At 42.1% G+C, this 58,869-nt stretch overlaps 2 protein-coding genes and 1 long non-coding RNA gene across 8 annotated transcripts; 1 reads left to right on the forward strand and 2 right to left on the reverse strand.

Moving 5' to 3' along the window:
* Window positions 1-16,637: 16,637 nt before the first annotated feature.
* LOC115278356 lies at window positions 16,638-31,786 on the reverse strand. 6 transcript variants are annotated; one of them, XR_003902827.1, is made up of 4 exons: window positions 31,298-31,776; window positions 28,918-29,058; window positions 21,899-22,214; window positions 16,638-16,736 (listed from the first exon to the last, which is right to left on the reverse strand). It is a non-coding gene; the product is annotated as an uncharacterized LOC115278356 (long non-coding RNA). The 6 variants fall into 6 exon arrangements; XR_003902829.1 differs by lacking the exon at window positions 16,638-16,736 and adding an exon at window positions 16,770-16,840 and having other exon boundaries at window positions 31,298-31,777; XR_003902828.1 differs by lacking the exon at window positions 16,638-16,736 and adding an exon at window positions 27,477-27,552 and having other exon boundaries at window positions 21,722-22,214; window positions 31,298-31,786.
* Window positions 18,127-24,048, forward strand: LOC115278353 (serpin B3-like). Its single transcript, XM_029922799.1, has 6 exons — window positions 18,127-18,145; window positions 19,381-19,509; window positions 20,282-20,399; window positions 21,247-21,386; window positions 21,904-22,059; window positions 23,647-24,048. The coding sequence occupies exons 1-6, from the start codon at window positions 18,137-18,139 to the stop codon at window positions 24,046-24,048; spliced, it is 954 nt and encodes a 317-aa protein (XP_029778659.1). The 5' UTR covers window positions 18,127-18,136.
* A 10,566-nt stretch (window positions 31,787-42,352) lies between the features above and the next one.
* Window positions 42,353-52,440, reverse strand: SERPINB13 (serpin family B member 13). Its single transcript, XM_029922800.1, has 7 exons — window positions 52,261-52,440; window positions 51,693-51,749; window positions 47,307-47,435; window positions 46,664-46,781; window positions 45,107-45,249; window positions 44,743-44,898; window positions 42,353-42,972 (listed from the first exon to the last, which is right to left on the reverse strand). The coding sequence occupies exons 1-7, from the start codon at window positions 52,423-52,425 to the stop codon at window positions 42,568-42,570; spliced, it is 1,173 nt and encodes a 390-aa protein (XP_029778660.1). The 5' UTR covers window positions 52,426-52,440; the 3' UTR covers window positions 42,353-42,567.
* Window positions 52,441-58,869: the final 6,429 nt, after the last annotated feature.

Raw genomic sequence — 58,869 nt, forward strand, 5'->3', positions numbered from 1 at the left:
CTAGTCTGTCTGGGTCTGTCTCAACCACAAAGCCTCCCTTTACCCACACTAGAAATTGACTTCAAATATTTCTTGTAGGACTTCACCAGTATCAGACAAGTTAGGGCATGGATGGAAGAAAGTTCTTGTGGTTCTCTCATAGTTCATTTGTATAAACTACTTCAGTATGGCGATCTCTTACACTGATGGCCCTCAATGAAACTCCCAATAGTTATACCTTCTGTAGTCTCTTCCTCTGTGACTTGCTTTAAACATTAGAATGTGACAAAAGTTTTGTTTTGGTTAACATATAAAAGTCAAGTCCAGAATAACCAACACAATATGTTTTTAGGATAAGATTATAGCTATGGGAAGCTTATTCTTTCTCTTTTTTAAATTGAAATATAATTGACATACAACATTGTGTAAGTTTAAGGTGCACACCATGTTGATTTGATATATTTATATATTGCAATATGATTACCACTGTAGCTTTAGCTTAACTAATGCTTCTGCCATGTCCTATAATTATTTTCTTTGTGTAGTGGGAACAATTAAGATCTAGTCTCCTAGCAACTTTGAAGTGTATAATACAGTATTGTTAACTATAATCACTGCGCTGTGCACTAGCTCTCCAGCACTTATTTATCTAGTATTTCTGACATATTTCCCACACAATACTGAAAAATAACAACATCTTCTTGGGTAGTGAACTGATATTCCCTGACTTCAAAACTTACTATAAAGCTACAGGAACTAAAACAATGTACTCTTGGTGAAAGAATAGACAAATATTATCAATGGGACATAATATAGACCCAGAAATGAGCCCATACAAATGAAAGCAACTGACTTTGGCAAAGGTAACAAAAGCAATTTAATGGAGAAAGAATAGTCTTTTTGACAAATGATGCTGGAATAACTAAACAATCATTTTAAAAAATGAATTTAGACCACTTTATACCACTCACAAAACTCAAAACTGATTACAAATCTAAATGTAAAATCAAAGCTATAAAACTTCCAGTAGATAATACAGAAAACAATCTACATGACCTTGGGTGTGACAAGTTATGGATACAATGCCAAAAGCATTGTGCTGGCGAGACATTGGGTAAACATGGCTTCATTATAATGTAAAACTTCTGTGCTGCAGAAGATACTGTGAGGAGAATGAGAAGATAGTCCTACAGACCAGGAGGAAACATTTACAAAACACTCATCTGATAAAGAACTTGTAATCAAAATATACAAAGAACTCAAAACTCAACTATCAGAAACACAAACAACATAATTAAAAGGGGGCAAAAGATCTGAACAGATCTCAGCCAAGAAGATATGCAGGTGACCCACATGAAAAGGCACTCAACGCTATTTGCCATTAGGGAATTGCAAATGGGGACGACAGTGAGATCACACCACACATCTATTAGAATGGCTAAAATCAAAAGCACTGACAACCCCAAGGCCGGTGGATGTACGGCACAAGAGCTCTCACCCATTGGTAAATGCGAAATGGTACTGCCATTTTGGAAGACAGTCTGGCAGTTTCCTAACAAAGCTAAACATAGTTCTACCACTCGATGCAGTAATCGTGCTCCTGGGTATTTACCCAAATGAGTTGAAAACTTATGTCCACGTAAGGACCTACCCACAAATGTTTATAGAAGATTTCAAACACTGAAGCAACAGAGATGTCCTTCAGTAGGTGAGGGGATGAACCAACTGTGTACCTTCATACAATGGGATGTCATTTGGCACTAAAGAGAAATGAACTATGAAGCCAGGCAGAGACGTGGAGGAATCTTAAATGCATATGATTAAGTGAAAAAAAAAAGCAATATGAAAAGGTTAAATATGGTTTGATTCCAAGTATATGTCATTTTGGAAAAGGCAAAACTATAGAGACTTAAAAGATCAGTGGTTTCCAGGGGCTAGGCAGGGAGGCAAGGATAAACATGTGAAGAACAGAATTTTTAGGGTAGTGAAAATTTTCTAGAGGATACTGTAAAGGTGGAAATGTGACATTATGCATTTGCCAAAGCCAAAAGAACCATATAACACAGGGTGAACTCTAAGGTAAACTATGGACGTCAGTCTATAATAATGCATCAAGACACATTCATCAAATATAACAGACGTGCCACACTAATCCAAGTTGACAACCTGGAAAACCATGGAGGGTACAGAGAGAACCCTCTCTACTTTCTGCCCAATTTTTTGGTAAAACTAAAACTGCGCCATGGAAAAGTCTATTCTTTTTTTTTTTTTTTTTTTTTTTTTTTTAACTAGCAACGTGATGCTTTTCCTGGGCATAAGCCTTAAGAAGACCTAGTAGTCTTGACTACTGTGCTGGAGGGGGGGTCTTTAGCCGCCATGGATAAAGTCCTGCTACCATGCTTGAGAGACAATGTGGGAAGGCCACCTGGAGGGATCAAGTGGAGAAACAGCAGAGAAGAATCGAAGAAGCCAGCCAACAGCAAAGTCGGAGGCCCAGACGTGGAGCCCTGTGGAGCCACCACAGTCAGCCTCCTGAGCCATTTCAGACATCCTGGCACAGGCACCAACACGTGAGCGAGTGGTCCCCTTGCACTTTCCAGTCCCAGCAGATACCGCGAAGGACAACCCAGCTCCCCTGTGGCCTGTCTGAAGTTCTGACCCCATACAACTGTGAGCAGATAAAATGGTTAAGTTCTGCTACTCAGCAATAGATGAGTAAAGAGACCAAACAGCATAAAGGTTATGGAAGAAAAGCAGATATTTTATTTTGCTGCTCTTCCCCATCACATTTAGCTCGCTGCAAGTGGAAAGTATAATTGACTCATAAAACAGTATTAGGCCTTATACGGTGCGCTGCTTTTGTGTTCTGTCCACTCAACAGAGGTCATTAGGGGAATGCAGTCAGTTCAGTTTTCTGCTATGAAATCCTTTAATTTGGAAGTTTATGAGTGGAGTCAATGACTAGCTGATCTCATTGTGTAGAGCATGTCTAGTTGGCAAACGTGACTGTACGTGACAAAGGAGGAGAGACAGATGGTGGTTCTCAGCCTCCGTTTCTAAGTCTTCCTCACTTGGACATTCAACCAATATTCATGGAGGACATGCCACAAGCCAGGCAGGGGAAACCACAAAGCAGCTGTCACCAGGGTCTGTGGTGCCGTGAGTGTATGCCAAGTCATGAGCTGAGCTGGCCGGGATCAGTCCTATTAAGACACCCAGCTTTTGCAAATGTTCCTCCACCCTTGTTTCAGAAACCTCCTGACATTCTTGTTACGAAAATAACTAAATAATAAAAATAGAGGGCACCTGGGTGGCTCAGTCGGTTAGGCGTCCAACTTCGGCTCGGGTCACCATCTCAAGGTGAGTTCAAGCTCCGTGTCGGGCTCTCTTCTGTCAGCACAGAGCTTGCTTGAAATTCTGTCTCCCTCTCTCTCTGTCCCTCTCACGCCCACTCTCTCTCAAAATAAATAAATAAACTTTAAATAATAATAATAGTAATAGAGGAGCCCTTTTTACTTATTAATTACAGGAAATTCTGAGTTTCTGTCAGCATTCCAATTTTTCCATGCAGCATCTTCCCTGATGGTAAGGATGAGTGCTCTCGTCCACGGCTGCCTGATGTCTGCTGCTGACCCCCCTTAATCCCAGGGAACCTTCCTCTCCCATCTACGGACTCTGCAGCTTCAGTCTTGGAACTGCAGTCCGCACCCAGCTGCCTCTCTCCCTAATCCTTGGCTGGAGGTGGTGGCTGGTTGGGTCTGAAGTGAAAGGGAACATCCATGGTGCCAAAACTACTATCCGTGAACTCCCATTCGACCCCTCTTCTGACAGCCACAGGCCCTGGATTTCAGAACTTACATGCTGGAGGACTTTCTCAGTCTCTCAAAACCTCGCCAGCGCCCCCGCCTGGCCTGGCACCACTCTCTCCACTGGCATGTTCCTGGGGGACTGCATTCCAGGCTGCTTGTATTCCTGGGATGGGGAGGCCAAGTTGAGCTTTGCAAAGAAAGCCCAGAGAAAACACAGGTTGACAGTTGGGAGTCACGGAGCAATCATACTGTTATTTTTAGATTGTCAACCAGTGAAATGCTGAGAGCAGGAAATAGTGAATATTATATGCTGCTGTCATCTGAGGCTTGTGTATACAAAACAGTCTCATTTGGGGAGGGGAGGGGAGGGGAGGAGAGGGGTGGGGAGGAGAGCAATGTCAGAAGACTGCTCTGTTGCCTAACTGGTTGCTTCACAGGAAGAGGCAAACGAATTGTTTCTTCCAACTGCACACACGGTGAGGAACTAGAGGTGACAACATGGGTAGTTCATGTTTGTTCAGCGTATTAAAGGACAAAAGCTTGCAGAATCGCCAGAGCTTGCTGGGGGAGGAGGGGGAAGGGGGGCAGGTGGCAAACAGCCCTGAGGCATTGAGATTTATTGTGTTTAAACAATGGTCCCAGATTTTTCCGGCAGCCTCATGGAGACTCAGTGTTGCTATCTTGTACATTGGGTCTAATCACTCTCTACGTCTTGGTGTCCTGAATCACTTACTCATGTTACTGAATGTGTGTTTAGTGGCAGACATGGCCAAATGAGTGGCTAAGCAGCACACGGTAGCACTGGCCTCATGTTACTTTTACGGAAGCTAGGACAAAACCAGCCCAGAGTAAGCACACAGAACATACTAGATTAACTAGTGATGATGAACGGAATGAACAAATACGTAAGTAGTGAACAAATGACCAAATGGTGTTTGTGGCACAAGCAGATACACCAGAGCTGGTCTCTACGTCCTTCCTGTGTTCCCCAAACCTAATCGCCTCAGTTGCTGGGAGAAATTGGTGGCGTGTGGAAGAAACTGGCCTATCACTTAACTACATGTAAGATGGACGGGTTTCAGCTTACAAACAGGAGAGCTGAGAGAGACCCCAAAGTTCATTTAGGTCAAAGTATTCATCTTATAGAAGACCAAAAAAAGGAAACAGAATTGACATCCTTGGCCGAGACCTGACTAGGACTGGAACCAATTAATTGGTAGTCAGTCTGCACCTTGACCAATTAGATCTCTCTACCTTGTTGACATCTGAATCTTCCTTTTTTTTTAATTTATTTTTTTAAATTGACATACAAGTTAGTTAGCATATCGTGCAATAATGATTTCAGGGGTAGATTCCAGTGATTCATCCCCTACAGACAGAGCTCATCCCAGCAAGGGTCTTCCTTAATCCCCCTTGCCTGTTTGGTCATCTCTCCACCAACAACCGCCCCCCCCGTGAAGTATTATGATCTTTGTCTCTGACCAATTTCGCTTAGCATAATACCCTCTAGTTCCATCTACATTGTTGCAAACGGCAAGATTTCATTCTGTTTGATTGCCAACTAACACTCCATTGTATATTTATGCTACGTTATCCATCCATTCATCAGAGGATGGCCATTTGGGCTCTTCCCATACTTCGGCTGTTTTGATAGTGCTGCTTATTATACACACTGTGCCCCTTCAAAACAGCCCACGTGTACCCTCTGGATAAATACCTAGTAGTGCAATTGCTGGGTCGTAGGGTAGTTCTATTTTTAATTTTTTCAGGACCCTCCATGCTGCCTGATAGAATGAGTTAGGAAGTCATCCCTCCACATAGATTTTTGGAAAAGTTGAAAAAGACTGATACCATTTTTTTCAATATCATATACAATTCACCTGTGAAGTCACTTAGCCCAGGGCTTTCTTTTGTTGGGAGAAACTAAAACTTTAATGAATACAAACTAAGACCACCTTCTTCTTTATCATCAGATAAAATATAATCCATCCACCATCCTATTTAGGATGCCAGTCTCTCTCCCTGGATTCTCCCTCTCTTAACAACTTTAAGAACCCCAAAACATTTAATAAGTTGAGCTTTGGAGGGGGATTCTCAGTCTTCTATGTGTTTTAAAGAAGAAGCACGAAAAATCTCTTTTGTTCCTAGAGAGTCTCGCGCTGCCGACTTGCTGTTGCAACCACTGCCACACAGTGTCACTAGTGGTGTGGCCTGAAACGTGTAGCACTTGGTAGCAGACAGCAAAACCATGGATCTGGGCCCTGAAATAGGGATCTCCAAACCCTTTGCTCAAGAATAACTCTGAACTTTGTTTAAAGGCTTGCGCATGTTTTAGCTGACACCAAAAATTCTGTCCATAACACACTTACAAAGGATATAACTTATGACATGTTATGAGTGTTGCTTATTTTTAAAAAACTTATTATAGCGCTCTTTTAAATGGAGCCAATGGAATCTAACTATAGTCCCTACTATTTACCCATTTTTAAAACACATGAGCAAACCCTTTAACTTTTGAAGATTTTAAATCATTCTTCTTCACATGGAAATTATAATTCCATTCCACTTTCTTCAAAGAATTTCATGCTAATTTAATATTTTTATATTTTAAGTCTTCTATTGACAACTTTGTCATCCTTCCTTCCAATGAAAATGTTTGTAAATTTAAAATATAAAATGTTCTTATTTCCCATGATCATATTGCTTAAAATGTTTAAAACATCTTTTTTATCACTACACCTACTATTAGCATAAAATGGGAAAAAATATTAAAAATTTGATGCATAATTATTGAACACAGAAGCTATTTTTTTCGATTGGAGATGCATCTCTTAATGAGATGAATCAGAACAAAATTTCCCTGTGCTTTTTCATTTAACGTAAAAATGTATATTGCTAAAAATTCACTGGTTCTGCATCTAACACAAAATTTTGAACTTTGCTAGTAGCAGGTTGAACCATTAACCATTTTTAGAAATGAAATAAAATGTGGACTCACTTTCATAGGAGAAAATATTCATGATGAGATTTGATAAGGTAGATTTAATATATTAACTGAATAATGCACACCATATCTGAAAAAATTCCATAGGTTTTATCTGATGTATCTTAAAAATACATAAGCCAGTAAAACCATTTAGTTTTGTATCTTCCTGTACCTGAGATAGTGTCTGGGATAGCAGAAAAGAATTTGTCACAGTAAGTGGAAAAGTCCTATTTAGAGTTCAGTAGCTTTTGAGAAGCCCCTCTGCCTCACTCTCCAGTTTAACACAATCTTGATAATAGTCAAAGGTTTAAAGAGGCCGTGTTATTGAAAGATTATCATTATTCCCATTGGCACCCTGCTTTAATTTATACAGATTCTTAATTCAGAACTCAACATGAGCTAAAATACTTCCCTCCTGAAAACAGGGAAAGGCAGAAGCCTGGAGTATCTTGGTTAATTTTGTTGCTCCTGGACATCTCGCTATACTAAGATTTGAGGCAGGCGACATGTTTGCTTTTCTTTTGTGAAATGTAGAACTGGGAAGCCTGCCGCTGTGAACACAGGACATTTTCAGGCATATAAATTTCGGAGAAGAGGACACATGCATTTGAAATTTGTAAATTCTCATGTAAAAGTCCCCTTTAGGACTTTAGGGTTATTCTCCTTTGAAGACCACTGTTTTGGAAGATGTGTGGGTTAGGGGATTGTCTCTAGGACAATCAGCCGTGAAGGTTCCATGACCCGCCGTCCACCTTGGTGGCATTCGTTCTCTCTCTTTCCTTCTCTCCTTCCCTCTCTTGTGTTCCCTCCCTTCCTCCCTATTCACATCCTCCCCATGCATAGTTTTCTCCCCTCCACCTCTCTCTCCCTGCCCCTCTCCCTCTCATCCTATAACCACACACACACACCATCTGACCAAGGGGTCTAAGTCAGAAGTGGTCCACCATTAAGCATATCTTGCCTTTGGAACTAGCACTTCTGGAAAGATTTGGGAAGGGCCACTCACGTAGCTTGCCGCTTTCCTTTACTGTTCCCTCAGTGTCCACCCTGGAAGCTAGGGCCTGACCTCCATGGCCTCTCAACTGCTGCCACCAGAAATGGTCCAAAAAACAATGGCCCAAAACCGATGGAGAAGCCAGGGTGCAGCCCCTCCTGAACTTGTTTCTTTTTTTTTTTTTTATGTCTTTTATTTATTTTTGAGAGACAGAGAGAGCGCGAGAAGGGGAGGGTCAGAGAGAGAGGGAGACACAGAATCCGAAGCAGGCTCCAGGCTCTGAGCTAGCTGTCAGCACAGAGCCCGACACGGGGCTCGAACCCACGAACTGTGAGATCATGACCTGAGCCGAAGCCGGCTGCTCAACCGACTGAGCCACCCAGGCGCCCCCTGAACTTGTTTCATGAGGCCTAGGGTGGATGAGCACCACAAGAGCCCTGACCTCAGATGGCTGGTTCCTTCGGGGCTGCTGCAGGTCCTTCCTACTGCCAGCGCCATGGCCTGTCCACTCGCTGTGTCTGTCCTAACACCTACAGTCGTGGCCCCAGCATCCTCAATAGATAATCATGAAGTACAGGCTGGTACCCAGGGATTACCCAGTGCCTGGGCTGCTCAGGCTTCCTCAGGATCACATGGATACAAGTAGGTGTCTTACATTCATGGAAAAATAGCTAGATGGTTTCTTCTCAGGTGTTAAGTGCATTGGCTTCAGCTAAGGGAGTGTTAAGGTAGTGGACTGAATAAGCACTGAATAAGTACAGTAAAGGTAACTTCATTTCTACCAAGTATCTCAGAGGATGACCTAATCTAGCTATAGAAACTCTGTGGCCATAATTAGTTAAGATGAGGTACTACTGGCTTAGGGTAAGTCCTGATCCAATAGCCAGTGCCCTTATAAGAGAAGAGACAGACAGAAGAAAAGATCATATAAAGACAGAGGCACAGACTGAATGCACAGACCAAGGAATGGCAGGAGCCACCAGAGGCTGGAAAATGCAAGGGGTCCCCCCTAGAGTCTTCTGGGGAGCATGGTCCTGATAACATCTTCATTTTAGAGTCCTAGCTTCCACCAATGTCAGAGAATACACTTTGGTCATTTTACTCCACACGGTTTTAGGCACTTTATGATGATGGTGGTCCTAGGAATCTGCTACCCTGCCTGAGAGTGGACGAGGAGTTCCCTCTTGTACTTTGCTGCCTACGTTTCTGAATAATCTTAATTTACCAGTGCAAGCATCAAGTGCTTCAACAAATAAAACATACTTTTAAAGAAACACATGCACTTCCAAGCATCACTGGAATATTATTGTCAATCAAATTAATACCGACCAAAATTCAACTTAATGCCATGAATTTCAGGAACAATTCTTTTTTTATCTAAAGTAAAATTAATTAACATGTTTTGTCAAGAGATCCTCATAGTGTAGGGAGGACATCGCTGGAGTAATTCAAGGCCAGGAGTTCCTTGTGCTGTGGTGTATAATTACTGGTACCTATGAAAGTAGATTTGTCATGCTTGGGCGACCAGGAAACTGAAGGAGGTGATGATAACTGTTCCTGGCAGTCCCAGAGAAACTGATCTTAAAGGCAGGGTCATTTCCAGAATGCAGAGGCTTGTTCCAGAGGTAATGACATGGGCAGTGCATGGTGATAGGATGGTCTTGGAATTTTGGCTCAGGGTATGAGGCTTACTAAGTCACTTGTCACCTGAATGTACAGGAACCTTGGCAACCTTTCCTTGTCAGTGACTTCCCTGCTTCTGGTCCTGTGCTGGAGACCATGCATGTAGTCTACCATGATGTCATAGAAAATAACTAAGAACCCATGGAGAATGGCTCACTAAAGATGGCTTAAAAATATGATGGCCAAACATATTATGTAACCATGCCTAAATTCAAAACAAATCAAGAAACATTCATCCAAATGTAAACAGCCAGTAATCAGTTGCTCCTGGTTACTGCTAGACTTGGAGCACAGAAAAAAATGATCTCTCCTTGTGTTCCAAAGACATGCTAATTCTACTGAAACATCAACAGAACCTCATAATGGGAGGGGTGGAAAGCAGTGTAAATTTTCTGATAAGATGAAAAGTTATAGAATAAAATTTTAAAACAGGACTGATGAAAATGATTTAAAATATCAATCAATCAAAATGATAAACATCAACCCAAAGCTAATGAAAAGGAAAGGTTGTATGAATGGCATTAGAGTTGGGAAGGAAGGGAATGCTCTAAACGGAGAGAGATGGACCAGGGAACTTGTGGAGGAGAGTGGTGAGGGCCCCAGGTAGGCTGGAGGAGGGAACGCCTGCAGAAGACCTCCAGGAGAAGCAGAACCTGCATCTGAGGAGGAGGGGCAGTGGGAAGGGGGTCAAAAATGAGAGCACTATGGGGCACCTGGGTGGCTCAGTCGGTTAAGCTGCTGACTTCAGCTCAGGTCAGATCTCACATCCGTGGGTTCGAGCCCTGCGACGGGCTCTGTGCTGACAGCTAGCTCAGAGCCTGGAGCCTGCTTCGGATTCTGTGTCCCCTTCTCTCTCTGACTCTCCCCCTCTCATGCTCTGTCTCTCTCTGTATCAAAAATAAATAAAACATTAAAATTTTTTTTTAATGTAGAGCACTAAAGGCAGAATCCCAAGGAAGATGAGTCAACATCGACAAATAATTCAGAAAATTCCATCAAAAACTGGATAAGGAGCCATCAGAAGGCTATGACAAAACCACCCACGGACTTTAGCAGTAAAGTTTACAGGGTTATAATGGGGTTAGAGTACAATGGATATGAAAATTTATGAGCTATCTGCACCCATCTAGCTAAATCTCAAGCTTGAAAGGACAAGTCACAGATGTTTCTAATGAGGCTCAGTGTTTGGACAAATTATCTAAGAGCAATTGGCTCTCAATGCTAATTACCATTGATCACAAATAGGCACTATATGACACCCGATGACATTTCTCCATTTCTGAAGCAAATGTATCCCCTAGTTCCCCAGAATTACATTTCAATGATCAACCTCCCTACTCTCCCCACCCACACTGCAAAAGAATGATAGCTGCACATCCTTTTCACCATGATTTTGCCCCACTGCCCATTATGTTTGAAGATCTATCCTTTCTGATACATGAATATCTGGTTCATTAACATTGACTGCTGCACGACATTCCATTGGACAAATCTAACATGATTTCTTTTCTTTGGTCTTCTATTCATATATATCTAAATTGTTTCTACTTTTTGCCATCGCCAGCTGTATTGCAATTAACCCTCTTACATGTGTCTCCTTGAGCACAGCATGTGGGTACATCTAAGGTATATTATATTTAGACAGAGAACTGCTGACTTTTTTTAAGTTTATTTATTTATTTTTGAGAGAGAGAGAGAGAGAGACAGAGAGAGAGACAGAGAGAGTATGCATTAGCAGGGGAAGGGCAGAGACAGAATCCCAAAGAGGATTCATGCTGGTAACATGTAATGTGGGGCTCGAACCCACAAACCATGAGATAAGACCTAAGCTGAAACCAAGAGCCAGATGCTTAACTGACCGTGCCACCCAAATGTCCCAAGAACTGGTAACTCTTAAGCACATACTGCCAAATATTCCCAAAGTATTGGTACTAACATTTTTACCCAGATCTTGTCAACAATTCTCTTCTTCCATATAACACCAATCCTGAATATTTAAAAATTGTTACTGGTGTTAATCTCACTGTTGTTTTAATTGCATTTTCCTAGAAAAATGAAGCATCTTATCACTACCAACATATCATATCTTTTAGTATTTACTTGTCATGCTCCATTGAAAACGTGTTTCATTTTTCAGTTGGAATTGCTTCCCAAGCCCATCATAAGTAAGCAGCTGATCCCACAATCTTTTTAATCACTGTTGTCACCATAGCAACTAAGCAGCACAGCCTTTACACCGCACTCTGTCTTGCCGTCATCAGTGGTAACTTGCTGCCACATGCCAATGCTCCGTTTGCCCTCAGCATGTGCTTCTCAATATGTGAGCAGCCTGATTTCCATTTGAAGATATTTTTTCCTAAAGCAATTTACTTACTGTATTAGTCAAGGGCCTAGCAGAAAACAATGACACAGTCAAGATGGACAATTCATGAAAGTTTAATAAGGAAACTATATAATGCATGGGCAGGTCTAAGAGAACAAGAAAAGATGGTGAATATCCCAAGGTTAGCAACAATGGGGACACACTGCCATCCCTACACCTAAATGCAAAGGGAGTGGTTACCAAAATCCAGAGAACAGCTGTAGCTGCAGAAAAGGTTTTCCAATAGCATCTGTGGTTTTGGGGAAAGAAATGCATCCATCCCCTGGCAATCTAGCTGAGAGGAAGCTAAGTGATTCCTGTTGCCCCCCACTGGCCAAATGCAAGTGTCTGTCAGAGGATAAGACCTTGATTATGTCTCCCTATAACTCAGATCTGGAACCCACAGGAAATTGAAAGAGCAAAGGGTAGAACGGGAAAAGTAAACTCAATCCCTCCCCAGCAAACCAACATCCCATGCACTCAATTTTCTTTACCCCTCTGGAACTCTGCCTCTCCATTGGTGCTCCAGAGACAAGTCGCCCCAGAATCCTGGAAGCACTTAGGATGACGAGCTAAAACCATAAAAGGGCACAGAAGTACAGATTACATAGTGAATATTGAGGAGTAACACACCAGATGGTTAGTGGGCACATGGTGATACACCTTTATGGCTGGAAACTGAAAACAGGTCATTGAAGAAAGGAAAAAAGCAATGACTAGAAAAAGCAGTGGACATAAAAGAAAGAGAACACCATGTTTCCCGGCTTCACAGTATGAAGATACGGGGGTGAGAAGGTGCCTCTGAGAAAAGATCTAATGACATGCAGTCAGTCATGGGGAAGATCCATTATTTCAAAAACAAAGAAGAAGAAAAGGAGGAGCCTACACGTACGCTGCAGTTTCTTGGCAAAAGAACAGGAACACTGCCATAAATCAGGAAGGGAGTTGTAAGACAAGGAACAGTCTTGGGTTTAATTGAAAGAGTAGAGTAGGATGACTGTCCTGGGAGGTGCTGGAGGCGTGGGAACGGGGGACAGGGTGGAGGTAATATAAATTTGTCTGTCTTCCATGATATACTTACATAAGAGACCAATTCCTTAACTGATGTCTTTTTGACTCTTATTGGAATGCGTTCTCCCCTGTGAAATTTTTTCGCAGAGCTAATTAACCCCATTCTGATGCTATTCAATGCACAGACAGCTGTGTCTATGTCTGCATCTATAGGGAATACAGGAATCGGCAGATATTCTAGTATTGGTTGCATAGTCGCCACTAACCAGTTTCCCTGTAAACAGATACAACCACATGCTTCGTAAGAAGGAAGAAACTTCCCCTAGGATGTGCACCTTAACAAATCATGCCCTTCACAAGGAAATAAGGCTCAGGAAAACCAACGGGATATTTCTTAACCAACCTCTCAAGGCATTAGAAAGAGCAGGATGACTCCTGAAAGTGTACATTCCTGAGTTTTATTGGGTTCCTGGGTTCTTGGAACCAATGATATTGGTGTATTTTTAGAAAATACCCAAAACATAAGTTGGCAGGTAATCACATGCAAAAACTTCTGAGAATTGCTGAGTCTTCTGTGACAGTGTAAGACATCAGGATGTCATAATCCTGTCTCTTACATGCCAGGAACACTTTGTGGGAACAGAAAAAAAGTATGAAATTATTTATTTGAGCCCAGGGTCTCTCTAACTTTCAGCAAACTCCTGGTCCTTATAATGAGTCCCTTCTCCTCAGACCACTTCTGCATGACAAATCTTAGCAGCTTAGTCTCAGGAGAACTCAGCCTTGGTGAGAAGTTCCCTTCAAGGCAAATTTATCCCATATTGTCCCCAAATTTCTTCCTTCCAAGCCCAGCCTGAGCTTCTTTTTTCTGTCCTCTGAGGTCAGGTCCCTTTCTCTTGGAGTGCAAAGAAACCCCTCCTGCTCCTGCCCCTCCTCCAGGAACCCCCATTTCCATCTGGTGACAATAGCCTGTGATTCAACCTTGACTGAGAAGCTCTTATTCCTCGTGTTTATAATTTTTCATCATGGTTCTTTTTGTCATCATTTACTTCTGTCTTTGGACCTATTCGTTCATGAAAACCCCAGTAGTCTGCCTCCTCCTGTACCCTCACCCAGTCTCAACTCCGGGGGTCCTGTTACATAAAGTCCCACTCAGGATTCACTCCACACTGAGGGCTATAGGAGACCCAAGAGCAGCATGGCCTGAGGGGCCAGGCCCCCTATCTCTACCCCCTACCTCCATCTTCTGAGCTTCTGGGACATTGTTGTAGGTGAATCTTCCTGTGAATTCATGATGTGCTGAGACAAAAGACCCTGTTCTTGGCAAGTGTTAGAAAGGACCCACAACAGTAACAGGTACTAGAGAAGTATACTGGAAATCAGAACTCCCATACATAACCCTGTCACATTCTGGCGGGAACATAAAATGGCATGGTCTGGCAGTTCAAAGTCAAACACAGACTTCCCATATGGCAGGGAGTTCACTCCTGGGTATATGCCTAAGAGATGAAAAAATACATCCACACGGAAATTTCTACATGAAAGGTCATGTCAGCATTATTCACAATAGCCAAAGAGTGAACAAAACCCAAATGTACACTCGCACGTGAATGGATCACAAATGGTGCTGTTATATGATGGAACACTATGTAGTCATATAAGGAAATGAAGCACCAGTACATGCTACAACATGGGTGAGCAACGCTGGCCAGAACGAACCTGATACAAAGACCATATACCATGCAAGTCCATCTAAATGAAATAGCCAGAAGAGACAAATTCACAGAGACAAGTACATTAGTGGCTTTCACAGACTGTGGTAAGGGAGAACCATGCAGGGGTCTCTTGGGGGGTGGGGGGTGATGAAATTGTTCCGGAATTAAATCATGGTGATCTGCACAACCTTGTCACTGTACCAAAAACTAGAGAATTTTACATTTTAAAAAAAGTAGCTTATAGCATGTGAACTACAAAGTCGATCTATGGTACAAATACCCCCTGCCCTCGTGGCAGGGCAGATGTTGTGCTGATGTCCCCTGATAACCACCCTCTGCCCCCCCGACAGCAGGCCTCAGGGTACTGTGTACTCGGGGGGAGAAACACTTACTTTAGTCCACCTCTTTTCCCGCCCACCCTATTCATCTCTACTAAACCCCAGCTTGAGAGAGCTGTCTGGGGGAAGGGAGGGCCGGATGTGATTTGATTCTCTCTCTCTGAGCCTCGCACTCAAAGGAAGTCACCCTGATTTGATTCCCCCACTCACTGTTCTTGGCTGTCGCAGGATGGAGCCCTGAAAGAGCATCTGAAAGCCCAGCCTCCCCCTGGTGACTGTGGGACTTAGCATTTGACTGACCCTCACCGCTTCTGATTTTGCAGGAGGACATTATCTTCTTTTGAGAATGCACAAGGTTCCTCTCACTTAAACACAAGGAGATGTGCCGTCCTCAAACCCAGAGCCCATCTAGCCAAGTATGGGCAGCGGATATGCATGCAGGGTCCAGAGTCAGCTTATCTGCCTGGATATCTCACCTGTGTGTTTCACTCCCCCTAGAAACCTGAGCCTTTATTCAACTGCTCCGTGCCTCACTTCTGTCATCTGAGAAAGACCTGCCTTAATAAGCTTTAAAGGTATAAATGGGCGAATGCCTATCCCCACTCGAAAGAAGTCGAGTTTTTAATATAATCCCATCTATGTACGTGAGCAGCATAAGGTTCCAGTGATGGCAGAATTGACCATGGAATTCAAAGAACACCTTTTCCTCATTTTTTCTTACAAGCAGTGGACTGTGGTTTCCAGTCCATGAATGTGAAGCCCGTATGGTAAAGGGTGAGTGACGGAGAAATGTCTGTCGATTCTGGAGCTCAAACAATCTATGTTTGATGCTATTTGTATAAAAAATTAGAATGCTGCCACTCAAGATGGCTCCTGTTTCTATAGATTGTTCTTCTCGTGGTGAGCACGTGAACACTGCGAGGCAAATGAGCTCCCCGCTGGCCTTCAAACACAGAGAAAATATGGGACTGGCTGCAAGGGGGAATGGGGGCAGGGGGAAAACAAGGAAGACAGTTCTCAAGGTGCAGCCTTTTAGGGGAAGACTCTTGTTCGTTGCCTGTTGCTGGGCTACCTCATCAGGAGCACTTTAGACAGAACTTGAGTTATTTTCTTGGTTATACGGAATAAGGAAATGAACAGGTGGAACAAGCCCATTTCAGAACAGGAGACAGAAAACGTTAAGCTCTTTCACTGTTTCTGTTTGGCGTGGGCCTTAAAGACATTAACATCCAAGAGAAGACTTTATTAAGGGTTATTTCCAGGTGGATGTAGCAGGTGCATAAGAGGAAGTTGGAATTTCAATTCTATCCTCACTGGTATTAGAAAAGATACCTACATGCATTTCCTAAGAGCTGAGGATTGCAGGGCTGCAGTTTTTGCTGCATGTGAAAAGGAAGTACAGTAATGGAATAATCATGGTTATTCCCACAAATATTTTGAGTGGGTGCATGTCACAGTTAGCCTGATTAAGAAATCAAAAGTTGATTTACCTGAAATACCAACTGCAAGGATGAAGAGAAGGTGGCAGAAGAGAGGTATATATTCAGGAGCTCCTGATGCACCACACACAGGCTGACAGGCTCCTGGCGTGCCTCTGCTTCCTCAGGAACACAGGTAAGAGTTTGCAGCTACTCCCGCTTAGGAACTCGAATCGTTTCTGAAAATACCGGTAATTATGTGTTTTATAGCACGCATCTATTTCATTCCATGCGATTGTATTGTACTTATTCTGCCAGGGTAGAGTTGAAACACCTTCTTCATCTGATTTATCCTTTATTTATTTACTTCTGATTAAACGATGCTCCTTGAGGACCATGTGTGGTGGAGGTTGAGAGGAGAGTGTCAGGCACCCACGGAACCTTGAAGGAAAAGGCAGAGAGGTGCCTCATGGGATCTGGCTGTATATTATTACCTGAATCTGTGTTCGTATCTGCAATAACACATTTTCTACCCAGGCCTAGTCCTGTCGGTAATGAAAGAAAGAAAGAAAGATGTGCCATTACTTTTTCACAAAAGTTGTTTTTACATACAGTAATTTTGATAGTTGTCTAATTATGAAATTTACACATAACCCGTCAGGTTAAAAAGTAAAAAGAAAAACTTTAGTTGCCAGAATCCCACAATCCATAGAGAAGTCATTTCTTTTAAGAAAATTTCATGATACCAGGGTGCCTGGGTGGCTCAGTCTGTTAAGTGTCTGACTTCAATTCAGGTCATGATCTCATGGTCCATGGGTACGAGCCCCACATCAGGCTCTGGGACAGCACAGAGCCTGGAGCCTGTTTCAGATTCTGTGTCTCCTTCTCTCTCTCTCTCTCTCTCTCTCTCTCTCTCTCTCTCTCTCTGTCTCTCTCTGTCTCTCTCTGTCTCTCTCTCTCTCCCTCTCTGTCCCTCCCCAGCTCTCGCTCTCTCTCAAAAATGAACATTTAAAAAAAAATTTAAAGAAAATTTCATTATAGACTAAGGAACCCTCCCTTCAGTAAAGTCATACTATGAATCTGATGATTTTCTAGGAGTTTCAAGGTCACCATGAATTCACTCAGTGAAGCAAACACCCACTTCGCATGGGATGTGTTCCAACAGTTAAAGATATTGAAGAAGGATGGCAACATCTTCTACTCCCCTTTCTCCATCTCAGCAGCAATAGCCATGATCCAATTAGGAGCCAAAGAAAACACTGCTCTTGAAATTGGGAAGGTAGGTGTCAGCTTCTCACACACTGACTGGTTTAGAGGGAGCCCTCCACTGGCTTGGGTGCAGATGACCACAGGTCCAGTTTTGTAGCACAGGAGGGAGGCCAGCATCCCCATGACTGGATGAGCACAGAGCTGCGGGGGAGGGGGACGACACGCCCTCCTTTGGGCTCTGCCCCATTTGCCTCCCTGTGCCTAGACTGCCTCTGAGAGCTGGGATGAACTCCCACAACTGCAGGACAAACAGAGGACAGGCTTACATGGAAGAGTAATGGTAGAACTGATGCGCTGGCTTAAATCCACGGGAAACACCCTCGCGTTTCCTGGGTGCAACGAGTAACAACACCAGGACTCTCTGACGTAGCTGGTGATCAATCAGCTTTGCTGTGGTTTTTCAAGAACCAAATGCTTACATACAAAGTTTGGGGTTTGGTTTTGTCTGTATTTGGGTTCTTTCTTTCTTTTTTATTTCCAGATCTTTTAAGTAGTTTTCTTGTCCCACTTCCTGCCTCTTCTAGGTCTTTCACTTTAACGAAGTCACAGAGGAGAACGAGAGAGGAACCACTATGGATCACGTGAGTCACAGGGCACCGGGGTCGAGAAGGAGAATCACACATCCAGGAGGGTCCTACCTTAAACTTGGAATTTCAGATAAACCGAAAAGACAACTTTTAGGGAAAAATCTTAGGCAAAGTAGATTGGACAGAGTTGTTTCTCATTTCATATTGCATACTTATTTATTTCATGTTTTTGTTCCTGGAGGGGAGATCAGTACTGTGCTTAATGACCTTCAAATTCCTGCTCTCTGTTCACACTGGGAACATGAACAAGACACAATTGCTCTGAGGCACAATGACCTCATCCCAGTGAACTGGGAGTAAGAAAGAATCTGCCTCAGTACGTACAAACAGACATAAAACATTACAACCGTGCCTAGATTACTGGAAACCCCGATAAATTCAATGTATTGTTATCATGGAATAACAATAATTACAGTGATCACAACCCTGTTGCTAAAATAACATAAGTTTAATTATTTCATAAATGGAATTAACAGGAATAAGCACACATCCAAGTAAATTTTGGAAAAGGATTATATGAGTTATATAGCTTACAGCCTTATGCTCCAAAACTCTTAGCTAGCAAGTGGAAGTGTCTAGATTCAGACAGGCTTAGGTTCAAAAATTGGCTCTGCTCCCTGTCTCTTCAGAAAGTTTATTTAATTCTGAGTTTCTTTTTTTCATCTGAATTCATCTACAGACCCAGAGACACCAATGTAAAGCCCTTACCAGGCACATACTATTCCTATACTTAAGAGTATGACCACCATGACTGAAGGTCACGGCCAGTAGGCCTTAGAACATAATACCATCTATGAGGGCACAGTGCTTCATGCCATAACATAACTGAAATATACATGTCCAACATTACCATACATTTAGCAGCTCAGATGGCTGCTAAAATGAAATACGCTTCTAGTCCTTAGGGAGCTTCAGTTTGGGTGGGAAGCTTAACCTAACCATTTGTACCAATCAGAAGACAATCCAGGGGTGGAATGCTACTGCACCTGCAGTTCAAAAGTGAAAAGATTGGACTTTTTAGAGCAGGAAGAAATAATTTCCTAGAAGAGACTGAATGTAAAGGTTTTGAAGAATATTTAAGTAAATCCACCAAAAATCGGGGAATAACAATGAATGTCATCTGTGGGAATACCAAACTTTAGCTCTGGATCTAACAGATTTACACGGTGTTAGTATTTATATTTACATTGACAGAGAATACAATGAGCTTACTTTTTTGATATTTGAAGGTTGAAAAGTTGGAAAATGTGCACCACCAATTTCAAAAGCTTCTGACTCAATTAAAGAAACCCACTGATGCATATGAACTGAACATTGCCAACAAGCTCTATGGAGCAAATACGTTTCGGTTTCTTCAAGTAAGTTTCACCTGGCCTTCCACACTTTTTTTGAAGTCTGAGTCGTTACTCTTTCAATGAGCAAATGGGAGAGAGTAAGGCGGATAAAACTGGCTGACCCACATGGAGACCATTTACACGGCATGCAATATTCTCTTGTCTCAACTATACCAGATGAAGTGTCCTAGAACCTGACAATCTGCCAGTATAGCGTGTGGGTTTAGGGATTACTTTATATCCTAAGAGGAGGCTCAGTAGCAAAGGATGTCATGAAATGCCCCCCCCCCGCCATGATCTGACACCATTCCATCACCTCGTATAAATTTTGATGGGCAATGACTAATGGGAAACTCATGAGAGGGCAGGCTTGTGAGTCTCTAAGGAGAGTTGGGTAAGTACCGGGGAATACCGAATGCTCGGAATGGAAGACATAAGCAAAGGCGAGAACCCTAAGGGCTGACAGTACTGGTGAGGGGCCCCAGAAGCACACCATCTCCTTTGGGGCACCATGCTTTGCAGTCTGCAACCCACAGCCTCTTCTGCCCTAACCTGTGTCCAGAAGGTATTGCCCCTCAAAGACTTGATTCTTGCACCAGCCTGTACTGCCTTTTCACGTTACCCACATGGTAACCGTATAAAATATGCATGGGCAAGAAAAAGTAGATTTCTTCTGGGTCCAGATTTTTTGTACTATATTTTGTCAAGATTGAAGATAACTAACTTGGGAATACATACTTACTGACAAATTACTCTTAATTCTTCTTTCTGTCCTCCCTTCCTTCCCACGTCAAAGGAATATGTGGATAACATTAAGAAATTTTACCTAGCCAGTGTGGAATCTGTTGATTTTAAGAATGCTGCAGAAGAAACTTGCAAGAAGATTAATTCCTGGGTGGAAAGCCAAACTAATGGTAGAGTACAGGAGATCTCCCATTGAAAAAAACAAAACAAAACAAAACACTTTTGAGTCCCTGCTGTGTGCGAAACCTGTTCTTGACACTATATGGGGTGCCAGTGGGGTGGAGTGGGGGCTTAGCAGAGAGGATGGAGAAGGGCACTGGCGGTGATGGAGTGGTCCATGTAACGGTGGCGAGCAAGAAGGGGAGCCCAGGGGGCAGAACAGAAAGACAACTATGAGAAACATGAACATGGCTGGCCATCTGGGTTTGCTCTGGGCCAGAGATGACAGTATATGTGTGAATCCCGGCACTCTGCTCTGACCCCATCTTGGGTTCACATCCACTCAACTCCCAAAGTGGAGATCAAGAGGAAACCCCCGCGGGGAGTGGGTCTGACAGCCTAGGGTGGGCATATGTTGCAGATTAGAGAATTCATGCCATTTGCCCTAAAAAGCAATCAAGCCCTATTTCCTCACAGTAGTGAGCCCAAAGCTGAAAAAACAGAAGGAAGGGAGGGAGGGAGGAGTGAAGAGTGGAAATGTGGAAGAACTCAGGGACGGGAGAGGGGGATGGCGTCACTTGCAAGAGTAGCTGAAATCAGTGTATCGCTAGTCAGTGTGAGGCGACTGAAGTCCTCCGAAAACAGAGAATCGGAACACCCTTCCCATGACAGGCGGCGGTGTCTCCAGCAAGGATAACCTGAGGCTTATGAGGAAGGCTGCGGCTGGAGAATTACTGCTCACGGTCCCTAAAGTGGTGACTTGTGCGAATAATTAAGGATCAGTTTTAACTTTCAAAGCATCTTCCAAACAAACCATTGTACCTCCATGACAGACCTCTGATGTTCTTTCTCTTGCAGGAAAAATCAAGGATCTGTTTCCCCAAAATACTCTTGAGTCTACCATTCTGGTTCTGGTGAACGCGGTCTATTTCAAAGGGCAGTGGGACAAGAAATTTGATAAAAAAAATACAGTGGAGGAAAAATTTTGGCTGAACAAGGTATTATACTTTATTTATTTTTTAAATGTTTATTTATTTTTGAGAGAAAGAGACAGAGCACGAGTTGGGGAGGGGCAGAGAGAGAGGGGAGAGACACAGAATGTGAAACAGGCTCCAGGCTCTGAGCTGTCAGCACAGAGCCCGATGTGGGGCTTGAATTCAAGAACCTTGAGATCATGACCTGAGCCGAAGTCAGACCCTTAATAGATTGAGTCACCCAGGTGCCCCTATAATTTATTTATAATAATGTAACACAGTCATACCTGGAATGTTAACTTTCAACTCCTATCTGATAGCATGTACAACTGCAGGTGGAAAACAGAATTTTTCATGGCTGACTTTTCCTCTTCTTTTATTTTTTGACTTATTTACTTGGGGATACTAGAAGAAACTCATCCCAAATTCACAGACTTTCTCTAACATCTCTTAGAAGGAGGATGTGTTTGGTATCTTAACAGTATTATCTTATTTTGAATAATGTCTCACTGGCGTTTGTTTGCCTCATCAATTACCTCAGGATACAAGCAAACCCGTGCAGATGATGAAACAGTTCGACATCTTTAATTTCACCTCACTGGAGGATGCACAGGCCAAGATCCTGGAAATACCATACAAAGGCAAGGATCTAAGCATGGTGTTGCTGCTGCCAAATGAAGTGGACGGTCTGCAGAAGGTAAAATCTTGTACCTCTAATTCCTCCTACTGTTGCCTAACTTCCCAGCAGGGCAATGCTTGGACGGGCGGTTCATTGCAGCAGTGATCACAGGCAGGTGGTGGTGGCCCACAGAGTTCAAGTACAGAGTACGTCGTATCTTCTCTGCAAACAGCCTACAAAAGAATTGTTAAGGAGAATCTGGTATCCAAAAAGTAAATATCTTAAACGCCACAGTGTGATGTGGAAGATTATATAGAACATCTCAATGTCGCAGGTCCCATTAATATTCTGAGAAACCTACCTAGGTCCACTAACGTGAATATTTTGCAACCATAAGAACTTCTAACATATCCCAGTCTATTCACGTGAAGACAAGGAAATAAACACTCATAGGTAGGTGACACAAGGAAATATTTGCAAGCTCACTCATAAACAAAATGAGCAAATTAAAACAACAAAGGGTACATTTTAAATATTAAATCACAGTGGTCTTGCAGATAATGGACAAACAGATTTAGCTTTTCAATTTAGAAGTATTCTGTTGCTAGGAGCTCAAAAGTCATTCAGAATCTCATTGCTCAAGGAAAACAAACAAAAAAAGATGTGTGTAGAGGGACGATTATTTTCCTTTTAAGATTGTTATAATGAAGTCGGTATATAAGAATACCGAGAATGGTATCTGGCGTATTAAGGACAATCCAAACAGGTCAGCTCGCAGTGACTCCAACAGCCCGTGATGCTGCCCAAGTCCCCATGAACTTGTCGCATCCAAAATAGACCCTGGGCTAACGCTGGGCTTTGGCGATCCTCACAGAAAGCAATATGGCAACTCATGCGAAGAGTCATGACCCTGTTTGTACTCCAGCTCAGCAATCCTCTTGATCAATGACATCAGGAATCCCAGTCTTGGGATCTTAATGAGTCCAAACAAGGCCAGGTGCCCAAAATATTGAAAAATTCAAAACAAGGAACAATGGTGCATTTTCGCATTACCGATAGGTCAACATAGGGACTGACACAGCCTGAATGCTTAAAAATATGTACACTTTGAATACCAGTTTAGTGTTAATATTGTGTCATGATTTAAACTTGTTTAGAGAAATATATATCTATATGAGAAATCTTTACAAATACATCAAGCAAGAAAAAGGAAAAAAGTAGTACCTATATTATAATCATTATTTGAATTACAATGTAAAAAGTAATGAATACAAGTCTATTTGAAAATGAAGCATGCCACGTGGGGAGCATACAAAAGAGAGACATAGTTCCCTTCTTACAAAATAATTTTATTTAACAATTCTGTTGTGCATATATGTATGCATATATCCTTATATACACATATATATATTTATACATGTGTGGATGTATTTATGTATACATATATACACAAATATAACACAGTCGTGAATATATAGTACATTTTTCAATTATATAATTTATTTTTATGACTGTTATTTTTGCCTCCTTAGATAAGATGTAATAAACTGAACCTTCTGTATGTGCATTTATGGTTAAAAGTTTTCTGTAATTCAGTCCAAAGTTAAATCATGTTTGCTGTCCAGTGAGAACCACATCAATTTTTCCTTTTTCCTACTGCTGTAGCTTGAAGATCAACTCAGCGCTGAAAAACTAACAGAGTGGACGAGCTCACAGAATATGAGCGAGAGCTTGGTGGATTTATATTTACCCCGGTTCAAGGTAGAAGAGGGCTATGATCTCAAGGCCATGCTGATAGCCATGGGGATAGTGGATGCCTTCAGTCCACAGAGCGCCAACTTCTCAGGCATGACAGGGAGCCTGAACCTCGTGGTGTCTAAAGTCATGCACAAGTCCTTTGTGGAGGTGACTGAAGAGGGCACTGAGGCCGCAGCCTCTACAGCCATAACTGTTGAGTATTCATCACCACCAATTCACCATTTTCACTGTGATCACCCCTTTCTGTTCTTCATCAAGCACAACAAGACCAACAGCATCCTCTTCTTGGGGAGAGTCTCCTCTCCTTAGATACAGCTAGCCTGCCAGCACTACGGAGAACTGGAGTTTTTCCAGTACATCGCTTGCTGAAAATAACATATTCTCCTTCACTCTTTTTTCCTTTCCAATCTCATTGTCATCACTAAGAATGTACTGGCTGTCTGTCTATCTCCTTCCTTCTACAAACACCTGTAAACCTACTTTAATCTCCCCATGTTAATACCCCTTTGGACAAAATGTTCAACCGAAGGTAAAAGGATATTTTAATACTCTATCTTCTACCAAACTTGAAATAATACCTCCTATTTCAAAAGTCATATCTACTATTAGAACTTATTAACCTATATATCCACATTTATTTGAATTTCGGTGATATCAAGGACCCTTACATGTCTAAGTTTCTTTTATGAAACAGATTACCAATAAAACATTTATTCAAATTATTTGTTGCTTTTCTTTTTTTTTTTTTTTTTGGTTCAACAAAATACAGGTGGCCCACCATACCTAGGAAAAATAATGTACAAATATAGTATCGCATTAAAAAGAAAATTCAAAAGAGGAGCAGAGCATGATAAGGCTGAAGGTAGTTTGGTACCAGACATGAAAGGTGCTATAGGTCATGTTCACAACTTTCTATTCTGTCCTAAAATAAATGGAAAACCAGTACAAATTTCATTTGTTTGTTTTCCAAAGATGAGACTGAGATCATTGTATCAGCATTTTAAAAATATATCTCTGGTGACTGGGATATAAATGGATGAGAGAAAAGAACAAAGTCTACAGTGAGATTAATCAGTAAGCCATCAGAATGTCAGAAGTGGCACTGAGAAAATCAGATATGTAAGAATTACTTCGGAAGTAAAGTAAGTGCCGGGGACCCCAGTAACACATTACATATGACAGAAATGATAAACAGAAGCCAGAAACAATGTCCAAGTTTCTGGCCTACCCCACCAACTGGATGGAAGAAGATTTTGCTTTGGAAGGAAGAAAATATCCAGGGTTTAGGTTTGTATTTGTTGAATTTTAATTACTTTTTTTTATTTATTTTGAGAGAGAGAGAAGGTGCATATGTGTGAAAAAAGGGCAGAGAGAGAGAGAGAGAGAGAATTCAAAGCAGGTTCTGCACTGTCAGGACAGAGACAGGTACAGGGCTTGGACTCACAAACCATGAGATCATGACCTGAGCTGAAATCAAGAGTCGGACGCTTAACCGACTGAGCCACCCAGGCGGCCCTTAATTACTTTTGAGACCTCTAACTGGAGTTGTCCAGTAAGCAATAGAATATATGAGTCTAGAGATTAGATGCAGGATATGATCTGAAGCTCTTAATTTGTCATGCTCAATATAAAAGTTTTACCATAGTTATTCAGGAACTCTAAAACTTGATAAAAAGAAAAAGTAGGTCACTAAAGACAAGAATGAGATCCTAGGGAGAGTATAAAGATAAAGTGATGAGAAAGGAGGGCCTAGAACTGGCTCAAGTACATCAACATACAATGATCAGGTATTGACAATTTTTAGTTCCTAGAATACAACTTTGCTTAAAGGACTGTATTCATTCCAAATCCTTCTAAGTCAGTACTGAATCCCTGCTGATTTCATAAAACGTGAATTTTGGAGGATCTGAGCAAGGTCTAATTTTTCTTCAGCAGGATTCAGCAGCCCAGGAACAGAAGAGGAAGTAAACATTTCACCACGTAAGGATAAGACTCGGTCAAGAGGACTGACCGACCATGCGGCAAATAGACCCAGAAAGGAAGGCAAGATGGCAGGCAGGCGTCCCGATGGACAGAGAGGCACGGGGGTCCCTGACAAGGCTGAAGCAAAGAAACGACACGAATGAATTGGTGACAATGTAAAAGGATCAGAAGGTTGGCCCAAGACCTGGGATTCTGAGTAGTATTTTAAAAGAAAACTTTAGGTATTAAATAAATTCAGAGTGTCACCATAGGTATGAACTCATTTCTAATGATTCAATGAAGGTGAAACTAGGTTAGTGTTCTGGGCGGTTTGAAGAATTGATTGTTGGAATGCCTTTAGACTACAACTCTAAACTACTTGTTACTTTAATTGGGATTTCAAAAGGAACTTTATAAAAGCAAACAACTTAAGACAAAGGCTCACAGGCATCAGAATCACATCAGGTAGAGGACACAACTGATACTTATATGAAAACTGAACAGTTTTGTCTCTATTCTAGGTCAGAGAACCAACCAGCCACCTCTGCCTGCCCTGTGGCCATGTGTAGAGAAATCGATGGAAAACTCAAATACTGTGTCTTTATTTTTAAGTAATACATCATAATTCATTGGCTAAAACTGAATGACTCCATATTGATAAATAAATAAATGACTAAATTAAGAGTTTTATAAGGAATGGATATTTACATGCTTTCGAGGTTCCTCCCCCACAGAGTACCACCTCCCACCTATCACACAGGGCTCAAAACTTTAATTTTAATTCTAAAAACTGGCCATATTGACATTGGAGAGAATATGGAGCAACAAGAACTCTCATACACTACTAGTGGGAAACACAGAAAGGAGTGACTGCTTTGGAAATTAGTTTGGCAATTTCTTACAAAAAGTAAACATTTACTTAACATACGACCTAGCAGCTCCACCCTGATCTTTACCCAGGAGAACTGAAAACCTGTATCCATGACAGGACTACACCCAAATGTTCAGAGCAGCTTGATTCTCAGGGCCAAAAAACTGGAAATAACTCAAATGTGCATGAGCAGGTGAATGCACACACAATGAACAGTACTCAGTGACAGACACGAAGAAACCACCGACTCCTGCAGCAGGACGAACCTCCCACATGCTGTGCTGAGCAAAAGCAGCAGGACAGAGAGAACATGTAATGGATGTATTTCCACATCTACGGAGCTCAACCCAAGATGACCAGAAGGCTGATCAGCGTTTTCCTGGGGCTGGAGCGGGGGAGGATCCTGATGGTAAGAGAGTCCAAGGGAAATATCTGGTGGGAAGAACGGTCTACAGCTTGATTAGCTGGTAGTTACGCGGGAGTTCATATTTTCAAAAGGCACTGACGTGCACACTTACAGTGCATGCATTTTGTTTTAATGTAAATTATGCCTCATTAAAGTGGGCTGAGGAGGAAGAGGGAGAGAACTGTACAAAACACACATAATTACTATTGCTTCTGGAAGGACTGGAGTGGAAAAAGCTTCTTAATTAAATGTGTTTTTAAGAGCAACCTCGGGCGCCTGAGTCGGTTGAGCGTCCAGCTTCGGCTCAGGTCATGATCTCATGGTTCATGGGTTCGAGCACCGTGCCAGGCTCTGTGCTGACAGCTAGCTCAGAGCCTGGAGCCTGTCTTCAGATTCTGTGTCTCCCTCTCTCTCTGACCCTCCCTTGCTCACGCTGTCCCTTTCTCTCTCTCTCTCTCACTCCCAAAAATAAATAAAAATTTAAAAGAAAAGACCAACCTCATTCTTACCAACTCCAGGCCAACTCTCAATATCTTCATAGACATTAACCATATTTAATGACAAGCCAGGATTCCTGTCATATGACACAAGAAGCATCATCAAAATGCAAATTAAAAAATGAAATTCTGTGATCTGTGATCTACCAACTTGCCTTCACTGGTCTTCGAGATGTTTAAAAGGACTGTATTTAACTTTTAATTTGAGATTTGAAGAAGTTTAATGAGAAAATTCATTTCCAGATAATTTTCCATGAGATGTCATTGTAAAACATATGGTATTTCAAGCTATTTTTATGTCAGTTTTTGATGCAATTTTCACAATAGTCAAAGATGAAAGCCAAGACCCACAAATGATTTCTATTTATAAATGGAGGGATACAAACCTTCTTCCCTTATGAGACGATATGGTCCTTTTCTAGGGAAAACCCTCAATGTACAATCCCACCGACTCTGTCAGAACAGGGAGTCTGTCTGAATTATTTACGCTGTTATACCTGGAGCACGCACAGGTGATCAGCAACTAAGTGACAAATCAATGAACGACTGAGTATCCTCTTAAGCCACTCAGGAGCCTGTCATTTGTTCTGTAAGAACCCACTTGTATTTCTTCTACAAAAGACATAATAAACATCTGAAAAGTGTACTATCTGCCTCACTGTGTGTAGTATAGTGTACGCCATTAACCAACAATTTTTCTGTCCCTCCAGTGTGCCATGCTAGATCAGGCAGTGGGTTCCCATAGATAATAGGGTGACCAAAAAATATATAAATAAGCCAAGCATCCTGAAGGCCAGAATAAGGGAAATGAATTCAAAACACAAGCAGGCCAAAACTTGGGAAAATGCCCTCATGTTAGTGATCAAGGCAGAGTTCAAGGTCTGGAACTAGACTAGCAGTATGAATGTAGTACATTAGACGTAAGTACCTGAGATCGGTCAGAAAATAGCTAGTGGGGAATCCAAAAACTAAAAATTGGAAAAACCTAAGGATCCCATAAAAAAGGCAAACGCAACAATTCAGGAAGACATATTATGACAGATAGAATAGACCAGAACTCCCCTCACAAATGGCTGTGTGAGTGATTGCCCAGAGGACAGGGCTGTCCCAGAACACAGAAACCCAGGGACAGGCCCGGCCTTCTAGAATCTGAACATCTAAGAATGGTATTGTCTCTGTGCCTGATCACTATCTACCCAAATGGGTGGAAACCAGCAACACACATAATCCAAAATATTGCTTACGATGATTCATATTTCCCTTGAGACTAATGATATACTTGTTTTTTCCCTAAGAAGGACTCTTTGACCTATATTTTTTATCTAACAATAACTTTAAGAAAAACAATAGCTTGTGTTTTTTAGTACATTTTTTTAGGGGTCAGACTGAAGTGAAGTGAAGAGAAACTGCACATGACGACAGAACACTGTCTGCATTTTCACCTGGGAGGTGACGAGTTTGCCCGGTCCACAAGTGGCACATCTGTGATCTGGAAGGCAATGCGGACTGGCACCACTCAGTACCAGTCATTCCGCCGACGCATCCCGCCGTGACAGGCTTCTGGTGTGGCGATGAGCTACAATCTGCTTGGAGACGCAGGATGCATCACAAATACAGAATCATAAGGGAATGTTTTTGTTTTTGTTTTAATATTTATTTATTTTTGAGACAAAAAGACAGAGTGCGGGGGTGGGGGAGGGGCAGAGAGAGGGGGAGACAGAATCTGAAGCAGGCTCCAGGCTCTGTTAGCACAAAGCCCGATGTGGGGCTCAAACCCAAGCCAAAGTCGAGCACTTAACCAACTGAACCACCCAGGTGCCCCCATAAGGGAATATTTTTAAAATGCAGGGGATTAGTCTGTGTGAGCCAAGTGAGCCAGACCTTCTGAACACCCTTGGTGGGCTTCCTACACATCCCGGTGCCCTGGAGCACTCCCTTCCAAACACTGATGCAGAGACATAAAGGAGCCTGGAAAGAACTGCTGCTCTACCTGGAATCCAATCACACTTCAAAACTGATGAAACAGCACCTTATATTCTAATATGGTGGCTAAAAGCAAGATGGCCACGGTTTGGTTTAATAAGGCATGACTCATCTGAAATAAAATACTCTGCAATTATCCTACTGTCCACAAGGATTCGCCATTTTCTACACTCTGTAACTCTAGTAAGTGGGCTTGCTGGCTTGACTTCCAAAAATCTGGTACTGCCAGCTCAAGACAGTAAACACGATGATAAAGAAAACAACGGGGGCACCTGGGTGGCTCAGTCAGTTAAGTGTCCGACTTCTGCTCAGGTCATGATCTTGCAGTTCATGGGTTCGAGTCCCAGTTTGAATCCCGCATCATTGGGCCCTGTACTGACAGCTAGCTAAAAGCCTGGAGCCTCTCTTTGGATTCTGTATCTCCCTCTCTCTCTGCCCCTCCCCTGCTCCTACTGTCCCTCTCTGTCTTTCAAAAATAAATAAGTTTAATTAATTAATTAAAATAAAACAAAAAATGTAGTGAGCTCAAAGAGAGAGTTGAAAGTATATTTATGACCACATTGTCTTACATAAACTTTTGAGTGAGATATGACTGCTGTGATAACTAGACTGTGACTAACTGCCCTAATAGTAAATGCAAAAACGCAAAGTCAATGCAACAACTGTAAGGGCAAATACAAATTAAAAATGGGGGCGCCTGGGTGGCTCAGTCAGTTAAGCGTCCAACTTCAGATCTTGCGGTTCACCAGTTTGAGCCCTGCATCAGGCTCTGTGCTGACAGCTCAGAGCCAGGCACCTGCTTCAGATTCTGTGTCTCCCTCTCTCTGTCCCTCCTCCACACACTCTGTCTCTCGAAAATAAACATTAAAATAAATTTTTAATTAAAAATAAGAGACCTAATTCTTCCTGTTGAATATTAGCGATTTCTCTCCTTTCCTTTTTCTCATGATTTACTCTAGAAAATGTGTCATTCTAAGCACTTTCCCCTCTTTGTAATGTCTATGCATTACCCTTTTGAAGACTAAGCCTTCTGTCAGCTTCACGGCTTGCGGAAAGCCGTTTCTCAAGGACCTGGGAGCCAGCTCTTGGAAATGTAAACTTCATTTGGGCCAGCACCCACTGTCCCCAGTTTTGTAGAGGTGTCGGCACTTAATCAGAGGGCCAGGTTTCAAACACTACCTCCTACCCTAAAGACACAAGTCTGTTTTTCCTCTGGATAAAGCCAGGTAGCTAACACGGATGGTCACCTCAAGTCCCAGATGCACCCAGGGCGAACTGAGTGTGATACATGGTGCTATCAGGTCCCCTTACTCGAGGACTGGTTACTGTTTATTGTTTCAGAATATGTATGCTCTGGGTTACATCTGCTTGGCTATGCAACAGGACGTGACCGCCTTCTGCTTTCCCAGTCTCCTAGCAAATGGCCTGTGACACGCGTCACACTCTGGTTTAATACTTATTCAATAATAAAAGTGTTTTTTCTCCTACCTTTGCCAAGAATTTCAGTCTATCTCCCCAACACTTTCACAATTATTAAGAGTACGTGGTGGCCAAGCCACACAGGCACCCAGGAAGCAGGACGCGGGGTCATGTGTCACGAAACATGACACAGAGGCACACCCAGCTGTGGCCGTAAACGTGGATACAATGGTGGTGTCATACGGACCACAGGGGACACATGGCACAACAGGATATGTGGACTCGATGGCCACAGGGGACCGACCCAGGGGGGTCAGGGAAGGGGACGTCCTGAGCAGAGGCCGGCAGGGGCTGAGCTGGAGCGTCTGGGGGCAGCAACCGCGCAGACGCTCTGGGGCTCAGTCCGCCTTGCACACTTACCTAAGCTGCTTCCACCTCGTCACAGACGACCACCAGGATGGCCACGTCCAGGCTGGCCCTGCCCGGGCGGGGGTCAGAGCCCCAGGAGCGTTCCTCGGGCGCCCCCTGCGCCCAGTCCACAGGCGTTCTCGCCGTGCGCCCCCAGGTCCTGCATCCGAGTCCCGATCACGCCAGGACGTGTTCGCGCGAGAGCTGGGAGCGCCCGTGACCCTGGGTTCCGGGCCTCCTTAAGTTGACCTTGCCACACCTGGGTAGGTCTTGACCAAGAAGCCGGTGGCCTGGTGAGGCCCTGGCTCGTCCCCTTCACCCCTTGTTTGCACACGATCTCCGTGACTCCCGTGGAAGCGTCCTCCGGAGTCGGGGTTGGGGCACCTCTGGTCGTGGGTGAACTTCACCGCGAATGCGTCCAGGAGTCACCAGACCCCTTGGGCCTCGACCACACAATAGCCGGCAGGTGGTGTTGCCAGGGCGCCAGCGTGTGGTTGCTAAGGGACGGAGCGTCACAGCCAGTCCGCAGCCTCGGGGATGGAGACCAGGACCGTCGCCGCACGCAGTCCCCGAAACCCACCCAGGTAAGCCCCTGCGGCTGCCCCTTCGCATGCTGGGCGGTGGGGAACCCGCCGGGCTGACCGCGGAGACCCCCGCCCGGCCTCCCGGGCCCCTGCCTGCTGCCACCTCGGACGCGGCGGGGGCCAGTGCCTCTGGGAGGCCAGGCGGGACCCCCGCGCCCCATCCCCGCGACCCGGCCCGCGCGCGAGGACCAGCGCCCTGGCAGTGAGATGGGTTACATTTACGATGAAGTCCAATTCGTTGCTTTTTTTTTTATGGCTTCTGGATTTTCTTTTGCGATTTGGTCTTATTTAAGAAATCTTTGCCTATCTCAAATTTGCTGAGACCATTTTCTGTGTGTTTCTTTTCCGCCTAGAACCTTTACGCTAATAGCTTTTAAATTTAGGTAACTGATTTATGTTGAATGAGTTTTTAAGTAAGGGTTAGGGCGCATTGTTCTTCATGTGGACATTCAGTTGTAACAGCAGCATTTGTGGAAAAGACTCTCCTTACCCTAATAATTACTAATCTTGGAAACTTTGTGACGTGTATGTGTGGACCTGTTTCTGGTTCCTCTGTTCTTTTTTTTTTTTTAAGTTTATTTTTATTTCTTCTGGGGGGGGGGGGGGCGGAGAAAGGATCCCAAGCTGGCTCTGTGCTGCCAGTGCAGAGCCCTGCATGAGGTTCAAACCCATGAAATGGGGAGATCATGACCTGAGTCCAGGCTTAACCGGCTGAGCCGGTTGATCTATGTCTATCCATCAGATGTCAGTACCTCCCCATCCTTGGTAGGAGTCCTTGTGCTGAGGTTTAATTTGTCAAATAATAATTATGTAGCCACTTAGACTTTCCTGTGACTGGTGTTGGCAATGTGTATTTTTTTCATTCTTTCCTTTAACCTAGATGTGTCCTTGTATTTAAAGGTTTGGTTTTTTTTAATAGATATCCTATAATGGGGTGTTGTGGTTATCTTATGGAGGTAGAATGGAGCCCCCTCCAAAAAAATTGGCTGGACATTGATACTAATGATTCCAGGCATGCACGAAGGAGGTAGGAAGAGATTTATTACTCAAATACTGAGTCCCCAGGATTCAGTGCTGGAAGGACTTTCTTGTGGTTCAGAGTTGACACTTGGTTTGTACTTCCTGCAGGGGCCGAGGGAGGGGGCTCTAGGGCTTTCTTGCCGGCGAGCCCGGATGTGGGTCAGAGGGACGGAGCAAGGGACTTGAATGCTGTCAGCAGTCCGGTATCAAACGGAGCTGGACCGTGTTCCATCGGGTCTTGCTTTTTCTTGCCGTCCAACAATTTCTGTCCTTGAAATAGAGTATTTAAATCATTAGTGCTTGCTGTAACTATGCTTGCGTTTGGGTTTAAACCTACCATATTTGCTATTTTTTTTCTGCTTGTTTCATTTGTTTTTTCCCTTTTCTTTCCCTGATGTCTTTCTGATTGAGGATTTTTAGTATTACATTTTTTTAAGTGTTGGATAAGCTAGTTTTTAAAAATAATTTTTCTTAATGTTTATTTTTATTTTTGAGAGAGAGAAACAAAGTATGTGTGGGGCAGGGACAGAGAGAGAGAGAGGGAGACACAGAATCAGAAGCAGGCTCCAGGCTCTGAGTTGTCAACACAGAGCCCAACTCGGGGCTCGAACCCATGAACTATGAGATCATGACCTGGGCTGAAGTCGGCCACTTAACCAACTGAGCCATCCAGATGTCCCAATAAGCTAGTTTTTATTTTATTTTTAAGAGTTTATTTATTTATTTATTTATTTAGAGAGAGAGAGAGAGAGCATGAGCAGGGGAGGGACAGAGAGAGAAAATTCTAAGCAGGCTTCAAACTGTCAGTGCAGAGCCAGCCACCAATCTTGAGATCAGGACCTGAGCCAAAACTGAGAGTCGGTGCTCAACTGACTGAGTCACTCCTTGAGTATGACATTTTATCTCCAGCACTGAGTTAATAGTGGTTGCTTTAGAATCTACACTATGCGTCCTTAACATTTCACGGAACATCTTCAGGAAATATACCACTATGTTGTTAATGTGCGAACTTTCAAAGAGTGTGCTTCCATTTTGTGCTCTCCTCTTTGCTGTTTTAATGACAGATTTTATTCCTGTTTCTTGTAAACCCTGAAATGGATTGCTGTTGCTTTTGCTTTAAGCAGTCAATTATCTTTTTAAAATGAGCAAAAATGTATTTTATATTTACTCACAGTTTGCCATTTTTGTCACTCTTTAGTACTTTCTGTAGATCTGAGTTTCTATTGGTATCATTTTCTTTACTGTTTAATGAGATTTTGTGGGTGAATTCAAGCGGCTCTTTGGCTAGAAGTACATAGGTGATTGAACTCCTAAGGGGACATATCATGGACCCATGGGGATGTAAAATGGAACTTTTCTTCCCTTGCTTGCGACTCCATATTCACGGATAGAACCATGAAATAGCAAACAAAATTTTTAAACTTTGGGTGTTCAGTAGTGTGGTGATCAGGCACACATAGCTACGTTATATTTAAGTTAAAGTAAAAAAATATCAGTTCCTGTATCCGTTATTTATTTGTGCATAAAAAAATTACACCGAAGTATGCAAGCTGAAAACAGTAAATATTTCTGATCTGATTTTTCCTGTGGGTTAGAAATTTGAGTAGAGCATAGTATCAGAAGTTGTATAAGAAAACAGAATGTCCTCTCTTTAAAGTTAAAATTGGGGCACCTGGGGGGCTCAGCTGGTTAAGCGGCTGACTTCGGCTCAGGTCATGATCTCGCAGTTTGTGGGTTTGAGCCCTGCATCGGGCTTTGTGCTGACAGCTCAGAGCCTGGAGCCTGTCATTGGATTCTGTATCTCCCTCTATCTCTGCCCCTCCCCGGCTCATGCTATCTCTTTCTCTCTCTCAAAAAAATAAAACATTTAAAAAAAACTTTTTTTAATAAAAAACAGTTAAAATTATCTCACACATTTTCTTTTAGTGTCTCATGGCAGGCTTCTGGTGTGCCCGTGCGGCTTGGGTCCATAGCGCTGGAGCCCCAGCCAGTGCCTCTCAGGCCGGCAGCAGGGGCACCTGCCCCCACCTCCCACAGCCACCTCCGGGCCCCAGCCTGGCCTCACCACATTTCGGGGACTTACTGAGTGCCTGGCCCTGCCGCCCTTATCCTGCCCTGGGCCTTAACTGACCTTCAGGCCCTCCCTCTTGTGGCACAGGATGGTACCCACCACTCTCAGGACCACCTCCCTAGAAAAGAATAAACTGGATCCTGGACGGCGGCAAGCACGGACCAGATGAAAGAAGAAAGGAAAAAAGCAATCCATATATTTGATGGTGGAATTTGTATTCAGAATATATTGAAAGCAATCAGAAATCGATAACTGTAAGGCAATATAATAGAAATAAACAAAAGATTTGGACAGACACTTTACTGAAGAAGTGCACACCCCTGGAATGTCTGTAATGGAGAAGACCGGCCACACCAGCCATCGGTGAGAAGGCAGTGCGACTGGGCTGCTCGTACATTGCTGGTGGGAGTGTAACTCGGGGGGCGTTTGGGCAGTTTCCTAGAAACTTAAACATGCCATATGCTCCAGCAGTCTCACTCCTTGATGTCTAAATGAAAAGAAATAGAAACACACGTCCACGTAAAGACTCAGGCACATGTGCACAGTAGCATTGTGCATGGTGGCCACACACTGGAAGCCACACAGAAGCCCATCAGTAGGTAAGTGGATCAGCAAGATGTGGTTGATGCAAACAATAGAATCGTGTTTGTCACTAAAAAGTAGCACACTACCTCAGCAGCATCGATGAATCTCAAAAACACAGCTGAGCAAAAGAGGATCTTCTCTCTGAATTCACTCAGCTGAAACCCCAGAAATGATGAATGTACTCCGAAGTGATTGAAGGCCGATCAGCTGTTGCTGGGCTGGTGGATAACTGGGAAGCAAAACAAGAGAAACTTGCAGAGATCATGGAAATATTCTGTGTCTTGGTTGTGGTGTTTTCATGGATATATACATTTATAAAAACTGACCTTCTAACACTTAAAATACATGAATTGGGGCACCTGGGTGGCTCAGTCAGTTAAGCCTCCGACTTCAGCTCAGGTCAGATCTCATGTTCGTGGGTTCGAGCCCCACCTCAGGCTCTGTGCTGACAGCTCAGAGCCTGGAGCCTGCTTCAGATTCTGTGTCTCCCTCTCTCTCTGCCCCTCCCCCTCTCATGCTGTGTCTCTGTATCAAAAATAAATAAAAACATCTAAAAAAATTTTTTTAAATACATGAATTATATTAGGTAAATTCCATCTCTGTAAATTTGATTAACTGTTAATTTTTTTAAGTCTCTTCTGAATCTTCCCTACGGAAAAATTCCAAATAAGTAGATACTCTCCCCTCCAGAAGATGGAGCTTAATCCCTCCTCCCCCAGTAGGATAAATGGAACTTAGTGACTCACTTTCAAAGAGTATAGAGTATGAAAGGGGGAAAATAGCAACTCTGTAGTGTGGAAGCCTGACAGACTCTACCTGCAGGAGGAGGTCAAGGTTAAATCCCCAGTGACGTCCCGTACAGGTCAGGTTCCCCCTCCAATGATGTAATGCGAAGGCACGGCACCTCGGGATAAATCCCAGAACCCCAGCCTAACCATGAGAAAACAAGCCAGAGAACTGGAATACCCAACCAGTACCCCTCAAAACCGCCAAGGTCATGAAAAACAAGAAAAGGTTGAGAAATTGTCACAGATCAGAGGAGACTGTGGAGATATGACAACTAAATGTGTTGTTATTTCATGTACTAGATTCTAGAACAGCTAATGGACATTAGTGAAACAATTAATGGTAAAATCCAGGTAAAGCCTGGAGTTTAGCCAATAGTAATTATATTAATTTTTTGTTACTTCATAATCAAGCACCCACAGCTCTGTGGGTCAGAAGTCCTGGCCCAATAGGACTAAATCTACCCCCAGGGACTTACAAAGCTGAAATCAGTTTCAGTTAGGCTGTGCTCCTTTCTGGAGGGACTGAGGAAGAACACACTCCACCTGGGTCGTTGGCCAAGGTTATCTGTTGTGCTTATAGGACTGAGTTTCCCCCTGACTTGCCGGCTGTGAGTTAGGGTCCCTGTAAGCAGGTAAAGGCTCTCAGGGTCTTGCCACATGTTCAGAGTTAGCAAGAGAATTTTGCTCCTGACAAATCCCTCAGGCTTTGCCTCTGACATCCTGGTTCCTGAGCTTTAGACCAAGGTTTACAGGTTCGTGTGATTAGAACAGGCCCACCTGGTAACTTCCCTAAAGTGAACTGATTTGGATCCTTAGTTGCTTCTGCAAAATCCGTTCACAGCAACACCTACATTAGTATTCGATCGACTAACTAGGACACCGGGTGGAACCTTACTTAGCATGCTGCCTGCCAACAGGGACTGATGGACCAACTCTGATTTCTTAGAGTTGAGAAACACGAACATGCACAGTCATGTGAAGTGATAACATTAGGGCTTGGAGTATATGGAAACTCACCATACCATCTTTGCAACTTTTTAAATCTAAAATTATTTCAAATAAAAAGTTTATGTAGAAAACAGTATCTTCAAAATCCTAATTAAATGGAATGTGTCATCCTGTGCCTCCGGGAACACAAACTGATAGAATTGCTATATTCAGTTACTATAAACAATATCAATGTAGAGGATTGAGGAGCAATGAGGAACACTAACAAGGAAAAAGGAGGAGGGAGAGAAAGAGGAAAAGGAAGAGAAACAGGAGGAGGAAGAAGCAGCAGCTTACATTTATTGACCATTTAAGTGCCAGGCATTGGCTTACGTACTTTGTACATGCAATCTTATTTAATTTCTGCAACAGCCAGATAGGGAATGATTTTATTGAGTCAACTCCCCATGTCACAGATGACAAAATTGCAATAGGAAAGGTTACATGTCTTCCTGGAAGTCCCACAGTTAGTAAGTGGTCGAGCTGGGAATCAAATTTGGGTAATTGGACTCCTGATTCTTCATTCAGAAGCATTGAATTTCCCGTAGTCCACGCATCCACAGCATCAACCCACTTCTTCAGCCATTCTGCGCTTCCCTCAAAAGCAGGTAGCTTCCAAAGACTCTCACCTGGACAGTAGTTACATTTGAGCCAAATACTTCTGCAAAAGCGATCCACCACCATGGATGCCCAAATGACATTCTCCTGAATTGCCTTGCAGAAGAGAATATTTGAAACTCCAGTCATCTTACATGTCTTTTTCCCTGTGCATAGAGCTCCGAATTCATTCGGATGAGTTTGTGTTTATTTGTAAACAGATTATTTTTTAATGTTTTTTTAAATATTTATTTTTGAAAGAGAGAGACAGAGTGTGATCAGGGGATGGGCAAAGAGAGAGAGAGAGAGCCAGAGAATCCAAAGCAGGCTCCAGGCACTGAACTGTCAGCACAGAGCCTGATGCAGGGCACAAACCCAGAACTGAGACATCATGACCTGAGCCGACGTCGGTGCTTAGCCCACTAAGCCATGCAGGCACCCTGGAAACGCATTCTTATACAGAATTTGATCAACTGCAGTTATATTTCCAATGAAATCTTAGCCAACTCACTTATTTTAAAGCATATGTGAATTATCCAGTTCATTCTGAGAACAAAAGATTGACTTGCAAAACAATTCTTAAGTGGAGTCTGTTTTTAAGATTTAACTCAGATTCTTCTCTTCTTGAGAAATTTCTATTCTCTTACAGTATGTTGGCGGTGCCACTGCATCTGCAGCAGAAGAAAATAATTTTAATCAATCCCTCAAAACAATTAGGAGTTCAGGCATCCCCCAAAACATGGGTCCCAGCTTCCCTGCTATCTTTCAAGCTTTTGTCCAAGGAGGCTGTATATTCCTCAGGATTCCTCAAGCACCCAGGAACAAAACCCAGGGTTGTTTTGTTTTGTTTTGGGGGGTTTGGGTGGAATGGTAAAACAGAGTGTATCAAGTTCTCTTCTCCATGGATACATGATAGGTAGGTAGGTGGGTAGGTAAGTAGGTAGGTAGGTAGATACATGATAGATACCTCTTTTTTTCAGATCACCTGTTTTCGGTATTGGCCTCATCCTCTGCTCTGTAGAGGAAAGCCTCCTGTGTCACAAGAAGACTAGTGTTTGACTTGAGCTAATACCTAGATCATCTTCCTCCAGCTAGTAACCCTCAAGAGAGCTTCTCTCCTCCCGTCTTTATATGACGTCCCAGACCACGTCCTCACCCTTACACAGATTACTGTGGCTGGAAGGTTAGTTAACAATGATTGGCTAAGCCCGGACCATCTTACCTTTCAAGGGCTTTTAGTGCTGTGGTTACTTCATACTCCTGGTTAGCAGCCTTACCCAGATTGGCACCTCAAAGGACTTAACCAGCAGCTCCTCTGTTGTTTGCTAGAGAGGACGTTGCCCAAAGGTGTCACTTGGCTTTTTATCCAAAGGCCATCCACTTGCCCAGCTCCATTGAGGATACTTGTAAAACCGAAAAAGCGATCCTGGACACTTGGTCAAGGATGTGTGGAGTAAGGAGGTTCTGTAATTGTGGCTGGTAGACAAGCACCAATTAAGATCCTGAACTGCCACTCTGGTTAGTGACACCTCTGTCATATTTATTTTCTTATCAGAACATCCCTACTTGCATTTTGAGCCTCTGTACTTTCTAAAGCCTTGTTACTCATAACTCAGATCAGTTACCTCCTCTCTTGCTACCTTGCCCTTTTAAATAAACTTCAGTTTAGGGGCACCTGGGTTGCTCAGTTGGTTAGGCATATGATGTTGGCTGAGGTCATGATCTTACAGTTTGTGGGCTCAAGCCCCACATCGGGTTCTTTGCTAACAGCACAGAGCCTGGAGCCAGCTTCAGATTCTGAGTCTCGCTCTCTCTCTGCCCTTCACCCACTTACACTCTCTCTCTCTGCCTCTCTCTCTCTCAAAAATAAATAAACATAAAAAAAGAAAAAGAATCTCTCAATAAAATACCCACTAACACTCACCACTTTTTAAATTCCTTTAAACATCTTATTTCATGCTTCTTTTCATTCTTATTTTATTTTTAATAAATGTGTAGATATTTAAAGTATACAATATAATGACTATATGCAAATTAAAATAATGCCATTCACCATAGCATTAAAAATTGTCAAAATAAATTCAATGTAAAAAATATTTGTACACTTAAACCTATACAATATTGCTGAAAGAAATGAAATTACTAAATAAATGGAGAGACATTTGATATTGTGGATTGGAAAATTCAATATTGAGCAAATTGGTCCATAGATTTAATACCATTCCTATCAAAATTCCAGTAGGCTTTTTAAATAAATTGACAAACTGAGTCTAAATTTTACATGAAAATGCAGAAGACCTAGTTGAACCAAAACAATTCTGTAAAAGAACAAAGTAATTACACTCACTGATTTCAGAATTTATTACAATGTTATAGTAACCAAGACAATGTAGTATGGTCACATCAGTATGCATATAAATCAAAAGAAGAAAATTGAGACCCCAGAAGTGAAACCTCATATTTATGGTTAATTGATTTTGATAAAGCTGCTCAGACAATTCACTGAAAAAGGGATTGTCTTTTTATTTTTTTTAATGTTTTTATTCATTTTTGAGAGAGAGAGGCCACATGAGCAGGGGAGGGTCAGAGAGAGAAGGAATCACAGGATCTGAAGATAGGCTGCAGGCTCTGAGTGAGCTAGCTGTCAGGACAGAGCCCGACGCAGGGCTCAAACCCACGAACCGTGAGATCATGAGCTGAGCCGAAGTCGGTCACTTAACCAACTGAGCCACCCAGGGACCCCAGGATTGTCTTTTCAATAAATGGTGCTGTGATAATTATATATCCATGTACAAAATAGTCATAACCTAGACCCTTACCTTACCACACACACACACACACACACACACACACACACACACACACACACACAGAGAAATGGACCATGGATTTAAATGGAAGAGTTAAAACTGTAAAACTTAGAAAATGGGAGGAACTGTTAGTAAACTTAGATTAGGGAAAGAGTTCCTAGATACACCAAAAGCATTATCCTTTAAAAATAATATAGATGCATTCGATTCTGTCTGCACTTCAAAAGATACCATAAAACTATCAGATACTGCTTCACAATCACCAGGACAGCTAAAATTAAAAAGACCAGCTATAACAAGTATTCACAAAGAGGAGTAGAAATTGGTACCCTCCTACATTGTATGGTATTATAAAATGGTTGCAGTCACTCTGGAAAACAAGTTGACAGTTCCTCAAAATGACAAACAAAGCCACCAGATGACCCACTAATCCCATTCCTAGGTATGTACCTAGGAGAAATGGAAATATATGTCCACAAAAAATTTATATACAAAATGTTCATAGCTATTTAATCATAATACCCAAAAAGTAGAAATAATCTAAATGTTCATTAGTTGATGAATAGATAAATAAAATCTGAAAAATCCATGTAATAGAATATTACTCAGCCAGAAAAAGAATGAAGTATTGATTTATACTGTGATTTGGAGGAACCTTGAAAATATTATGCTAAATGAAAGATGTCAGATGCAAAAAACTACATATCCAATGGTTCTATTTATAGGAAATATCAACAAAAGTTTTATAAAGACAGGAAACAAATCAGTAGTTGCCCTTGTTGGGGGTGAGAACAGGCATAAAGAAAACATTATAGGATGATGGGAATGTCCCCAAACTGGATTGTGGTGACAGATGCACAAGTATAGAAATTTACCAAAAATCATTGAATTGTAAATTTCCAAAGTGTGGATTGTATGGTAGGTAAATTATAGTTCAGTTGAGCTCTTAAAAAACAGTAATGAGATCTTGTTAAAAACTGAAAAAATAGAAGTAGAGTAGGTCCGCAATGAAGAGCATCAGCAGTGGATTCCGTGCATTTCAAACAGCGTCTTCAAGAAAATACCTTTTGGCAGTGCCCCCAGTGCCCTCAGGAAATAACCAGAAGTACTTAAATGGGCAAAAATGAAAGAACACACTCTTCTAAAAAAACATTCCAAATATTTACTGTCATTTTAAAAAGTGACAGGGTAAAAATATCGATCAGCTACAATATTTATCTTCCTAAAATCACATTTATTTCACAATATCGAAAGGCTTACACAACTGACAACAGATGATATGCTCCGTTAGAAGAGAAGATGAAAGTATAAGAATCTACTCCATCTGACACATTGCTTTATTTTGTCCTGGCTTTAAGCCTGAATTTATGTTTTGCTAATGTGCTTCTAAATCCTCTTTCTTCTGTGCAGTTTGCTGCACTTGCAGAGAAAGAAAAAAGTAACACATGAGTAAATTACTGTTTTCTTTTATTTGTGTATTACGTCAGACTATTAGAACTAGAGGGACTCCCAGAATCACAAGTCTGTGTCTTTACTGAAGAGTCTGTTTCTTGCCATTAGTACACAAAACTACAAGAGGTTGATCTACTTCAAGAAGAAATCAACCGGAGTTTATTAATGAGCCTTGATTTAGCTATGTTATTACGCAGCACAAACTGAAAAGGACATTTCAGTTTTAAGGAGAATTATAAACACGCACACCATTACAGTCACTTAAGTCAGTGATTTGGATGGTAAGATTGGAATGCAAGCAAGGAAGACCATTTTTCTTAAAGAATGGGCAATGTCCATCGTCCTACTGATTCCCCAACACTGGTTCTCGGCCAAGGCAATGACTGTCCTAAGGAGAAGAGAATCTACCGAAGAAGAGGATGCTGTTGGACTGGTTGTGCCTGACGAAGAACAGGAAAGGGTGATTGCAGTGAAAATGTTCATATTCCGGCGCCAGCGTGAGGGCAAAGCCCACGCCGGTGCCGGCTGCAGTCTCAGTCCCTCCCTCGGTGACCGCCACAAAGGCCCTGTGGAGGAACTTCTGTGCCTGCAGCCCCGAGTGTGAGGCCGACCTCGGAGAATCGGCTCTGGGCTCCCTGACGGCGTCTCCCGGCCCCACGGCTGCCAAGACGGCCTCCAGGTCGTACCCATCCTCCACCGCGAACCGCGGCAAGTGCAAGGTCACGTTCCTTACTTCCATGTGCCCCGGGCTGGTCCACTCTACTAATTTTTCTGGAGTTATGTGGTCTATAATCTGTTCAGAAAAATGGTATGATTATCAGTACAAAGTTGAAACACTGTAGCAATGATTTCTAAACACTGTTGGAAATGATTAGTTTTAAAAATGAATAAAAGAACAAATGTTATTTCACTAGCCCGTTGTCTATAGCAGGCGCTTGTCTTATACTTGTTTATTTACTCGATGTATGTGAAAACTCAATAGTAGTAAATGAATTTTTAAGGATGAGAAATGTTATTCCTTATTCTATCAACCTAACATATATTATTTCATTTTTTTACTATTCCCTTGTAGTGTTTTATGCATAGATAACATAATTTATATATAGTAAGTTGAATATTTATATGAACTAACTGTAATAAATATGATTAATATACTTTACATAATATATATTTACATAGTTGCAATTACAGTGAAATCCATGTTACTTGTTTTAGTGTAAACTTTTTCAGAAGTCTGTATCTCCCCTAAATATCTTCAGACTGATAGGTGATATTTTCATCAAGCTGATATATTTTCCCAAACATTCATCCACTCATTTTTTACCATCATCTAGTAAGTAAGTAGGCAGCATGATAGATACTGATAGAGCCCATGGATCCAAAAATAACATCATGATGATGATGATGATGATGACGATGATTAGTTTCAAACTAGCTATCTTAGTATATTTAATGCAGAAATTACTGATTTGACTCAGAAGGGCAGTTTTGTTTCTTTTGAACTGGAATTTTGGAGTCAGAGTCTGTACACTCTTAAAGCTTTCGTACATATAGCCATTCAGCTATCCCAGATTTGTTCCGACATGCAGAGCACTAGAGATGTTGGAAACATCCACAAAACAGCATCTACTATTGTAATAATATAGCATCCATCACTTACTGAGTGCTTTCCATGTACTGGACCTCCTCTCAAAGATATCTCAGGCTACGTTTAAGTCAAGGGGGACTAAAAGGGTTCAGGATTAAAGATACGGATTTAGGATGAGTATTATGCGTCAATGGAGGTTCTTCCTTGGATTAAAAAAATTACCACTCTGGTAAGTGATGTTGATTATGGAGGAGGCTGTGTATTGTGGGGGCAGGGAGGAAATGGGAAATCTCTGTACCAAAACGTCTCTGAAAAAATAAAAAATAAAATCTTTAAAAAGAAATTAGGAGCACCTGGGCAGCTCAGTCGGTTGAGCTACTGACTCTATTTTGGCTCACATCATGATCTCGCGGTTCATGAGTCCAAACCCCACACTGGGCTCTGTGCTAACAGAGAAGAGCTTGCTTGGGATTCTCTCTCTCACCCTCTCTCTCTCTCTCTTCCTCCCCTGCTTGTGTGCCCTCTCTCTCAAAATAAATAAATACACTTAAAAATTGTTTAAACAAATAAAAAGAAGTTAACGGTCCAAGAAGGAAATTCAGGAGGTCTAATAGCCTACTGAACAGGATGCAAAATTTGCTGTATGTGCACATGCAGTTCTTTTCTGGGAAAAAGGTGCATAGAGATTAACCATTTCTCAGAATAGTGGCTGGTCATTGGCTCTCCTATTTGACCTTAAATGTTCATTTTAGCACATCCCCAAATATTTTGGTATTGGTTGTTTTCAATAAACCTGATACAGCCTAATGCCCCTTTTCAGACATCTGTCTGTAGCTGCTGCACAGAGTAAGGAGTAGTTTCTGCCAGACACCAGCTCCAAATCAGAAGTCCTGTTTCCCAGCTTCCCCAGAAACATGCTTTGGAACACAAAGCCTCAGGAAATGAAAGCAAGGCTAGGGAGATGCAAGGCCTTACCTTCTCCAGATCATCTGTGTCATTGGGCAGCAACACAAACATGCTTAGGTCATTGTTTTTGTATGGAATTCCCAGAAGTTTGGCTTGCAAGTCCTCCAGGAAAGCGAAGCTGTAGGCGTGGCTCTGTGTCATCATTGGCACACATCTGCTTGTACTCTGCAACAGAGTAACAGAGCATGCGATGTCAGACGAGGCATAAGACAACCAAGTTAGCCTACCAAAGTCATCGGCCCCACCTAGAATAGTGCTAGAGATGAGAGCCTCCAGTCAGCATTGCTATCTATCATGGACATTCGCTCAAATATGACTTTAGATTGTACATTCCACGTGTAGACACATCACGTAAATAAGTTAAGGGCCATACCTTATTCAGCCAAAATTCCTCCTCCTTGGTATTTTCTTTCTTAAACTCCCTGTCCCATTGCCCTTTAAAATAAACTATGTTCACCAGTGCCAGCTTGGTGAAGCTGTCTAGAGAACCATCTGGAAACAGGTCCTTGACTTTTTCTGCAAATGAACAACAACAAGAACACAATTGGCCCGTCTTCAAAATCACAAGTGCTATGCATGGCAGATATGATGCGGGTGGACCTGACTCATCGTTAAGAACAGCCAGCTCAGCATCCGAGGGCCTTGCTGACAGAAAGTTTGCTGGCAGAATTGCAGGCAGGTTCTCACTTTGCCCGTAGCCCGTTCATCCCATTGGATAAATTGAAGTATGATGGTTAAGAGTTCAAGGTCTGGGATCAGACTGCCTCTGTTAGCATCCAGGTTTGCCTCTTACCAGTTGAGGAATCTCGGGCAAGTTTTTTAAGCTCGCTGTGCCTCAGTTTCCACATCTGCAAAACAGGAATAAAGCCTGCCTCATGGAGTGGCTATGAGGAGTAGATGAGTTAATATGCATAAAGCATGTAGAGTGCTATCTGGCTTATACTAAGCACGCAATAAGTGTACGCTGTTATTTTTACCCATTTGATGTAGTTACCACCCAAAACTTAGGCATTTCTTATATTATTGAAAAAGGAGCTAATGTTTTTGTCTCTGGGCTTAGCCCATCCCACACTAAATTCTGAAGAATATTGCCTTCAATCAACCCTTTGACGGACCCTCTTTTTCCTGCTCTTCAAATTTCATTTTATTTTTTGGACTAAGGATGAAGATGGAAAAATTGCATTATGAAATAATAATGTCTTCCTGATAACTGGAATTTTAAAAAATGTATTTTGAAACTCTAACACTAAAGTCTCAGCTATTGCCCCCAAAGCGGATTTCCATATTAATAGTCCTCTCTGGTACTTCTTGTGTGCTTGGCTCATGCTAGGGGATGAGAAGAGAGCATGAAGTGGGGGCTTTGTCAGGTTTTCTGCTGTGGACGGGGCTGCAAGTTACCAGCCCAGCATGATGCTCTGGTGGAGATGAAGCCTAGGCAGCCCCAGCTGGAGGCTATCCGGTGGGTCTCGATGGGAGGGGAGCTAAATGTTTGTCACTTGACAAGGAGAAAGGAAACATTCTGTGACATTTCATCTTACAGACCCACACTCAGAAAGAAAGGCTCTGATAAAGGAAAAGATGTGAGCCCAACAGACATGAGTCTAGTTTCAGGAGCCCCAAAGATACCATGATCCACAGCCACATGCAAATCATTCTCCACCAGGTGTTCCCATGAAGGTGGCTTTTGGTGGTCCCTCCCTGATGTCCCGTTGGCTCTCTTTCATTTGCTGAGACCATTCCACTTTCTGTAGTGTCTTCTCCCACTCCTCATGCCCAGCCCTGCCCTTCTAACCCTGAAAAACTTTTTTCAAGTATGCAACCCCCCCAAAAGTTTGGGCACCTTGGCACCCCCTGAGTGTCCAGCTCAGGTCTTCTCTCAGAGCAGGTGCTCAAGACGTGTTTTATGATGAATGACCCGTCCATACTGTACCCTTTGTTTGGCTTTCAACCCAGGAATTAATCTTCTTTCGACTTTCGTCTGCTGCATTTACAAAGTCAACAGGTTCCAGAGATGCATGATAATGTTTTTCCACATAATCTAAGTATTTCTTTAGGAGGAACAGGGAAAGAATAGAAAGAGGTTAAAAATTCAATTTGTTTAAAAAAAGGAAATGCGATGTATCCATTTCCAGCATCTCTAAATAAATGTATCTGTATATTAAGATAGCTGAGCTTCAGATTCTGTGTCTCCCTCTCTCTCTGCCCCTCCCCCTCTCATGCTCTGTCTCTCTCTGTATCAAAAATAAATAAAACACTAAAAAAAAAAAAAAAAAGATAGCTGACATTGTTAGCAGGGTATCTTGGGACCTGGGAAAATCACTTTTGCATACTTCCAAGCACATTTTTGGCAGGAGCAATACAGTTGAGGCAAAAAGTAGATTTAGACTTCCAAAATTAAAAAGAAGTTCCCCAAAGGCCTGAATGTCTGGAGAACAGGCAGGTGACACACCCAGTGGCATGGGCTGAGCCAGGCAGTCAGCTCAGGCAGCATGCCTCCAGGACCCACAGTCCTAAAAAGGCCATTGCTCATTCACGAACACCACGTACAGATGTGGTGGACACAGAGAACTTACTTGAAGGAAGAGGTATGTCTTTTCTCCAAAGAGCCTGTTGGCTATCCTCAATTCATAACCATCAGTGGATTTGCCTATCTCACTCAAAAACTCTTGGAATTGGTGATATATCTCTTCTGACTTCTCAATCTTCAAAACCAAAATAATATATATGTTACATATATATTATGTGCTATATTCTTATAATAAAGTAAGCTCAATAAAAGACAATGTTATTAAGAAAATCGCAAGGAAGAGAAAATACATTTACTGTACTGTATTTATTAAAAAAAAAAAAACGGCATCTAAGTGGACCTGTGCCATTCAACACTGTGTTGTTCAAGGGTCAGCTGTCCATGAGTACCAATGACTGGGGACTTCAAGGCCAGTGGGTTTCAGGTCCCACCCACTCTCCGTACAACTGTTGCATTGCCAAGTGGCACAGATGTTGGTATAATCCCCTTGGCAAACAATTTGGTAATATTTAATAAAGTTGAACATAAAGTTAAATTCAACATAAAGTTGAAGAAAGTTAAATTCTACCTGCCAGATATGTGCTATAGACCAGCGGTGCCCCTTAGAAATATAACGCAAGCCGCCAATGTGAGCCACATATATAACCTTTTCTTTTTCAGCATTTCTAATTTATTTTTTTTTAATTTCTGTCCTTGACGGAATGTATTAAATAAGCAAACACCACCAACAAGCAAAACAAGTACTACAATGTAAAAATATTAAAAAAAAAAAAAAAGAAAACCCTCTCACATGCATAAATGAAAGATTGCACACAAAGAACTCACATCTTTTCAAGCTTCAACAGTAAACATTCTGCTACTATGTATTAAATACTGCATGGTTTGCCCAAGCTAAGATGAAACTACATCATAAATTAATAAGCATTTTGCATTTTCTTTCATTATCTACTCAAAGTCATGCCTACTGCACCTCTAAACATTTCATTAAATCCAATTATACAGCAAACACTCCCAAAATAAACTTAGATTGTATTGCAGTTTCACTTAACAGTATATAAAATGCTGTGTTGTGACAGGTTTCAACTATCCATTAGATACTGAATCAATTTTTCTTAAGCACTACTAACTGCTTGCTTTTCTTGAAGCTAGATTATCACGTTCGCCTGACACATATACAATCTTAAATTTTCTAGCGACCACATTCTTAAAAGTAAAAAGCAAATGAAACCAAATGTAATATTATATTTTATCAAACCAAATATATCTAGAGCATCATTTCAACATAACTATAATACACAATTATATATTAACATACAAGTATTCTATATTACTTCAACAAAAATAACATGAAAATTAACAAGATGTTTTATATCTGTGACAAAATAAAAAATGTATACTTGGTCTCTTTCTCAGGTGCCTAACACAGGGCACCTAAACTTTGTAATTTGCTGAGTGCAAATTCCTGGGTGCCAAGAAGCATCTTTTCTTTGAATATTTTCTCTTTGATCCCAGTTCCTGACACAGAACTTCTAAATCCCTTGGAATTTCCTAGGTGATAGGAGCATCTTTTGTTCTAACAACTTCAAGATGGAGGCTGGTGACCAGAAAAGACCAAACCATAATTAGAAACTTAGAACTTACAGCCTTATCTCCCCCCTCCAGGGAAAGGGGAGGGGCTGGAGATGAAGTTAATTATTGATCATGCCTAGGTGATAAAGCTTTCATAAAAATCCCTACCCTACAGCGTTTAAAGACCTTCTGGGTTGGTGAACACATCCATATGCGAGGAGGTTGGTGTGCCCCAAACTCTTGGGACAATCTGAGACTTCACCCTATATACCTCTTCACCTGGCTGTTCGTTTGTATTTTTTACAAGAAACCAGTATTTTCCTAAGTTCTCTGAGCCATGATAGCAACTTATCAAATTTGAGCAGGGGATTAATGGAATCCTCTGACTTATAGCCAATCTGGACAAAAGTGTGGGTAATCTGGGAACCTACTTCCTTGCGATTAGCATCTGAAGTAGGGCATGTCTTGTGGAACGGAGCCTTTTAAGTGGGGGGTCTGCACTGACTCCATGACGTTAGTGTCAAAATGCGAGGAAACCCACACATTCGATGTTAGAGTGTCGTGAGTAGTAAAACGGCTTTCTTTCAACGTTGTTTTCTCATACTAAGATCTTGAAATTCGATGGATATTTGACACAACACCTTTCAGTTTGAACCAGACATATTTCAAATACTCCATAGCCAGTTCAATGGCTGCCATATTTGAAAGCTCGGGACTAGAGGCTCTCCTCCAGGTAAACTACAAGGCTTGTAGAAGAAGGGCCATTTGTTTGTAATAAGGAAGAAAGGAAGCAGGGAAGAAAGAAATTACCTATGAACAGGATAGATGGGTTAATAGCCATGAAAATGAATCGAAAAGGGATACAAGTGTCCACCTAAAATAGATGAATCTTATAAATACAATCCTGAGCCAAAACTAATCAGGTTTCAAAGAATAATAATTTTTTTTTTAAATACATGCAATGAGATAATACAGAAATAACAAACACCAAGTTCAGGATTGTGGAACTTCTTCTTTCAGGAGAGGATGGGAATGTGTTCAAGGAAAGTATTTGAGGCATTAGCTAATTTGTCAATAGTTTATTTCTTACCCTAGAGGGGAGAGTTAAAAGTTACTCAGAATTGCATTATTCAGAATTGCAGTAGTGTATAAGGACCTTGGGATGCCTGGTGGGTCAGTAGGTTAAGAATCCAACTTTGGCTCAGGTCATGATCTTACGGTTTGTGAGTTCAAGCCCTGCATCAGGCTCTGTGCTGACAGCTCAGAGCCTAGAGCCTGCTTCAGATTCTGTGTCTCCCCCTTTCTTTTCCCATCCCCCATTCATACTCTGTCTGTCTCTCAAAAACTAAATAAACATTTAAAAATTTCCTAATACCTTTTATACATAATACCTTAAAATCTTATCTTCAATTTTTAAAAGCGAGGTTCAGAATACTCTGAATTTATGTGATAACCAAATGTACATCTGGCACGTCTTTGAGCAAATCACTCTACTCATCTGCTTTCTCATCTATAGAAAGAGGAGGTTAGAGCAGAGGGTTTCCAAGACATGCCTCGGTCCTAATGTCCTTTCAGTCAGTAATTCTATTCTTCTTCATGCTTCTGTGTGTCCCAGAAAAGTCCTGAGGGAGGGGTGGACAGAGTTACTATGCAGAGTTGTTCAGGTTGTGCCCTGCACAAAGCTGAAAATCAACCCTCACCCCCAAGGGTGCGTCCTTTTTCTAATTCCTGCAAAGATTCTGTACAGGCTGCCACGCTTGGGAGGGAGAGTGCTCTGAAAACAGCAGTGCTCCATGATCAAGCGGACAGTGGAGCAGCCCTCAGACCTAATTCTGTGACACAAACTTTGTAAGGAAACCTGACTCTCCACATATGCCCGTGAGGCAACCAAAGCACCTGCCCATGTGGGATTGTGAAACGAACACCTCATATTGCTGGGTGATCAGAGCCATGGTTTTATGAGCATCTGGAACTGAGCTCTGACTACTGTCAGGGCAGATGTGCCCCCCCCCCGCACCCCAAGAGCTCTAACCATCTCCAGATGACAGCCCTGACCTGTGGACTGTCCCGTGTTTGAGCAGATTGTCCTTTGAGGGAGAAATACTACAACCCTAGAGCTGGAAGTGACCCTAAGTAGTCCTTGGTCCTGTGCTAATATACTGTTAGTGTAAAGCATCAGCAGGGGGCTTAAAATAAAAATAGGATGGAATAATAGTATCGCCTACTACCACCATTATTACTGGGTGAGTCACCAGCATATTCCATACCTTCCTGGGCACTTCACAGAGGCTCAAAGGAAATGAATAACTTGCTCAAAGTAGCATGGCTGTCAAGTGACTAGATCAGGATTTGAACTCAAGTCTGTTTAACTACTAAACCTATTCACTCTGCCACAGGGACTTTTCAGTCCATGCACATTTATATCGGAGTGGTCAATGTGCTTTAAAGTTAAAGTCTCCTCTTGGCGCACCTGCGTGGCTTAGTCAGTTAAGCACCCGACTTCAGCTCAGGTCATGATCTCATGATTTGTGGGTTCAAGCCCCATGCCGGGCTCTGTGCTGACAGCTCAGAGCCTGGAGCCTGCTTTGGAGTCTGTGTCTCCTTCTCTCTCTGCCCCTCTTCTGCTCGTGCTGTGTCTCTTTCTGTCTCTCTCAAAAGTAGACATTAAAACATTTTTTTAAATGAAGTTAAAATCTCCTCTTAATTCTAAGGGTTTATTACTATATAATACTAGCAACCCTACTTGGTGCAGTGACTCTAATTGCTTAAAAACAACTATAAACTATTGTCCCTTCTACACATTTTCCCAGGGAGCCCATGTCAACAACACAGACATACTGAAGACTGACACCTATCTCCTCACCTTTTCTTCTTCAGTTTTGATTCTTGAGCTCTCTGTGTCTTTTTTGAAAGAAAGCATCTGGAAGGACAGAAAATATTATGGTTGGGATCAGAATAGAGAAACCCTCACATAGAATCAGTCCGGGGAATTAGAATGCTTGTTAAACAAACTTCAGTGGTAAATGGGTAGCATTTCTCTCCTCACAAAATCAGGCACAGGCCTGGGTTCCCCACTGGTCTCACTTACGTTCGCTTATCCTTTCATGTTCTGATCTTTGATGTGTCATTTATAGCCTGGTGGGGATTATGCAACTTCTTCCAATAGGTTTCGTTCTTCATGCTCTGTATTTAGTAATGAGGTTAAAGACTTTGGACAAGGCCACTCACTCAGCCCCCGCTCAAAGGAATTTTGAGCACCAGGAAGCAGATGGCCTGGCGATATTTGGAGAGGGAGGAGGACCTCCCAGATAGACCTGAAATCGCTATGCGTCTTCACAGGCATTCTGTGTATCCTGGCCCCATCTCAAGGTGATGCTGGCGGGCTGCCCCCAGAGATGTGTCTGCCTGGACAGCAGTGGGCACCTCCTTACCTTCTGTAACTGGGCGGCAGTGGCTCCTTGGGCCCCGAAGACCAGCATGCCGATGGCGGCTGAAATTCCCGCAGGTGAAAAGAAGATGTTGCCATCTTTTATCTTATTCAGCTTTTGGAAAAGATTAAACCCAAACTGAGTGTATGCTGCACCAAGCGAATCCATGAAGATTCCAGTAAGATCTAGAACAGCAACAATGATCAAAACCAAAGGAGCTCACTCCATCTGTCTGAGTTGCTTTATGTCCCAGGAACCCTTCCTGCTTCTCTCGCTCTCCCCGCACTGATTCAGAAAACAGAAATTTTAATCCTCCCAGGGAAAAGTCACTGCTGCCTGCTTCTCACCCATGTTCTTGGCCTTCTCTGGACAGGAGACAAGAATCAATCGGCATCTTCCAGGGTTTCTGTTCTCATCCCCCCGGCAGCAGAGTTGACACCAAATGGTTTTCTTTTCTCTTGTTCTCTGCCAGAGCCTGCCTGCACCTGCCCGCCCACCGCTTCCTCCTGTGCAAGCGTCCCCCATGCGGCCCAGCCCTTGTCTGCTCCTGTGTGTCTGGCTGCTGGCCCGTGACCAGGCCAGGGGACGGTCTCCAAACCAGCCTTAAAATAATAAAGTCGATAGTGGCTCCTTCTTGGATACTTTCTATTTCTCAACTGATTAAAATCTAGTGCAGAGAGAGACAGGCTAGATTAACCGTCTTAAATCCCACACCCTAACTGTATGAAAATTTGAGTCTTGTCTGAATTTTCCCTAAAGGGCAATGTCGGATCTCTTTGTCATGGGTTATTAAGTAAGGGCATAAGTGTTTTCTTTCCTCTACTTTTCTGTATTGCTTCAGGCTTGTACCGTGAGTTCATATTACTTTTGTAACCACACATGCACACACAAATGATTTTAAAGAGCAATTACTATTTACCAAAATAAACAATTAAAACACATTTTATGCTTTCTTCACCACCAGCTATGTTATAACTAGTTAATGAAGGCTTTAAGAAAAATCCTAAAACAAGAATGAGATTAATACAGAAGAAAATTATTTGAAAGCCTAAATACTTTGAGCGGTTTTTGAATCAAGGGCCCATCCCTGTGAAAGCATTCCACATCTGCTATTAAAACTTCCATTTCAACCCCAACTTTCCTTACAAGGATTCCTTGCAAGTTAACTCAGAAATAAAATCATTCGGGGCACCTGGGTGGCTCAGTCAGTTGAGTGTCTGACTTTGACTCAGTTCTTGATCTCATGGTTCATGAGTTCGAGCTCCGCATCAGGCTGTGTGCTGAGAGCTCAGAGCCTGGAGCCTGCTTCAAAATCTGTGTCTTCCTCTCTTTCTGCCCCTCCCCTACTCATGCATGCACTTGCCCTCTCTCTCTGTCCCTCTCTTTCAAAAATAAAATACTAAGAAAAAATTTTTAAAGGAAATAAAATCAGTTAACTTACTGTCAAGCAAGATGATGATACATTGCCATGACTATGTGGACACTGAATTAAATAAAACCAACCCAAGGAAAATTATGCACAATAAACATACATCTTTCAAATCAACAAACATCAATGTCCCCAAAACACTGAAATCTTAAGTTAAAGCTAAAAAAAGAACTTACCTGGTTTCTGGAGAGACAGAGGTGGCTAGGAAAGGAACCAGGAAGCATATGTAACATGAGTTGTTGAGATCTTTAATTTATAGGGCTCTCTCTCTGTCTCTCTCTGCCTCTCCCTAGTCATTATCATTCCGTTTCCAACAAAACAATTTTGGGTTTCTCAATGAAGATTTCCCTAATAAAATTAGCATGCAAGGTTTATGACAAAGCTGAGGATTATATTTCCTATTTCTTCCAGTCATGGCCATGAGGCTGTGCATCTAATGTCAGCAACTGTTTTGTGAACTGTAGCTCACAAAGGGTTCACCTTAGAACACAGAGGAAGAGAGTTTAAATTCTAATCCCTTGCAGAGGATTTTAGAGGCCCATGCAGAGGAAGATCAAAGTCAGGCAGACAGCAAAAGAAGATTAAAAGCAGGAGCTCAACCCAAGACCAAAGAGTAACATCAGAATGGCCAAGTTAAAGAGATTATGACTCAGGTGGAAAACCCATCAGAGGGCGGATCTTCATCCCCAATGATCTTGAGCTCCTCTGGAAAGAATTGTTGAGAGGACTGGCTCTCTTCCTTGGATACACACTAAAATCTCCTGGGAAACAAACAAACAAAAACTATGCCAAACCCTACCCCAGATAACAAAGTCAGCGTTTCTTGGGGTGGGAACCAGGCATCAGGATTTTTCTCACTCCAGGTGAATATGATGTGCAGCCAAGATTGGAAACCACTGGTTTATAGCCTGACGAAGATCTGAATTAACACATACTTTATTTGGAAGTACATGGCTGTGTCCTGACAAGCCCAGTCTCTGCAATAAAAGTAGCTTAGCAGTTCATTATTTTAATATGTCAAATGCAAAGAAGAAAATGAAAGAAAACTATCTTGTTAGATAAAACAAAGCAAATAAACAAACAAAAAAACAAGAAAAACTAGTGAGTAGAGTTTGGGCAGGCAGCTAAACACACACACACACACACACACACACACACACACACTGCTCTTGTTCTCAAGCATTCTCTCCATTAATTATGAAATCCCTCTTTTTAGTTCATTCAATAAGCATTTATTGAGAGTCTACTATGTACCAAACACTGGGCTAAAGGAATAATAATTGATAACATCCAACAAGCTCACTGATTTCAGGAAAACAACACTGTTTCAAAATAAAAATAAAAACAGACAAAAAAAAACTCAATAAAAGATTATACCTCCAAATTCTAGTTTTTCCTGCTAACCCTGAGGCATCCCTACTTGCTCTACTAGTCCATTAAAGAAACAGTTCTCAGATTATTCTCAGCTTTGGTCTTGGGTAAAGCATGTGAAGATTTGTCATTGTTGCCAAGAAACAAATCCTAGAAGGACAGTTTAGCTCGTCCGTCTCACCTACATGTCCTGCCTAAGGAAGCAGCTCAGTGATGCACCTTCTAAGGGCAAGGTCATGTGTGTACCAATCTCAATGCTCACAATTTGCTTTTGGTTTAATATTCTGAATACAGCCCTTCAAGCAAACTCAAAGCAGTATTTAATTACCTTTGCTCTCTGCTTGTCACTCAGAAACACACCAATTAAGTGAGATTTGGAAAGAATCAGCACTTGGTTGTGGAGATGACCTTGGAGGCCAAGGAAGTGAAGGAGTTGTTTTTTTTAATTGTATGAAATCTTTGAGTCAGCAGTAATGCTCCATGTTTGAACCTCCCTATCGATATATGTCTTCTAATTCCTTTCTCTGTGACCTTGGGCTCCATTGTATGGCCCAGCTACTTCTGCCAGCCCTCTATTTTTCCTAAAGTATTTCCTCTACCAGCCAGTTTCACAAGGAGGCCTGACTTTCCCCTGAGGACCACACATCCCACAATCTTCCCTGGAACAATCACTCATATCTTTGGATCAGGAAGCAAGATCCCCATTCCTAGTCTCTCTCCACAGTTGCTTTTTCCAAGCCTTTCTTCCTTGAATTCTTTCATTGTTCCCTTTAGAGATTTACCCCATCTCACTCTGCCTTTCCCCAGCCATATCTACCCCCCACCACTCCTCCACATATGCATGGTCTTCCTGTCCGTTCTAACCCCACAGCCCCTCTGTGCATCTTCACAGTCCATCCTGGGGCAGCTCACACTTTCCTGACCTCACCTTCCATCTCCTCTTGTGACCCACACACATGGTCACACTTGGGTGTCTTCACCACTAGGAACTGCTCCTGCTGGAAATTACTGGACGCTGAAATTCCTCCCTCTGGTTACAGATTCTTATCCCTGTTCTTCCTAAACCTAATTTTCAATGTTACCACAACCTACAATAATTGGACCCCCTCCCTAACCTATTTCATCATCCTCTTCCTCCCAGTATCAAAACTGTCCAAAAGCTAGAAAAAACATTGACAATTAGAAACCATAAAAGTGGTTCCAATGTTTCTGGGTGAGGAGATGAAAATAATTAAGCCCTGAACCAGAATGCTAGAGGGTTCTCGTCTATCTCAAGTTTGGGCACAACCTCTGCATCCGTTCATCAGTCTGTGACTGATGCTGACATGTAACACTTCTTCTCCAAGCCTATAATGTAATGGATGCTAGTGGGTCCCAACGAGATCCCTTTTTCTAGCCAGCATTCCTGTCACCTGCCCGCCATTTTGTCTGACAGTTCAACTGGGAACTATGCAGCACCCCACCCCCAGCCAGGGCACACCTCAGGTGTGACTCACTGGCATAAGATATAAAAAAGAAGGGACAGACCCCTTACACCAAAACAGGATGAATTTTGTGGTGTAAATTTTCCTCCAGAGCTTCTGCCGTAGGATCACAGTTAATCTAATCTTGGTTTCCCTTCCCTGTCCTGCTTCTCTCAAGGAAACCCTCTCCTCTTCTCCCCATCCAAAAAATTCTCCAGACAAGATCCCCTGTCTTCAGCACTGCTTCTGTGGGAGCTGACCAAGACCATGTGTCTTCATATCTAGCCCAAGGTGTCTCACTGATTTTGCTTTCTAAACATTCCTTGGCAATTCTTGCAAATGCTCTCCTTTAGATTAACTTTTCTATCAATTTACAAGACCAATACAAATTCCCCTGGGGATTTACATTGGAATCTTTAGAATTGACACATTCATGTAGGGAAAATCGTCATGAGCCAGGAGCGTGTTTATCTTACATGCCCCTCCGTAGAGTTTATAGATAGAAATGGAGAATGTGTTCATCTTAGGTGTCCCTCGGTAGAGTTTATAGGTAGAAAGAATGAAATAAAAAACCAGTTTTATATTTATGATCAAAAATTAAACAAGTATGCCCACTATCACTTCTTCCATTCAAAATTGAACCAGGGCTTGGAGGGAAAGAATAGAATACATAAAGAAGATATGGTTTACATATACAATGGAATACTACTTGGCAATGAGAAAGAATGAAATCCTGCCATTTGCAGCAATGTGGATGGAACTGGAGGGCTATTATGCTAAGTGAAACAAGCCAGTCAGAAAAAGACAGATATCTTGTGTTTTCACTCATGTGTGGATCTTGAGAAACTTAACAGAAGACCATGAGGGAAAGGAAGGAGAAAAAAAAGTAAGACAGGAAAGGAGGCAAACCATAAGAGACTCTTAAATACAGAGAACAAACTGAGGGTTGATGGAGGGTGGGTGATGGGCATTAAGGAGGGCACTTGTGGGGATAAGCACTGGATATTTTATGGAAGCCAATTTGACAATAAATTATATTTTAAAAATTAAAAATAAAATAAAAAATAAATGAATAAACCAGAAAATTCAGCAAATGTGAAAAGGCAACTGAATAATTAGTTAATTAATTATATTTTAAGACCCAAAATAAAATTATCATTCACACAGGAATTGACACCTACATTATAAGAATTTAAAAGTAAGTTTAGCAAAATTGCCAAATGCAAGGTCTCTATAAAAAAATCAAATATTGTTTATATACTAGCCACATAACGAAATGCAAAAAATGAAAAAACTTTAAGTATATGATTTGAAAGAGTACCCAAAACCATCACACACTGACTAAAAATGAAAGATATATAAGCCTCCACACAGAAAAAAGATCACACATAATACAGGGAAATTAGGAAGACCTAAACAGATGGAGGAATGCTTTATTTGTGGTTTAGAAGACTCAGTACTGCAAAGATGTCAGCTCTCTCAAAATTGATCATTGCAATCTTGGTTGAAATCCCAGGAGGTTTTTTGTTTTTTGTTTTTCAAAAACTTGACCAGCTGATTCAGAGCTCTGAGAATAACCAAAACACTCTTGGAGAAGGAGGAAGTAAGACCTATTCTATCAGGTAGCAAGACTTGTCATTAAATAATTAAGTGTGGCAGAGCATATAGCAGACAAAAGGCCCACAAAGGTCTCTGTGCATATCGGCACACTGGATATTTTTTGAAGTACTACTAAATAAAGAGCAGTGGGGGGAAGTGATAATTTCCATAAATTATGCTGAGGCCATTGGATATCATTGGGAAAAAGTAAATCTTGGGGTGCCTGGGTGGTTCAGTCGGTTAAGTCTCCGGCTTCGGCTCAGGTCATGATCTCACGTTCGTGGGTTCGAGCCCCGCGTCAGGCTCTGTGCTGACAGCTAGCTCAGAGCCTGGAGCCTGCTTCCGGTTCTGTGTCTCCTTCTCTCTCTGCCCCTCCCACTCTCATGCTCTGTCTCTCTCTGTATCAAAAATAAATAAAACATTTTTTAAAAAGCTAAAAAAATAAATAATTAAAAAAAAAGTAAATCTTGACTACTGCCTGATACCATATTAAAAATATCAACCCTAAATGACCTGCAGAGCTACCTGAAGCACAACAGAAACATTAACATTAATAGTAAAGATTAATAATTGGACTACATCAAAGATAAAAGCTTTCATTAATCAAAACACATTATTTAGGTTGAACATACACATCCTCCATGATCCAGCAGTTCCACCTCAGATATACACCCAACAGAAATGTGTGCTCACAGGCACTAAGAGACATGTCCAATGATAGAACATAGAAATGATGGTGTAGTCACACAA

Source organism: Suricata suricatta, chromosome 14, assembly GCF_006229205.1.
Source record: "Suricata suricatta isolate VVHF042 chromosome 14, meerkat_22Aug2017_6uvM2_HiC, whole genome shotgun sequence".
In the NCBI taxonomy this organism is placed as follows: Eukaryota; Metazoa; Chordata; class Mammalia; order Carnivora; family Herpestidae; genus Suricata; species Suricata suricatta.

Bases quoted from the DNA above. Each gene is read 5' to 3' on its own strand.
- LOC115278353 (XM_029922799.1), top strand. The intron at 19,510-20,281 runs GTAAGTTTCACC...CCCACGTCAAAG, and splicing joins ATACGTTTCGGTTTCTTCAA to GAATATGTGGATAACATTAA. The intron at 22,060-23,646 runs GTAAAATCTTGT...CTACTGCTGTAG, and splicing joins AAGTGGACGGTCTGCAGAAG to CTTGAAGATCAACTCAGCGC.
- SERPINB13 (XM_029922800.1), bottom strand. From the start codon at position 52,425: ATGGATTCGCTTGGTGCAGCATACACTCAGTTTGGGTTTAATCTTTTC. The intron at 44,899-45,106 runs GTATGGCCCTTA...ACTCTGTTGCAG, and splicing joins AGGAATTTTGGCTGAATAAG to AGTACAAGCAGATGTGTGCC. The intron at 42,973-44,742 runs GTAAGGCCTTGC...TTTTCTGAACAG, and splicing joins ACACAGATGATCTGGAGAAG to ATTATAGACCACATAACTCC.